The sequence below is a fragment of the Pseudoliparis swirei genome, chromosome 23, assembly GCF_029220125.1.
Source record: "Pseudoliparis swirei isolate HS2019 ecotype Mariana Trench chromosome 23, NWPU_hadal_v1, whole genome shotgun sequence".
Taxonomy (NCBI): Eukaryota; Metazoa; Chordata; class Actinopteri; order Perciformes; family Liparidae; genus Pseudoliparis; species Pseudoliparis swirei.
In genome coordinates, this window is record NC_079410.1 from 6,089,657 (window position 1) to 6,161,745 (window position 72,089).

General features: G+C 42.0%; 1 protein-coding gene and 1 long non-coding RNA gene across 2 annotated transcripts; one reads left to right on the forward strand and one right to left on the reverse strand.

The window, feature by feature from the left end:
* Positions 1–7,736: 7,736 nt before the first annotated feature.
* On the forward strand, positions 7,737–41,873 carry hs3st2 (heparan sulfate (glucosamine) 3-O-sulfotransferase 2). The gene is made up of 2 exons (XM_056408063.1): positions 7,737–8,248; positions 41,225–41,873. The coding sequence occupies exons 1-2, from the start codon at positions 7,737–7,739 to the stop codon at positions 41,841–41,843; spliced, it is 1,131 nt and encodes a 376-aa protein (XP_056264038.1). The 3' UTR covers positions 41,844–41,873.
* On the reverse strand, positions 28,467–30,836 carry LOC130189285 (uncharacterized). Its single transcript, XR_008830740.1, has 3 exons — positions 30,748–30,836; positions 30,010–30,170; positions 28,467–29,308 (listed from the first exon to the last, which is right to left on the reverse strand). It is a non-coding gene; the product is annotated as an uncharacterized LOC130189285 (long non-coding RNA).
* Positions 41,874–72,089: the final 30,216 nt, after the last annotated feature.

The window sequence follows — 72,089 nt, forward strand, 5'->3', positions numbered from 1 at the left end:
TAATTTCACGACTAACTGGAATGGATTTAGTTTTTTAGGTAGGAGGATTGTGTAGACACTCTGTCACGTTGCATCTGATTTGCCCCCGGACAGATGTGAATCTGCAAGAAACAGTGAGTGGGTGTTTGTCACAAAATAAAGATGACACATTTTACTGTTAAAAAAAAAAAATTTCTAAAAAATAACCATCGCTGTCAGACTTTTACCCGCCGGCATCTTTCACGTGTATCTCTCAAACTGCAGCCTGCGGTACGCCACGTAGTTTAGTCGTGTAATGTCAGGTTTTTCCCCCCAAAAAAGAGTGGGTGGAATTAATTTATGCCGTCAAGTCCTGATATCATACTGATACAGAGGAGCCTATAATCTCTGAATAGGTAGACATTTTAATGAAAAGGCGAGATATGCCGTTATCCTCGTCGTTATCTGACGGCGGCGAGACCAAAGGGAAGGCGTTTCATTCCCACGGGGCGCTCCGCGGCACCACTGGGCACGAGGCTTGGCGAGGTTGCTTATTCTCAGTGGTCTGTATTATAAGGACGTTCTGAAACTGGGCACTTCGCAAATGATGGAAAACAGGCTTCCGGACACACGTGAATTAAGTTATCAACATTTAATGGCAGGAAGTGTAAAACAAACATTCAAGGCCTCACGATCGTGGTCTTCATCGGTCCCGGCCCCTCAGGTCCAGCCTGCAGCCCGGGTTCCATCGGAAGAGAGCGCTATCTCTAATCCACAAAGTCTTCGACTCAAAATCAGCCAATCCTCACTCTCAAAGGTGAGTCCAGCCTTTAACACCTCGTGATTGGCTCAAAGTCCCATGAGAACAATGGAGGGGTCGAGTGTCACTGAACCCCGGGTCAGAACGTCACTTCCGGTCAAGTCACTAAACAAGTATTTTCACAATAAAAGTCCCGTCTGTTATTGTAAGTCACTTCACGGATTTTAACCGGCTTCGTCAATCTATAATACTAACATACAGTCACTCTCATGCAACATACATTAATTCTTGCCATTTACATTTGCATAGAGTAAACATTACCCCTATGCTTCATAATACATTAATAACAATATCAATATTCTCCCTAATATTTCCTATTATAATGCCTTTCTATATGTATTAATTTAAAGCATAAGACCCCTGCACATGTTATCAAAATAAACTATTACAACCTAACAGTATCAACTTCAAAAAAGGGGAACGATTAGTTGAAATAATAATATTAGAATATTCTCCGTTGTGAAAAATGAGCTTCTGCTCCGGCACAGCTGGCAGTTTAGCAACACGCATAGCAGCAAGAAGATACGACGAGAGGTTTATTAGCATCGAGCAGCAACGACAACAAGATTCTTTTAAGGTGTGGCTGCTTTATTGATATAATATTGGTTTGACAAACCATCACACATAGCAGAAGCTTGTAATGTAGGAGCCATTTTTTTGGGATACCTGCACACATCTAACACAAGTTTTATTGCATTCTGCTCCATTACTCGATAGAATTGCATCCATTTCCACCTAATTCATCTTGAATGAAGTTATCTTGGCTAAAAGTGGACGGCAAGCATGCGGTGGTCTTTATTCCAAAGGTTTAGTGGCACACCGTGAACAAGCAATATCAGTGTTTTCTATAATTAAAGCTGAACTGTATGTATCTATGTATATATACAGTACATACATACATATCTATGTATATATATATGTATATATTTCATGCAGGACACACAAGTTACACCAGCTGACCGCCAACTGATTGGTCAATGGTTCAATCACAGCTCATTCTCAAATAAGACTTTCTCCCCACGGATCCCTGCTACACACCGCTGCCGGCAAAGCGTTGCTCCCTCCACCCTGAGCCTCCACCTTTTTCTAGTTGAGAATTCATCATGCATAGCACAATAGTGAAATGGAATTAAATGTCTTGCTGTGGGCCCACTCATGTCCACCCGTCATGGGGGTCTCTGCATCGAGCGCCTCTGTTTTTGGTCTGCTGTGCTGCTCGGCGAGTCATGGGAGTAATTTAAGAGCGGCGCTACTAGCCTAGAGCATAACTGTATTTATGCACGTGTTGCAATACATGTAGAATATTACCGACTTGGCACCAATTGAGTGACGTAATGACGCGTCCTTCTTTTGGGTTACTTCCACTGCAACAGAAAATGAACTGTGGTTCAATTTGGAGCGTTTACGTCCGTTAGTCAAGCATGACTGGGCTGCTAACCGCTAACGCTAACTAGCTGCCGTCCTGACAGTTTCCACACAAACTTGTTGTCCACAATGTTGCACAATCAAGGAAGCAGTAAGGTCCATGAGAGTTCACTAGCTTGTACATGTGCAGTACCCAGCAGGCAGGATGTATGGAACGGGTAGCAAGTGACGCGTGTTGTTGTTATTTCCTGCGTAGCGACAATTAGCTCATGTGTTATGTTACTACGCGATGGTGTATGCGTTAATACCCAGACTTTAAGACTTTTTTCTGGTCGTGGTGTGTGTTTCTCTGTGTGTGTGGAGTGAAGCTTAAGTATTGCTACAGCTAATTATATGAGGTTATTGTAAAAAGCAACGAGTCACAATTAACATACCAATTTAAACTATTTTAACCATTATGTACGAATTAATTCTATTGATTTCGGAAGCAAATGAAAATTATTAAAATCTGAACTACTCGGACATGTTCGCTGAAAAAAATGCTAACGAACAAAAGTGATTAAACAATGTTTTTTAAAAAGATCTCTTTTTGTGTCCCTGACTTTAACTTTTGAGTCTCTATTCAGCGACCACGAGTGTCCTTACAGCCCGGGGCCAATCTCAAATTTACCGTCTTAGATTGGCACAAAAACAGTGCAGTGGGAAGGAGTTGGAGTCTTAAATGCACTTTCAAGTCTCTCACTGTCCCTTTTGATCTGTAAAATAGTTTGAGGCTGAACATATTGGTGTTATATTTCAGTTTCATGGTCAGGGTGAGCTACATGGCAAGAGCCCAGAACCAAAAACAAGGTGAAAGCTTCTACCAGGATCCTTCATTTTGTGTCAACGCTGGTGGTGTGAAAGTCCCGGCTCTGGTTCTCCTGGACCTCCTTTAACCCACAACCTCCTTCACCGCCTCGCAGTACGGTGGCGACCGGCGGAGCACGAAGGCGGAGCTCTGCAGAAATACACACCGAGTTCCTGGACATCACACTTTTCTAACATCGTTACACATGAGCTGCCGGTGAATTGATACGGTCGGGTCGACGGCTCAAGCTTCACGGGTGACTTCATAAAAACTAACACTTGTTTATTTTCTGCAGTGCTGTGCAGCATTGTGGAGGTAAAGCCAAGGCAGTAGAAACTGTTGTCCTATAGTCCTTCGCTTTGTTTTTTCCCCCTGTATATTTGGTATTAGTATTTAGTTTTTAGTATTTAGTTTTGTGTTTTATAATTATTTTTATTAATGCTCTGATGTGCACCGCTGCTGTGATTTTTGAAATGTCCCCACTGCGGGACGAATAAAGGTATATATCATATCATATCATAGCTGCATTAAATCTTTACTTATGTGACATTATATTCATTGTATTAAGCTGATGGCTTTTACCCAAAGCGACTTACAATCATGTTATATTCATACACTGTAGACACAGCTACAGGGAGTCATTCAGGGTTAAGCGTCTTGCTCAAGGACATATGGACTAGGGTGGGGATTGAACCACTAATCCCCTGATTGAAAGATGGACCTGCTAACCGACTCACAAAGCCCCTCCGGATGTTCTTCTAAAGGGAATCACTTAACCCCACTGTTAGTTAATCTACCGTAAAACTGCTTTACACAGTTCTTTAATAAGCAATAAACAAAATGTAGTAATGAGCAGGAAAGGGAACAACAGTACACGAACCGTGAATGTTTTTCCTGTTTATGAAAACAGTTTCATTGTAGGTTTTGTCCTGTTATTGCAACGATACTTCTGTTGCTTCATTCTCAAAATAAGCAGAGTGCTGTCGCGAAATAATAAAAAAGAAGCACGATCTAACCCCTCTATTTCTATTTGAGTGCTTTCATCTTCATCCCTTGCGTTTCCACGTTCAACTATATACAGTACGAGTACACTTTTCATCATCATCTTTCAGAAAACCAACTTCTTTCCCTTTTGTGCTTTAGTATCTGCCTTGAATAGGGAATGTATACTGCCACCCAATGTGCTCTGAACTCTCGCTTTCAACTGCTGCACATTGTTGTTGTTGCCATGGCGCTTCAAAGGACGTTCAACGCGCAACCATGGATCCCAAACTTCATGGAAGAAGAAAAAAAAGACCATTTGAGGTAAACAGTAATATTCTAGCAGGTATTACCTATAAAAAAACCTGTCACATTTTATTGGATAATTGGCTTGAGTAAATAGTTATCCCAGGCATTGCACTAGCCAGTAGGGAGCGTATTCCTGCAGGCCACGTGGAGGAAGATGGATGTTTCGCCAAAACAAGCATTTTTCTACACAATTGAAACTATTTTGAGGTACCGCAGAGATTAGATATTTCTTTGCACTTGAATAAACACAATAAACACTTGTCAAGCTAAGTCCATGACCAGTTTCATGGTGTTTCATGACTGTGGGTCTGTGGTTAGCGGGTCTGTCTTTCAATCAGGGGGTTTGAGGTTCAATCCCCGCCCTAGTCTGTGTGTCCTTGAGCAAGACACTTAACCCTGAATTGCTCCCAGCTATGTCTATGTAACATGATTATAAGTCGCTTTGGATAAAAGCGTCAGCTAAATGACATGTAATAATAGAATAAATACATGTTCGCCAAGAGAGGTTGGTGCATGGACTTGGAAGAACTGCACTCAGTTTCTGAGTAACCAGACATGGATGCAGGATATCTGAGCTGCTGACTCAACATAACTCTAAAATTGTCCCGGTCTTTGGTTTTTCTTTCATCGTTTCCCGTTTTATTTTGAAGTCCTTGTCTCTCGTGCCATCGGTTTCCCTGCACATCCTGTCCCTGTGACTGTCTGCCCTGTCCCTGATTGTCTCCTCCTCCAATCTCCTGGCCCTCTGTCTGTTCGTCTGTTGATATCTCCGCTTAAATCTTTGTTTCTGTCTTGATCCCGGTTGATATCCCGTGTTTTCTGGAAGCTTTCTGTAGGCCTTGTTTTTTGTGAGCTCCTCTTTTTTTGAGAGGAATAAAGTTACTTTGCACCGTTTGTCTACATTTGGGTCCTCTCTCTGGAACCGCCGTGACAATAAAACAGATCCAGACACAGACTTATATCCCCACACACCTTTGAGCAGTGTTTGCTGCAGTATTATGTGCAGTGGAAACACAAACGTGGAACGGATGCTTAACTTTACCTGCAGCCCACATGTTTAGCAGATAACCAGCCAGACATAAAAGTAGCAAAGCAGAAGTTACTGCAGGCACGGTTGAAAGACCCGACTATATCTATTTATGTATGGATATGGGGAAAAATAGCTCCAGTTAAGCAGCCGCTACATGTATTGAGAGGACTACAGGATGTCTTGGAACACAACCCAATCTTTACAGAAATTGGGCTTCCAGAGAAGTACTAGGACGTTGAGATTGGTCACATGGAGCTATCAGGTCTTTAACATCGCCAGACAATGGTTTTATTATTTATTTTACTGACTATTATTAACCATTTGCAGCAGAAAACATGTCCGACGATGTTGCCTTGAAATGTATCTTCCCCATTCAAATAATCAATAATCCGAGAACCAGCTGCAAACAATTCAGAGCCTTCTCTTTCTTGTGAAGAATGTGTCTGAGCACAGACGACCTGGACTATGGCGCTCATCTTGTGAAGAACAAATGCATATTGTGCTCTTTCCAAAGGGGCACAGCCGCCCAGTTTATGAGATAAAGCCAGAATTGGCACAAGGAGAGCATTGATTTCTGTCTTTATTTCAGTGAAGCAATTGCATCCAGCTTTTCTTTTGCTCTGAGCATTGCTATTGTGAATCTAAGGGACCACAGTCACTTGGTAAAAGAGCAAAGTAAATGTGCGTGTCGTCTGCGTAGCTGTGATAAGATTCGTCATTGTCGTATATGGCTTGAACTAAAGGGAGCATGTACAGGTTGAATAATAGTAGCCCAAGAATCGTACCCTGGGGGACTCCACGTGTCCGCTTAGATTAATGAGTGGATCTACAGGACGAGTGGGGAGTAATTAAATCTCATATGATCCAATAATGCAAAAGTAGACCCTGTTGAAATGTACTGAAGAACATTAACTTGTTTTCAAAATAAAACTAATGCCACTGAGGGAATAACATGTTGAATAAGTTATGTTTGATATTGCAGTTATGGGTAAGATATTATATCGTCCATGTTGGACTTTAAAGTAATGCAATGTTTAGAAGATATATTTTGTAGGGGAGGAGTGTGGACCGCTCTGCCCTCGCATTTTCTTTTAAACCTTTCCTTACATTTATTTGAACTCCGCCGAAGGTGTGTGAGCTGTCTTTTCAGATTCCTGCAAGCCACATCGTCTGAGCCTGTGGACTGTTGACACACTCTCAAAATGGTACGACTTTGTATATTTTGCGGTTAAATTATAAAAGTTTTTATACGCCACTAATGACATAAAATAAGGTCTGAATGTTGAGAATCCATACAGGGTCAAATACTGAAACAGACAATGTATCATGTTCATATTTTCGGACTTAAAAATGTAAAAGCATATATATTGCAGCTTTATCCAGGCGCCGCGTGAGCTATTCACTCCTCCATAATGGAACACGCTTTAACCATGACATTGAAAGACCTGAAAACTTTGCATTCCGGTCTGCATCCAGCTTGCATCGTGCAACACGGAGGATCAAGCGCATCGTCTCGACTTTCAGGGGCGGCTCATGCCCAGGTGTGTTTTGAAAGAAAATACTCATGTAGAGAATGCTCAGCCTTGATAAAGCATGCTGTTCCAAGCGAAGAGCAAAGAACTTAAGAACATCGATTACACAACTGAGCTTGCTTTCAAAAGGTTCTTTGAATGGATTACCCTGAAATTAAGCATCCTATCAATACATAAAAAATTATAAATCATGTAATAAGGCTCAGTTAACACACATGTGCAGCTCTGATAACTTAAGTGATGCCGTTAATATGGGAATGATTCTTTAACATAACATACTGGCATTATATGATGTTATATATATATATTCAGGATGTTCCTTTAAAAAACATTAAACTCATGTCGAATTATGATGATGTGCATGACGTCAGGGAGTTTATTAAATATGTATAGCGTGGTAGCCTAAGTGCATACATCTTCACAACTTCTTTATGAAAAGGAAAGGCGGGCTGAGCATCTAAATCCCGTCGGAGGGGAACAGAACGCGCGCGCATGGGACGCGGGACGTGTTGGACACACACAACCAGGAGAAGGAGGATAACGATGGGCGTCAAGTTCCTCTGGGATTCGTTTTAAGACAGTGGCACCAGTGATAGATCAACTTTACACGACTTAAGAAACATTTATTTAAAAGGGCTGAGAGACCTTTTTTCCCTCTCCCTCTCGCTCGAGAGCCTATAGCCTCCAGCTCCAAGTTGTTCTCACAGTTCAGCAACCTATGAGCGGGAATAGCGCGATTTACGCGCAGTTGGTGCCTCCGACAAGCCGCCCCTTTGCCCGCGTGCCAGTCGGTGTGCCTCTCGGACCCGTATCCTCACCAGACTGCCACCGCGGACCGACAGAGGAAGAGAGTCTCCGATGGAACATCATGCAGCGCTTTGAACCCATGGAGACATGGCACATAGGTTCCTCTTCTCTACGAACGGACCCAGCGCCAGATTCGCCTTCATATTCACGGTGTCACTGTCCTGCACCTATTTATGCTACAGTATTATTTTTTGCCGCAGCGCAATCATGACAACCCGGGGTTACGAGGGGAGGAGATGCTCGCCGGGCAAGAACGCCGGAGGGAAGAAACTTCTTGGGAAATTAGACAATTGCGCGTCGCTGGAAGTCCGGGCGGCTGTGGATGAGTCCGCTGCCCGCCGGGGGGCGAGTGATGTCCGCGAGCAGAGTAAAGCCGCTGCCTCGTCTGGGAGCCACTGGGCTGACGTGAAGTTGAGAAACATGAGCGTGGCGCAAAAATATGGGAATAAGAAGCTGCCCAACGCGCTGATAGTCGGTGTGAAGAAAGGAGGCACCAGGGCGGTGCTGGAGTTCATCCGGATACATCCAGATGTGCGCGCTCTTGGAACAGAGCCGCACTTTTTCGACAGGAACTATGACAGAGGGCTCGACTGGTACAGGTGAGACCACCATTTAAATAAACATTCATATGTAGGCCTATATATATATTATTTTTTTCTGAGAAATTGTTAATTGATATATTTCTGCATATATATGTGCTGTTTGCACTGCTCTGCCGGGCAAGGGACTCTGACATATGACGTCATGATGAACGCGTCCATGTCCAAATGTCCATTCAACTCGTTTTCTGACAAGTGTGAATGCAGGTGTATGAGATTACACGGCACTTCCCTGTCATGTAATTATATTGAGATGTCTCAAGTGGCCTGTAGTTCAATTTCGGGGGAACATATCTGCGTCGCCTCCTGTGTATCCCCCAGATGTTGGCTGTCAGCAGGTCTCCATGGTGCATGAGACAGATGTAGGATCAGTTCACACGCGGCCAACAGAGCAGAAAACACCGGCAGCCTGTAAGTTACCTGCAGACTTCAAACAGCCACACCGGGGCACGACATGTTTGCTTTACATGGCAGAGGGGCTCACAAGGTGCAGTGAGCCCAGAGCATCGACCCCCCCCCCCCCCCCACACACACACACACACACACACACACTGTCTTTCAAGAAGGCCCTGTTGTATCTCATTTGAAGTTAGGACTTATTGTGTTTTCCTTTTCAGTATTATATTGAAATCTGAAACAGAAAGTTCAAGTTTCTTCTCAATTTTTGTTTTGTTTTGTTATATATATATATATATATATATATATATATATATATATATATTATTGCCAAGCAGATTACACTGACTGAAAACGTCAAGTCAGCAGAGGTCCTCCAAAAGGCTCGATGGTGATGCGTTGCATTATGTCATGTTGTTGGAGCAGCCTGCACATCTCCGCTCACACACCCATCACCAGTGTGGTGGGAACTGACCTCAGAGCAGTGCTTCAAGAACATGGAGGAAAAAAAATCAAAATTAGTACAAACTTGAACTCGAGGCTAAACTGATTCGATTTTGGTGGCCAAAGGTTGAGGTAGACTGGGACTTTTGGGACTTTTCTCTCATTTGACACACACAACAAGGAGGAAGGGAATAACGATCGCCGTCAAATCCCCCCCTCCGGGATTTGTTTTAAAGCGGTAGCATCAGTAGACTAACATCCAGACTTTACGCTCAATAAAACGTGTTTAAAGAAGGACTGACCAGTTTCTTCCCTCGGTCACTTCTTTAATTAAACAATTGCTCTCCGCTGGCAGTCAGGCCTGGATGAGCCACTCGGCCAACTATAATAATAATATGGGAATAAGAAGTGCTCATAGTCGATGTAAAGAAAGGAGTTTATCCGGATACATCCATGAAAGGGAATGTCTTGACATGTATCCACCTTGATTTAAGAGGAACTGTTCGCAGTCAAAGGTCACTGTGACCTTGACCTCAACCCGTCCCATTCTTGTGAATGTGTACCGGTGACCTTTGAGTGAAGTTCTCCGTATTTGGCCCACATCGATTCGACTTTTAAACAGGTTTTTGGCTGCTAGCTCCAGAATTCCTATGCTAATTTCCCATAAATGTATAATAGGATAAAAAATGATGAAGCGATGACATTTTGGACACACATGGATGTAAATTGGACGGTGGCTGCAAGCGGAGGAACGGAGCCACGCGGCGGTAATTCTAGTTTTATATTCGACGAAAGGCCGTGAAGGAATGTTGTCACGGTGCGTTCTTTATTTAATAAATTAACCGTTTAACCCAACAGAGACGGACTTCAGTGGGCTGTCACTAAACTCATTACTGCAGTTTTATTCCAGGGCCTCTTTTCATTAGAGTAAATCAAAGTGTTACAGAAAGCACCGCAGCGCTATCAAACTATGAAGTTTGATTTAACTTCAGCTTCATGGGCTGTAGAGTGAAAATACATTCACAAAATGAACAAACAGTGCATGTGATGTCAGTGTGAATACAGTTTACTCCTGCAGATGTGAGATCCTCCATCACATGTGTACAGTAGAGATATCTGGAAAGCTTCTCCATGGTCCTTTAACCCTCCTGTTACCTTTAGGGTCAATTTGACCCCATTCAATGCTTAATGTCGGTGTTCCTTGGGGTCAATTTGACCCCATGCTGTTTTTTACTGTGTCAAACATATAAGAAATATCAACATTTTTATATATTTAAAGGGCTATTTAGGTAGTCAACAAACAAACATAAAGTACCTCACACTTAAACTTGGGAAACAATATTAATTCTAATAATTTTCTGGAGGTTTTAATTGCTGGGGTCAAATTGACCCCGAGGGTAAAATATGTTAGTAAATGTAAAGGTAACAGGAGGGTTAAATCATCAAAATAATGAACCAGAGGCTCTACGATCACAAAGATGCCAAAAAAAACTCCAGACTCCCCTGATTTGAAGATCCAAAAAGCATTTAATAATCTAAAATCCCCTCTGTATTATACTTGGTTAACACTGGGAGGCCATGTTTTTGTATAACACAGGAAAGAGAAGGTACAACTTCCTGAGGCGTTTCTTGAGCGACGGTTGATCGTTGTTACATTACATTACATGACATGTCATTTAGCAGACGCTTTTATCCAAAGCGACTTGCAATAAGTGCATTTCAACCTAGAGTACAAACTAAGAACAACAAGAATACAGGAAGTAACATTTCCTCAACATAGTCGAACTACAAAAGTACCATAAGTAAGCACTATTTAAGTGCCACTGAAGTGCAAATCTGTGTTTTAATCCAGATATAGTCGTTGTTGTGCGTATTTCTCAAGTGAAATAGATCGAGAGACGCTCACAAACGAAAGGCGTCGCTCTGGCTCACACTTAACGGAACGAGCTGCAAAGGAATCGACGGACACCGTGACACATGGCGGCTTGACGTGGCCCAGAGGATGTTTTTTCCTTTCAGGGGTGGAAGTGTTGATTGATTCTCACGTGCGTGCACAAAGAAGGCCGCATGTAAACGCGGCGTAACGGGGGTCAGTGGTACATAATTGAAGGCGTTCTGTTTGGCGAACGAGCTTCTGCAGCAACAGCGAGTTAAGAAAGACATTATAGAAATGTATCCACTGCAGCGACCTTCCTTTGCATTAATCTGCCATCTAAATGCAGCTTAATGATGCACCGGGAACTGCTTATGCCCAGAGGTTTGGGCTTTACTGAAGTTTGATTTTGGTGATGTCACTCTCAATCCAAGCAAAGATAAACCGAGGTCCCACGCTGATGTGATGCCACAATCACAGAGCTGGAATATTGCACACTTGTCAGAAGCTGACAGTTCATATACTCGGGATACGTCAACAATGCCGTGGACACAGAGGCTGGTTTAATTCCGCTGTTCTTCAAGTGACTGAGTGGTGCTCATTGTGTTCGACTGGCTCTCAGTGATTATCCGTCACAGTGTTCGGCTCGTTGGCAGCACGTCGCCTAAAGTATCTTTCCATTTTGATTAACTGTCACATTCTTCTCTCAAGCAAGTAACGATGCGTTTGCTCATTCCACATGTGTTGCTCTGCTTGGCGCACAAGTTATTAGTTGGCCTCTCTCTCCGTCTGCCAAATTACTTTTATAATGAATTTATTTTTCATTTAATCCGTTTTCGGTTTTTTAAAATCAGATCTTTTGGGATGCATTAAACTGACACTATTAGGAGACATCTGGAGACTCAAGCAACCAAGCAAGCAATGTAATCGCAAACACCTAACACAATTACACCTTGTAGGAACATATACATAAATAAGACATGCAGTGTGGCTCCAAATGATCCATGAAGAGACATGTGTTCAAAGTAACAGAAAGAACAACGTGTTGAGTCTGACGAAAACATTCTAGGCAGGGAATATGAATAATAAGAAAAAAGTGAAGAAAAATCATTAGGAATATATATATATAGAGACGTTTTTCTAAACAATTATAAAAGTTTCTCTATGAATATTCAAAGACAACCGGTTTATTTCTAATCATTAATTCAAGTTGTGCTAATGTGCTTGTGCACCATTCCCAACGTTGTGATAGGTATTTTATCTTTACCATTATAAACGAGGCACTGCAGGAAGTTGGCCTCCAGTTTTTTTAATTTCCAATTTAAATATATAATCACAACATTTGTGTTGCTGGTTGGTTTTACAAGTTTGTGCACAGCTAAAAAAGGCAACAGGCTTTTCATCTCTAGATTATATATATAACATAAATGCAATTGTTATCACATTTTGGATGTATTGAGTTGGTCATATCGATGGCTGCATGGGCGCCGTCTCGTGCCGATATTGTTCTCCTTTGCATGTGATGTTTTTTTCCCTTTTTTTCCCTTTTATTAACTTTTATTTCAATTTTTGTTGAACACTTTTTTACCAAATTAAATAAAAACTAAATGGATAGCTGCTTTTATTGAAATAAACAAAACAATTTAGTGGCAGATTTATCTTTTTTGGTGTGTAATGAACATTATAGCCTTCCAGGCCGATTATATGAGGAATGAAATGTCCCGCTTCCTTTTCAAAATTGCAAGTGTCCTCCCAAGATAACGAGGATAAACTAATAAATGAATCATGTTCAGGACTAATCTGTCTAGAAAATAAACCCTCAACATACTCTTTTCTTGCCATTCAAACTACTTTGTTTGTATTAAAAGTTATTTCTTATGAGCTCATATCTGTTGAACAGAGAAAAACATACAACATATGACACCTACTTATTAACTCCGGTCAATCCCAGTCCGTCCCGTTACATTAAGCGCGTGACGGATCATTTAGTGTCTAAAGAAAAATGGTGCAGTGTTCATTACTGTGGCTCCTCAAGAGAACACGGCCATCCAGGAGAAAAACATACCTTTCAACGCCACCAGTTTCCGAGCACTTCTCTCTGCACTTTTTGTCCATCCTCCGCAGAATCAGAAAGATCAAACAAAAAAACATGTCGCTATACAACATCGAGACATAAAGGGCATCTCGGCTCTATTGATTTCACAGGAGTCAGAAGCACTTCCAGTAGATTCTCTGAAACGGGTTGAAATTGTATGAGAGGCGATAGCTGCAGCAACAAATATTCTGCAGGTCCACATTAATTGGCTCGGAGAGGCAGGGAGCTCTGGAACAGTTTCACCAGAAAGGTTGACGAGGACAGAAAGTTAGATGGTTCTCCTTTAACACAAAACTGCCATACACACAGCTGGGGATTGTGAGGCATTCCTCTGCATTATTAACGGGCCGTCTTCATTGCAGTGCAGCTCAGAGTCATGTAGTAGTTAACATTAATTAAAAAACAACTCTTTGAGATGTTTCCCCTGTGAGAGCCGGCTGAACTGCAGAGACATTGTGCTCGTGTTCCTTTAATAGAATAGTGATCGTGAATACATGTTGGACACCAACAGTGCCGACCTGGCTGTGCCGTGTGGTATTTTGATCGACACGTTCACTCCTTGCTCATCAGCCACCAATCTGTCGGTCTGTCAGTCCACCATTTTGTTCCAGATGACTGTTTCATAATTGCCATGCAATTGACATTCATGGTGTTCAGAGGATGAATTATATTCAATAACTTACGTCATTACTTCTCCTGAAACACCAATGAGGTTCACCTTTGTGTTTTGGAACAAAGGGTCTTGACAACTATTGGATGTTACATAACAAACAAACAAAATGTAGGCCCTATGTAACAGCGACGATGTAACAGCTACAGGCAGCTACATGCAGGTAGGCTACAAGCAGCTACTGGCGCTACATGCAGGTACAGGCAGCTACAGGTAGCTACATGAAGCTACAGGTAGCTACATGAAGCTACAGGTAGCTACATGAAGCTACAGGCAGCTACATGCATCTAGAGGCAGCTACTGGCAGCTACATGCAGGTAGCCTACTGGTAATACAGGAAGCTACAATCAGCTACAGGCAGCTACATGAAGCTACATGCAGGTAGGCTACAAGCAGCTACTGGCGCTACATGCAGGTACAGGCAGCTACAAGCAGCTACAGGTAGCTACATGAAGCTACAGGTAGCTACATGTAGCTACATGAAGCTACAGGTAGCTACATGAAGCTACAGGCAGCTACATGCATCTAGAGGCAGCTACTGGCAGCTACATGCAGGTACTGGCAGCTACTGGCGATACATGCAGCTACAGGCAGCTATTGTCAGCTACTGGGAGTTACTGTCAGCTACTGGGAGCTACTGGCAGCTACACGAATGGTTTAGGTTAGCTACAGAGAGCGACTGTTGGTTCAAAACAACAATGGCGGCTCCAGAGAGGTTAGTGTAGACGCTGCAGTAGCATCAGTGACGCATCAGAACTTTAAAGGCTTTTCCCAAATGGGAAAATATGTTTCCACTATTGCCCCGACTGGAACTGGCAAGGGTGTGATTGACAGATGGTTCATCTAATCACCTGCTGGCTCCAATAACAACTTCTCAGATGGTTCTGTGTGACAGACCATCTGGCGGGTCACGTTGGTATCAACGCCCTGTGCCTTTTGCACCTTTCATCCGCCAAAACTCGACAAATACATCTTCCTGTGACTCACAAAAAAACGTAACACCTTCTGAACTGGAACAATCTTGTCAATATACTCAATGGATGCAGTATATTGTACCCTTTTTTCACGTTTGTTCACGTTCTAGGAAATACGGTAGCCTACTGTATTTTTTGTCATTACTGTGTTTGAATATACACTTTTATTAATCCCCAAGGGGAAATTAGTTCTCTGCATTTAACCCATCCTTAGTTATTAAGGAGCAGTGGGCTGCGGTGAAGCGCCTGGTTCAAAACAACAAATGCTTGGGTCAAACAACAAATGGCAGCTGTCTGATTTGTGTCTTGAAAGTGAAAATATATTTCAATTTGTGCTCGAGTAGTCCCTGAAACAAATGATACTCTCAACTAACTGTCATCTTGGAGACATTGCAATCTGGAGATATACAGCAGTCAGCAATTCTCAGCTCATTTTAGCTCCTCCTTAGAGTGTCAGCTTGTTAACTCTCCCCCTCGGCGAACCCGGTGCGTCACTCCCTCCTGACCATCAAATACCATCTGAGCTCCGCCTCCTACGTCTCCTTCTCTACTTTCCCACCATCTAACTGAAGAGTAAAGCCTCTAAAGGTGTGTGTGTGTATAGCAGTGGTCCCCAAACTATGGCCCGCCTCCACATTTGGCCCGGCCCCCTGAACAATACCAGAGACGCATTATGATTTATTTAGCCTCTGTCAAATAGAACAGAATAATGTCGAAAAGGTTAGGTAAGATCCCGGTAAGGGTTATTAATATTTGGTTATGTGTGGCTTTCTGGAAAACAATAAATGTTTACATTTAGGCACCCTGCGATCGTCACACTTTTTCTGTTCCAAACTGACCCCGGCCCCCATCAGAGAAGGAAAAGTTATGTGGCCCTCACAGGAAAAAGTTTGGGGACCCCTGGTGTATAGTGTCCTCCCTTCATTTATACATATCCTTGACTCACATTGTATGACGCTATGGCGCGAACTCCGAAAGAACTTCGAAAAGCTCCGACGTCGATGCAAATTACTCATGTATGCTGCTCTTGCTCTTTTTGCATATCATGTATTTAATATTTTTACAAATGTCATGTTATTATATATTGTACGTCAGGGACTACGGATGGAAATTAGCTCAAAGCTATAATCTGGCATATTTACACTGAAAACATAACCTGTCTAAAGTGTTCATTAATGTGCATTGTCCCTCTTCAAATAAAACGATTAACATTAACTTTTTCATGATATTCTAATATTTAGAGAGAGGATATTTGAGTTTTCTTAAGCTGTAAGCCATAATCAGCAATAAATCAGAATAAAAGGCTTGCAATATTTCAGTTGATTTGTAATGAATCCAGAATGCATGACATTTTTGTTTTTTTAATTGCATTACAGAAAATAAAGAACTTCATCACAATATTCTAATTTTCTGAGACAGTCCTGTATATAGAGACGTTTTTCTAAACAATTATTATAGTTTGTCTATGAATATTCAAAGACAACCGGTTTATTTCTAATCATTAATTCAAGTTGTGCTAATGTGCTTGTGCACCATTCCCAACGTTGTGATAGGTATTTTATCTTTACCATTATAAACGAGGCACTGCAGGAAGTTGGCCTCCAAGTTTTTTTTTTGTGTTGCTGGTTGGTTTTACAAGTTTGTGCACAGCTAAAGAAGGCAACAGGCTTTTCATCTCTAGATTATATATATAACATAAATGCAATTGTTATCACATTTTGGATATATTGAGTTGGTCATATCGATGGCTGCATGGGCGCCGTCCAGTGCCGATATTGTTCTCCTTTGCATGAGATATGTTTTTTTCCCTTTTATTAACTTTTATTTCAATTTTTGTTGAACACTTTTTGACCAAATTAAATTAAAAACTAAATCGATAGCTGCTTTTATTGAAATAAACAAAACAATTTAGTCGTAGATTTATCTTTTTTGGTGTGTAATGAACATTATAGCCTTCCAGGCCGATTATATGAGGAATGAAATGTCCCACTTCCTTTTCAAAATTGCAAGTGTCCTCCCAAGATAATGAGGATAAACTAATTAATGACTCATGTTCAGGACTAATCTGTCTAGAAAATAAACCCTCAACATACTCTTTTCTTGCCATTCAAACTACTTTGTTTGTATTAAAAGTTATTTCTTATGAGCTCATATCTGTTGAACAGAGAAAAACATACAACATATGACACCTACTTATTAACTCCGGTCAATCCCAGTCCGTCCCGTTACATTAAGCGTGTGATGGATCATTTAGTCTCTAAAGAAAAATGGTGCAGTGTTCATTACTGTGGCTCCTCAAGAGAACACGGCCATCCAGGAGAAAAACATACCTTTCAACGCCACCAGTTTCCGAGCACTTCTCTCTGCACTTTTTTTTCCATCCTCCGCAGAATCAGAAAGATCAAACAAAAAAACATGTCGCTATACAACATCGAGACATAAAGGGCATCTCGGCTCTATTGATTTCACAGGAGTCAGAAGCACTTCCAGTAGATTCTCTGAGACGGGTTGAAATTGTATGAGAGGCGATAGCTGCAGCAACAAATATTCTGCAGGTCCACATTAATTGGCTCGGAGAGGCAGGGAGCTCTGGAACAGTTTCATCAGAAAGGTTGACGAGGACAGACAGTTAGATGGTTCTCCTTTAACACAAAACTGCCATACACACAGCTGGGGATTGTGAGGCATTCCTCTGCATTATTAACGCTGCAATTGACATCAGCTCAGAGCATGAATTAACATTCAGTAACAACTGGCATTAGCATTCTGTGAGACACCAATGCAGAGACTTTGTCGTGTTCCTTGACAGAAGGTCTGAAACTGTTGGAGCACATACAACAAGCAAACATGCAGGTGCCTACTGGTAATCGACAGGCAGCTCATGCAGCTCACACTGTCGGTTGCAGTACATGTCAGTGACTGGTTCATAATTACACATGCACATGCACATCATGGGTTCAGGCATGCTTATATTCAGGTAGCTTACTCATTACGTAGCTCAAGCAGCAATGAGGTTACATTTTGAAGACTACAACTATGGATGTACATGAACTAACAGGAAGCACATGTGCCCTATGTAACAGCTACATGAAGCTACAGGCAGCTACATGCAGTGCTACAGGCAGCTCTGGTGCTACATGAGTACGGTATACAGGCAGCTACAGCACTACATGCAGCTACATGAGCAAGCAGTACATGAGTAGCTACGGCAGTCCACATGCAAGCTACAAGCAGCTACATGCAGCTACATGAAGCTACAGGCAGGTACTGGTAATACAGGAAGCTACAGGCAGCTACAAGCAGCTACATGAAGCTACAGGCAGCTACATGCAGGTAGGCTACATGAGCACTATGGCAGCTACATGCAAGCGACAGGCAGCCTAACATGCAGCTACATGAAGCTAAATGCAGCTACATGAAGCTACAGGCAGCTACATGCATCTAGAGGCAGCTACATGCAGCTACATGAAGCGACAGGCAGCTACATGCATCTAGAGGCAGCTACATGCAGCTACATGAAGCGACAGGCAGCTACATGCAGCTACATGAAGCGACAGGCAGCTACATGAAGCGACAGGCAGCTACATGCATCTAGAGGCAGCTACATGCAGCTACATGAAGCGACAGGCAGCTACATGCAGCTACATGAAGCGACAGGCAGCTACATGAAGCTGCAGCAGCACATGCATGAGGCAGCTACATGCAGCACATGGCAGCCTACATGAGCAGCAGCTACGAAGCTACAGGCAGCTACATGCATCAGAGGCAGCTACATGCAGCACATGAAGCACAGGCACCCTACATGAAGCGACAGGCACCCTACATGCAGCTACATGAGGCAGCTACATGCAGCTACATGAAGCTACAGCAGCTACATGAAGCACAGAGCCACATGCAGCTACAGAGCGACAGCAGCTACATGCCACGAAGCCACATGAAGCACAGGCAGCCACATGCAGCTACATGAAGCACAGGCAGCTACATGCAGCTCCACAGGCACCCTACATGCAGCCACATGAGCTACAGGCAGCCACATGAAGCGACAGGCACCCTACATGCATCCAGAGGCAGCTACATGCAGCTACATGAAGCACAGGCAGCTACATGCACTCTGAAGCACAGGCAGCTACACAGCAGCCACATGAGCAGCATAGCTAAATGCAGCTACATGAAGCTACAGGCAGCTACATGCATCAGAGGCAGCCACATAGCATGAGCGACAGGCAGCCACATGCACCCTAGAGGCAGCTACATGCAGCTACATGAAGCGACAGGCAGCTACATGCAGCTACATGAAGCGACAGGCAGCTACATGAAGCGACAGGCAGCTACATGCATCTAGAGGCAGCTACATGCAGCTACATGAAGCTACAGGCAGCCACACGCACATGAGCAGTACAGGCAGCACATAGCGACAGGCAGCTACATGAGCTAGGCAGCTACATGCAGCACAGCGACAGGCAGCTACATGCAGCTACATGAAGCTACATGCAGCTACATGCGACAGGCAGCTACAGGGCAGCTACAGGCAGCTACATGAAGCGACAGGCAGCTACATGCAGCTACATGAAGCTACATGCAGCTTCATGAAGCGACATGCAGCTACATGAAGCTACATGAAGCTACATGCAGCTACATGAAGCGACATGCAGCTACAGGTAGCTACATGAAGCTACATGAAGCTACAGGCAGCTACATGCAGCTACATGAAGCGACAGGCAGCTACATGAAGCGACAGGCAGCTACATGCATCTAGAGGCAGCTACATGCAGCTACATGAAGCTACAGGCAGCTACATGAAGCGACAGGCAGCTACATGCATCTAGAGGCAGCTACATGCAGCTACATGAAGCTACAGGCAGCTACATGAAGCGACAGGCAGCTACATGCAGCTACATGAAGCTACATGCAGCTTCATGAAGCGACATGCAGCTACATGAAGCTACATGCAGCTACATGAAGCTACATGCAGCTACATGAAGCGACATGCAGCTACATGAAGCTACAGGTAGCTACATGAAGCTACATGAAGCTACAGGCAGCTACATGCAGCTACATGAAGCTACTGGCAGCTACATGAAGCTACATGCAGCTACATGAGCACCCCTACATGAAGCTACAGGTAGCTACATGAAGCTACATGAAGCTACAGGCAGCTACATGCAGCTACATGAAGCTACAGGTAGCTACATAAAGCTACATGAAGCTACAGGCAGCTACATGCATCTAGAGGCAACTACTGGCAGCTACATGCAGCTACAGGCAGCTATTGTCAGCTACTGGGAGTTACTGTTAGCTACTAGGAGCTACTGGCAGCTACACGAATGGTTTAGGTTAGCTACAGAGAGCGACTGTTGGTTCAAAACAACAATGGCGGCTCCAGAGAGGTTAGTGTAGACGCTGCAGTAGCATCAGTTACGCATCAGAACTTTAAAGGCTTTTCCCAAATGGGAAAATATGTTTCCACTATTCCCCCGACTGGAACTGGCAAGGGTGTGATTGACAGATGGTTCATCTAATCACCTGCTGGCTCCAATAACAACTTCTCAGATGGTTCTGTGTGACAGACCATCTGGCGGGTCACGTTGGTATCAACGCCCTGTGCCTTTTGCACCTTTCATCCGCCAAAACTCGACAAATACATCTTCCTGTGACTCACAAAAAAACGTAACACCTTCTGAACTGGAACAATCTTGTCAATATACTCAATGGATGCAGTATATTGTACCCTTTTTTCACATTTCCTCACGTTCTAGGAAATACGGTAGCCTACTGTATTTTTTGTCATGACTGTGTTTGGTTCAAAACGACAAATGCTTGGGTCAAACAACAAATGGCAGCTGTCTGATTTGTGTCTTGAAAGTGAAAATATATTTCAATTTGTGCTTGAGTAGTCCCTGAAACAAATGATACTATCAACTAACTGTCATCTTGGAGACATTGCAATCTGGAGATATACAGCAGTCAGCAATTCTCAGCTCATTTGAGCTCCTCCTTAGAGTGTCAGCTTGTTAACTCTCCCCCCTCGGCGAACCCGGTGCGTCACTCCCTCCTGACCATCAAATACCATCTGAGCTCCGCCTCCTACGTCTCCTTCTCTACTTTCCCACCATCTAACTGAAGAGTAAAGCCTCTAAAGGTGTGTGTGTGTATAGCAGTGGTCCCCAAACTATGGCCCGCCTCCACATTTGGCCCGGCCCCCTGAACAATACCAGAGACGCATTATGATTTATTTAGCCTCTGTCAAATAGAACAGAATAATGTCGAAAAGGTTAGGTAAGATCCCGGTAAGGGTTATTAATATTTGGTTATGTGTGGCTTTCTGGAAAACAATAAATGTTTACATTTAGGCACCCTGCGATCGTCACAATTTTTCTGTTCCAAACTGACCCCGGCCCCCATCAGAGAAGGGAAAAGTTATGTGGCCCTCACAGGAAAAAGTTTGGGGACCCCTGGTGTATAGTGTCCTCCCTTCATTTATACATATCCTTGACTCACATTGTGTTTTATGTCTGGTACATCAATATATTCGTGAACTTTACTTTTCCAATATCGCTGAAAAATCAAAAATATAGGCGGTATCATTATAAAAGTGGAAATGTTAAAAGTGTTTTGGATCGAGCACAGCAGTGTGTGAACTGGTATGAGAAATTGGGTTTTCATAAATGATATTCTCGTTTTGAACGAGGCGTTTCATTTGGCGATAGACCGAAGGTGGTCTGCTCCTCAATGTGTGGTTGTGTGACTCGTGTGTAGTGTGTTGACAACAGGAGTCCTGCTTTCAATCTAAAAACCAATACATTAAAAGTCAATGTCACAGAAAGACGACGTGGACAGACGTCAACGACGAGAGCTTCAAACGCAACGGCGAAGCATCCAAAACAAATTAGCCTCCCACCCAAGACCTCCCTCCCTCTCTCTTGGCCGGCAGCGGGTCTCATTTACAGTATTGAGCTGATCTTCCACCTGAGTTCATCTTCCCAGAGTGATTAAAATGTCACGGCCGAGCCCGTAATGCATCCTGACTTCAAGTGTCACCAGGGACTGGGAAGAAGACTGGAAATTAATGAAAAGGTGGTAATCAATCAGAGAACTTCAGTCAAATGTCAGTTAATTAAGGTCTGTGCGTGTGTGTGTGTCCCACAGAGCATTTATGTCCTTATTAAAGTACGTTTTTAATGTTTTGGTTCCCTCCGATACTTTCATACTGATAAAGATGCTAAAGTGGGCGTTTCCCTCCAAGCGATTCCATTGTTATGACAATCATGTAGATTTTCCAAAGTGCAAATAATCATCACCGAGCAACGGCGGAACAGCTTTCACGTGAAATCACCCACCGCCATAAAGATCTTCAATTTTATCTTTTACTTTGCAGATTTCTTGGGGGCACGGGGAAGAAAAAATAAATAATTAAAGCTGCTAGCAGCATTGAGCGGGCCCTCGACAATTCACGCACGTCGAGCGTACTCGCCGGTCGTCCGTTCGCCGGACCGAGAAGGCTTGCGACCTTCAGACCGAGCGTCAAAGAGTTAGACGTTTCCTTCTCCGAACGCAATGACATATCGACGAGATCTTCGGTAGTTATGATGACATCGAACCAATAATGGATCCCAGACATTTTCGGATGAATCGGAGAAAGCGTTTTGGAAAAAAGCGCAAAAAATATTTTTAAACAAAATTCAAAATGGCGGAAAATCTAAGTGGGTGGAGCTTATGGTCATAATGTAATTGTTGTTAGAGCATGTCTAAGCGGACACGTATGATGAATTACGAGGTAATCGGTCATTGGGGGCAAATACCGTGGCCCAAAGAAAGAACTATTTGTGTTCCCGTTACCAGTAGGTGGCGCTACGACTAAAATAACAAATTAGACTGCAGAGGTCTTCAGGCCTGGAGTCTCATCACACATGTGGAGTTTGGATTGGATCCGATGATGTGGAGTCGAGTGACATTGGTTTATTCGCTCACGGCGAAGGACCATACTTTGACGCTATACCGAGGTCCCAATGTTCGACGTATCGTTACGAGCTTCGCAGGGGAGCATTACCAAGGTATTAGGTCTATCTTGGGAAATTTTGAGTGGGATCTGACTAATCTGTGATGAGCAGGGTATAAAAGAATAAAACATGTAACTTCATGGTGCCACTAGGTGGCGCTTTGACCATAAGAAAAAATTTGCATATTAATCTCTTCAGGGTCAGTATGTCATGATATCTGAGAAATATGGAGCAGATTACATCATGTATGGGCAAGTTACATCAACTTGGATTTTTATGGCGAATTGTGTTTTTTTATGTTTTTTTAAAGTTCGACCGACCTCTCAAAGTTTAATATTTTTTAAATCTTTCAAAGACTTAAGAGGAAAAAGGTCTCAAGATCATATAGGGCGAGTTTGGAATGAATCGGGAGTACGCTCTAGGAGGAGTTAACTGTTTTACAACGTCAAAAAAACATCAAAAATGGCAAAAAATGCAGATATTGATAGCGCCCCCTAATGTTCAAATATTATGAAAAAAATAGGGTAGGTTAAGGGATGCCATATGGACATATGATAGAAATTTGGTGAGGCTAGGCCAAAGGATTTGGAAGTTATGTAACTTCAAATATTAGGCCACACCCTTTAAATGTTCATTGGTCCATATCGTCTGAACGTAATAAGATATCAACAAGATTTTCACAGATTATGATGACATTGACCCAATAATGGACCACAGAAATTTTCGATGTGCGTTTTGGTTGTAAAATTATCTAATAGAACAGAATAATGTCGAAAGGTTAGGTAAGATCCCGTAAGGGTTATTAATATTTGGTTATGTGGCTTTCTGGAAAACAATAAATGTTTACATTTAGGCACCCTGCGATCGTCACAATTTTTCTGTTCCAAACTGACCCCGGCCCCCATCAGAGAAGGGAAAAGTTATGTGGCCCTCACAGGAAAAAGTTTGGGGACCCCTGGTGTATAGTGTCCTCCCTTCATTTATACATATCCTTGACTCACATTGTATGACGCTATGGCGCGAACTCCGAAAGAACTTCGAAAAGCTCCGACGTCGATGCAAATTCAAGAAATCCCAATTCATTTCTGATGATGAATGCACACATAGGTGATCGTGGAGAGGAAGTCTCCAGGGGCAGGCAGACATTTACAATGTCACAATGTTATTATGATGAAGGGCAATTCACATCAATTATGAGACGAGAAGAAAAAAAAAGGTTCCGCTGCCAAACAGATGATATTACAGCGTTGCACAAAGCCTTTTCAGACTGCATTTCATCAACGCAGCACAACAGCTGTAAATGCTACACAAAATACACAAAGTAAGCAGTAATCCTCATCTGAGAACATGCCGTTTAGGGTTTCAGAGCTTTCCTGTCTTCTTTCCGTCGATACTTCCCTGAATGTTATTCACCTCTGTTCCTCACCGAGCTGGATTGGCCGCGGGATTGCCGAATATCTGTCCGGACTGCTCTTTGTTAACTCTTAATAGACTTCAGAGGGACCGGGCCTCCGTCGCTGGTGATTAATGATCACATGTCATCACAGCTGTAATCTAAGTGAGTGATACTTTAATAATGGAGCAGCTCTCTTTAGCCGAGACTGGATCCATGCCAGATCAAGAGGAAGAGGAAGATGCCCTTTTTAGGAAGTGCAGTGGCACACACATGATGAGAGTCACCCAGCATATAAAAGCAGAACCATTTCTTTATTAAATCATGTGAGCGGAAAAAAAGAAGAAAAAAAAGCTCCAATTGAAGACAGATATAAATGTGTCCAAAAAAGGAATTACCCTGAAGCTGCAAAGACTGTCTCTCAGGCCAGAGCACAACTCACACACTTAATGTTTTACCAACTAGACCAAAATACTATACAGTCCAACTCGGCATGGCACTTGCATCATGTTCGTTTGTGTCTTCAGCATTCATCTGATCTTCCCTTTTTGTTACCATTGATATACTGCAGTTGCGTGTTTTTGTGTTGCTCTAATTCAGTCTGAAGATAATCAAACAATGTGTTGCATATTATTTGACTTTGACTGCAGACCTCTGATAAAAGTTGTTGTTCTATTTCTCCAATACATGTTCACCTCTCTGTGGCTGAAGACCGTGACCTTCATGACTCTTGATGCTGCTTCCTGTGATAACACACAGGCAACAAGAGCCAAGAGACCGCGCTTCCTTTAATTCAGCGTGTAACAGTTTGGTTGTTGAATAACTCGGGGGACCAGACACCGCGCGTGTAATGGATTCTTTGATTTGGACCCCTCTCCGGTCAGTCTGTGAGGCTGCAGGTTGTTCAAAGGCCGAGGCTCATAAATCGTCCTGGTTATGACACACGTTTGATGTCCGGTGGGAGCAACCGGCCTTTCTCAACATCTGTGCCCACAATCCCACCCGGGTTTGCATTCAGCTGTTATTAGTAATATTCTAATTAATTACAAGTAATAGAGAAGATCATGTACATTCAGCACTGGTTAGCTTTGGATATATATATATATAGTAAAAAAATAAATATATATATTATATTATATATATATATATATATTACAACAAAATAAATAATCTATTTATATATTTTGTATACATTTTTTTAAATACAAAAATACATTTATATTTTACCAAAGAAAATCTCTATATATATAAATAAAATCATAATATTGTGATTTTTCATATTGCACAGCCCTAACTTAGTTTTGATAGAGAATACAGAGGCGTGATGCCTGACGTAATTGTACATGCACAGTGTTGGAGTTATCACTTTGTTTGCTCTTCATAAGCAACTTGCATTCTACACGTGAAGTTGTTGTTTCATGACAATTTTGTAATGCTGCTGCAAACATGTCCTGATGACTCACCTTGAACGTGCACTAAGCAGCGCTCTGTGTTTAATGTTCAGACCGCAGGGAAACGACGGAAACACAGAGTTCATTGATCGTTCCCGAGGAGGTGATTGGAAGTTGACCTTTACTGGTCCGATGGTAGGAATCCCCGATGAGCCGGCGCTGCTCTTTGGACCTTTAAGTTGTTCACCAAGACTCACACTCCGCCGCTTTAATCCGGTCCCCGTGCATCGGCCCTTCAAGGTCCCATCTGTGTTCACTTTGAGAGTCTGTGGAGTTTTATGAGGCTTATTTGTTTTACTGTTAACCGGATTAAAGTTCAAGTAGTTCTTGCTATTTGCTCTGGTGCCCGTGGGGCGTGAGTGGGGTCCTCTGTCAATTATTATATGAAACAGAGGAAGATTTTAAATGCTACGTGCCCGAACATCTTTGTTTTGTATGGACATTAAAATGAAGACACAATGGCCGACAAAAGATTTCCATTGATTTTTCAGGTTTGTGATGAGACAGAGTTTCTGACGGTATCCTTTGTATACACTTTTAATCTCATTACTCTGAAACACTTACATATTTCCATATTTAGTAAAGCCATTGACAAATTAGAGGAGACAACAAACTTCACTCATTATTACTAAGCTCTTGCGTGGAGATGTTGATCTCATTGGATTCCTTTCTCATCTTCCTCTTCATCTATTAAAGCGATCATCACAAAAGGAAAACTGATAGAAATGAATAATTCTGCCCTATTGACATTAATTTGCAAAGACCCTGTCTATTATGTATGTTCATTGTTAGGATATTTAGAATAAAACACACTAATATGTCTACAACATGGAAGTGATTGGCCTGTCATCTAAAGGATGTTTACTATATTCTGTTCAGCATATGTTCTGATTATATACTGTATATTAACTGATTCTACAATGCAGAAAGAAATACATATTGTACAGTGTGCCATGCTAGTTGTGTTTTATGTCTGGTACATCAATATATTCGTGAACTTTACTTTTCCAATATCGCTGAAAAGTCAAAAATATAGGCGGTATCATTATAAAAGTGGAAATGTTAAAAGTGTTTTGGATCGAGCACAGCAGTGTGTGAACTGGTATGAAAAATTGGGTTTTCATAAATGATATTCTCGTTTTGAACGAGGCGTTTCATTTGGCGATAGACCGAAGGTGGTCTGCTCCTCAATGTGTGGTTGTGTGACTCGTGTGTAGTGTGTTGACAACAGGAGTCCTGCTTTCAATCTAAAAACCAATACATTAAAAGTCAATGTCACAGAAAGACAACGTGGACAGACGTCAACGACGAGAGCTTCAAACGCAACGGCGAAGCATCCAAAACAAATTAGCCTCCCACCCAAGACCTCCCTCCCTCTCTCTTGGCCGGCAGCGGGTCTCATTTACAGTATTGAGCTGATCTTCCACCTGAGTTCATCTTCCCAGAGTGATTAAAATGTCACGGCCGAGCCCGTAATGCATCCTGACTTCAAGTGTCACCAGGGACTGGGAAGAAGACTGGAAATTAATGAAAAGGTGGTAATCAATCAGAGCACTTCAGTCAAATGTCAGTTAATTAAGGTCTGTGCGTGTGTGTGTGTCCCACAGAGCATTTATGTCCTTATTAAAGTACGTTTTTAATGTTTTGGTTCCCTCCGATACTTTCATCCTGATAAAGATGCTAAAGTGGGCGTTTCCCTCCAAGTGATTCCATTGTTATGAAAATCATGTAGATTTTCCAAAGTGCAAATAATCATCACCGAGCAACGGCGGAACAGCTTTCACGTGAAATCACCCACCGCCATAAAGATCTTCAATTTTATCTTTTACTTTGCAGATTTCTTGGGGGCACGGGGAAGAAAAAATAAATAATAAAATCCTGCCGCCCGCCTGAGGAATCACACGCTCCCCTCTCGGGCCCGAATAACGAGCAGACGCATGAATGATGCCGCGTGCCGCCAGGTGTGTTTGAGGGAGCGGGAAAAAAGAAAAAAGTTGTATCAAAAATAATAACACAAATATATGTTTTTCAAAGCCTGCACGTCATTTAAATTTCTCACCACCGAAGGTTAATAACGCGGCTCCCAAATCAGTGTGCAGGCTGATTTGATGACATAATTGAATATGAGCCCCCCCCCCCCCCAAACTACAACATCCTAGTTCACATAAATGTTTGTAGTTAGTGCCGGTGGCGCCGCAGCGCTCCTCATTAACATCGCTCCATGACAGGCGGTTATTACCCAGGCTGCTCACGCCGACATGAAAAGCATCCCTCCTGAATGGCCCCGATTTCAGTAAGAAAATAAAGAGGGGCATTCTTTTTGATCATCGGATCGCACCTCCACCGCCGAGCTCGGAGGACGGCGACGCTGTACACTGTAAAACTTTTCACTGTAAAATTACAGTAATTTACAGGCGAAACTGCTGCCAGTAAATTACTGTAGTTTTACAGTATCTCTACTGTATCAAAAGAATACAGCAAGCTGCTGTATTCTTTTGATACTGTAATTTACTGTAATAATTCAAAATTACAGTAAATTACTGGCAGCAGTTTCGCCTGTAAGTTACTGTAAAATGTACAGTAATATGGAAATACAGTAACTTGTAATCAAAATGTAAAGTAATTTGCTAAATGAATTCGTAAAATAACAGGACTTTTAGTGTTAGCTCTTTACCCCAAAACATTTAGGAAACTGTAGCGGAAGCATCTGTCAAATTAACAAGCATGAAAAAGAACAATTTGCAATAAATAAGACAATAGGACATATTCATAATATTCTTGTTTATTAGAATAGCCTTGACAAAAAATAGCATCCAAATAACTGATTCAAATATTCTAGCCCTTAGAAATCAAAATGGTATGGATAAGTTGCATGTGTGAGTGTGTTTTTCCTAGTGAGTGCATGGTTATCGGACAAAATGTACTTGATGAACTGAGTAAATACTAATGTTTCAAAAGAAAAGAGCCTCCCCATTACGCTAGGGGGTTTTACTTAACAGAACAATACTGACTATTGAACAATACTGTGTGCTAGCCCAAAACACAAAATAGCTATTACACATATAAATACTGGTGTGAATGAATTTTTTTATGTGTGTATTTGTACGTTGTGCATTGTACTTTACAGACTGAGACAATAGTGTTATGTTTCAAAAGGAAAGAGCCTCCCCAGTACGCTAGAGTTTTTTACTTGACAGATCTATGCTGTTGAACAATATTGTGCGCTAACTTCAAAATTTAACAGAAATAATGTCTGGTTGGACATTGTTAAGATAATAGATACAAATAAAACAAAAATAGCCCTTACAAATACAAATAGCAATGTGAATGCGTGAGACACATCCATAGATATGAAGGATTAGTGAGTGTGTATATGTGTACTCATCTGAACTCCATGGACAATGTGAAGAAGTGAGACCCATACATAGAAGGATGTGGGTGTGGGTGTGTGCGTCTGTGTGTGTGTGTGTGTTTGTGTGTGTGTGTGTGTGTGTGTGTGTGTGTGTGTGTGTGTGTGTGTGTGTGTGTGTGTGTGTGTGTGTGTGCGTGCGTGTGTATGTGTACTCATCTGAACTCCATGGACAGAGTCAGGGTAGTGATAAACTCATACAAAGTCCCACTCGAAGTCCATGAGCTTCCTCAAGAGGGTGCACACATGCGGATTCAGGGATGTCACTTTCTTTTGGACCATTCGCCCGCTCTTCTTGCTGGTCACCTTTCCCTGACGTGCCTTTGTCCCTCTCTCTGGGTTAATCCCAACACAGCTTCTGGCGAGCATGACAAGGTAAAACAAAAAGAAATAGTCAAACCACTTCTAAACTATTGTTCATGGCCACCACATATTGTTAGCATAATCATTCTTTTTCCTACTTTATGTTTATAATACATATTAGAGTAGATATATGAACATTTTGCTATATTTAGTTTTATATGCATCACATCTTTGGAATGTGCAAATTCAGTTTTTTTTTCTTGTACATAAGTACACGTCTTTATTACAGTAAAATGCAAAATATTATTACAAAGCACCTCTGATTAAATATGAGATTGTGTTATGTTTATCACTATGAAACAGATCTGAAGCATTTACATTGAAAAGCATTAGAATGCAAATAATTCCAATGGCATCTATGAGTACAAATGCTAGTAAGCGTAAGCTTAACCGGTGTTACGATAATTAGGGGGTCTTTTGCTATTTTTTCTACCCTGCAAGGGGTATCTAGCTAATAAATCTGATAACCACTGAAGTTGAATGTGTATTTCTGTTTATTTTAGAACCAAAGATAAATCTCTTTTGGAATTAACTTTATGTGCTCTGTTCTCTGATTGAAGTCCATGTCCTTTAAACAATTGAACTATCAAGCTTGCATCCTGAAGATACTATATCTATCACATAAAGATAAATGCATGGAGGGCTGTAAGGCCCGAACACCTGAAACGAATGACTTGATATGGGATTCAAACTTACCTCTGTATGAATTCAAGTGTGCAGGCAGCCAGATCCTGATATTGGAGGTTGAAGTTGTAGTAGCATGCGAAGACAACAGCAAGCCCCAAAACAAACGTTGCTCCTTCGCACCACGTGGCCCTCGATGCTAACCATCCAACGCTGGTCAGGAATCATTGGACCTTAAACAAAATGCAAAGTGTTAGGCTGAATGTCAAATTTACCATTTGAAATATAATGAAGTGGCAACATACTGCTATATCTTTTTCTGTATTGTACCGACATTTCCAACTGATATTTGAAAAGATTTTTTAAACAATGTAAGCTTCCGATAGATATCAGGATTTTTAATTCAGTGCGGAATGCTACTTGGCCTGTTGATGTCTCTGCAATGCACATACAGTTGCATGCAACAGTGACTGTCCCTAAATAGAGACATCTATAGATAAATAATCACCAAACTATTTACAATTTTAAAAGCTATAAAGAGACCTTAATCAGTGGAGAAAAATGGAGAAACACAAGCAAACTACTGACATGGCAGAGACAATATTATTATATAGCCTACTGTGTCTGTATTATAGAGACTCAACTGTTTATTAACTATTTAAATTTGTGTAGTCATTTATCCAAGATATTTCTAAGCTATTTATGAATTAGTATATATTTACAGAAATGTAAAGGTGTGTGTATTATATAAAATATGAAAGAAAACTCACCACAACTGAACTCACTATAACTGAGGGGCTTAGTGCTTACCTAGAATGATCAACCGAGGGCTATCGGGGAGGGCAAGGGATGTCTTCACAGTTGCTGCTGTGTCTGACACCTTTATAGGAGACAACAATATCATTGCAGTTATAAGTTCATGTTAATACAATTCAGCATTGTTTTAACTATGGCTGCCATCAATTTCACTTTTAAGAAAATTATTTTAAAAGATATTTAAATACTTTTAAAGGCTTATCTGGAATAAATTTGACTACATCAGTTATACTCACATCTAGGGTTAGCTTCGTACTTCCTCATTTCATCAACTAACACTCTCACAAACTGCCGTCTGTCAGATGGCGAGGGTCTCTTACCACTCATCACAGTAGACAGCAAATCTGAGGGCATTTTGTTCCAGTCCACCTGAAAGGCTTCAGGCCAGGTTTTCTTTATATGTGGGCGTGGAGATGGTTGAGGAGAGGACATGGGGCTACTGGACCACGAAAGGCTTGGTGAGGTGCTTGAGGACAGCTGCCGAGGTGGGGTAACAGCACTACTTATTGGATCTGAAAAAAGAACAACACAAAGTCTTACTCTCACCAATTGTTTCTTTTTCATTGTTGAGCGAAATAATACATACATTACCGGCATCAACTGAATTATATAAGTTAATTACCTTGTAATTTCCAGCAATCAAGTAGTTTCCTACACTGGATGGGCCTGATGATGTCCACCATGTCCTCCTCTCGTACTTATTTTAGGTCTTGTCGGCTTTCTACTCCCTGCAGTAACAGCTTTTCGACCAATAACTTTATCTTTTCTTCATCGACACTTGACAGTACAGAAATCGAAGTGGCATGACAATAAAACGTCCAACGTTAATGTCCTTATGCCAGAACATCCTTCACTTAATCTTGACTCCCTCTGACCTGGGTGATCTCTATATACATGACATTTTAAAGACAACACTTTGCCAAATGAACGGTTACAACCATGAAAAGCACATTTAAATTTGATGTGGGTGTTTGTGAACTTCATATGCCTTACAAAGGCATATTTAGTAACATTTGTGGCCACAAAATTGACAACTGAACATAATGGAAAAATAAGCTAGACTGCAGCCTTTCTTCCCTTGTTAACATGTAAATACTGAATACTATTAGTAACATGTACTAGTATTCAGTATTTAAATATTAACTAGCTAAGAACAGCTAACTGCTTAGCTAGCTAATGTGCATGCCAACCACATGGAGAAACATGTGCTAACTTAACTAACGTTAGCTAATCACATGTTAACAAAGGTGTTCAAAACGTAGCCTAAGTTGAAAGTGAACTTACCGTGAGGTAGTTGGTTAGTAGTTGTCCTTTTTGTCTGGACTGAAGATTCAGTTGACTTTCCCAAACTGGCGGGGTAAGACTTAAAAAATACCATGTGAAGACGTCCGGTTCTCGAGACTTGCACCACTCATTACAAGCAAAAATGGCGGTGGTGAAAATAAATACAAATATAGCGATATCCTAATAAAGTTGGTGTCTCCTTCACTTGCAGGGAGAAGGAACGGGTTACTACTGCTGCGACGAGTGAGAACCGATGAACTCACTGTGTCTCCTCCACTTGCGGGAGAAGGAACGGGTTACTGCTGCGCCGAGCGGACCGATCATGATCGCGCACAACGGTGAAAAATAAATAAATACCGCAACTTTTCTTAAAGTGGTAAAACTAAAGTGACTTGGATGTTAACACACGGAAGACGTTATCATTAAAATAGAAACTCACAAGATTGACAGAGGAATTGCAAAACTCTGCTTTGGCTACTCATTTATGAGAACTTCAAAATAGTTACTCTCCCAAGATTCTCAGCGGTACGCAGTAAACTACTGTGAAAAGAAGCACTTGACCGTTAGGATCATGGAAGCAAGCGTTATAACTCCCAGAATGCATTGCTTTTACAGCATTATACAGTAATAGCACAATACAGTATGTTACTGTTAGAATTTCACTGTAAATTTACATCAAAGTGTTACAGTGTAGGTTTCAGTTTAATGAGTTTGAGTCGCAGCGTTGCTCGCGTTCATCGGACCGTTTGAGAACCGATACTGAAGATGCAGTGAATTCATCACGAGTCCAGAAGAAGATGCATTCTGAGAGGAAGTATTAACCCATCATGGATGATCTGCATATCAGGCTGTGGATCTCAGAGCAGGGCTGCACGGTGGTGAAGAGGGGGGGGAGGGGGGTCCCTATGGGTTCTCTGGGCTCCTCCCACAGTCCAGATACATTCAACATTTTAAAGCCACTTCCTTTTCTAATAATTGTGTTTGTTGTCTTGTTCAGATCCAAAATGTCACGTGAATTATATCCGAAAATGGGTCTCGAGGATGTTCATTCAAAAATCTCATTTTTGCATTCAAGTCAAAGCCTTTGGGGATCTTTCGGAGGGAATCATGATATATTATTAATAACCCTTTAAACTTCCATGATAAGTGATCCCGATGGTACCGCTGGCTCCCAACTTGCGATGCATCTGTCTTTTTTTTATATTTTGCGCACCGTATTTCCATATTGTCTCCATCGGTGCCCTCGGTGGTGTTCATCTTCTACATGTGTAACATGTCATTTAACCGGTAAACATCAATAACCCAAGGTAGGTTATCAAATGTTACAGATTCTCCTGACACACTTTGAGTTTTATATTCTGCATCCAACCCAAACTCCCCAGTGTGAGTGGGACATTGCGCAATCCTCCTGATGATGTAACATCATGCACCTTTTATGAAGACCTTATCCTCCGGCTGTGTGTACGCGCGTAAGACAGACTATAGGGTCGTAAGGCCAACAGCTGACATGTGTACACCAGCGTGAGAAATACACCAGGGCAAAGGGCAAAACTGCCCCTAAGAAATATCATTTTGCCCCTGATATCCACCAGGTGAGGGGCAACAAACACCCCCATAATTTCCTCTAATAATTATGATAATTTAATAGCATTTTGTTTTTGTTATTTGTGTCCTATCTGTATTGCCTTTATGATATAGGTACACTAGAATATATATATATATATATCATTTTTTAGAAAAAAACAAAACGAAGTTATAATTAATAGTTGTTAACAAAATGTAAGAATAAATAACCACAAAGAAATAAGAATAACATTGAATATGATCGTCTGATTTATGTTTTCTGTTAAAAATAAAAATAAACTTTAAATCTGTAGACTACTGCATGCCTAATAGTCTTATTATTGCCATTTTTATGACAATTGCTCATATAATGTAAGCCGAAATAAGTATATTTATTATTTTTGAACAAAGGTTAAATGTCATTTCACAAGTTTCCAAAATTGCCCCCAATTTATTTTTAAATGCCTCTGGATTTCAGTCAGTAGGGGCAAAAATTGCCCCCTAAAAAAATATTTAAATGTCCTACCCTGGTATAAAGGCAATATTAAGCGGAAAAATCTTCAACCTTTCACAATCAAAATCAGAATTAGCTTTTATGTGTGCAAATACATGTAATTTGACTGGTTACACGTGCGCTCACGTCGTACAGACACGTCATTTACAAATCGTAGGATAAATATAAAAAAAGACATTGAAGACAACAGATTAGCAACATGTTTGTACAATATTAAAAAAACAACACCAGTGGCAATGAATTAGGGATATTAGTGCAGAAAGAAAGTGGCGATAGAAGTGGTGCAGACGATGTGTCTGATGAATTGTTCCCCGCATGCTTCCCATTGTCAGCCCAGTCCTGCGGCTCCTCATCGTCACGATCTTCATCTCATGGAGGACATGTTCGGATAACGCAAGAATGTCTTCCTCGCACAGACGACGATGCTGCGGCTTCAGGGAAATGTCTGCACGTTATTTTTTTGGAGTGTTTGTGGCAAAGCTGTTCGCTTGAAAAAAGGTGCTGCTCTCTTAAAAGATTAATCGTTGCCTTGTGGCCCAGAGGCACCCCCGAGTCAACAACTCAGGATTCATAAATAAAACTAAATGGATCAATATTTCCAAGAGTTTAGAAGGAACCTATGGCCACCTCTGGCTTGAGAAAGAGAGAAAGGTTCGCTTTTTCATCGAAGCCCTCCCCCCGTCATCATAAAGAAAGTGTGTAATTGCAGAAATTGATCCGGTTTCCCTCCCAAAAAAAAATCAAAAAAATATTCACACGCTGTGAAAATTGGAGAGATTCAAGAACTATATCCTCGGTAATCATTAAAGTAAAAAATCAACCGCAGCACAGCTGACGCCACAGCGACGCCGTCCTCTCATTCCCTAACAGGAAGCAGGTGACAAAGTGTGGATGAGTTGCGGCCGAGGCCGACGCGAGGGACGCTCGTTTATCAAGTTTTATTCAACCAACGTGCCAAAAGCAGAATGACGGATGACGCCGGGAGGGAAAAGCCCACATGACAAATGTGACAAATAGAAACATTTGCCTGTAGTTTGCACAGCCATGATGGCGGCAGCAGGATGATGGTAATTGTGATGCATGTGTCGGTTGTACAAGCTGTCACCTCGGCTAACACCCGTGTATTCACATCGGGCTTATTTGGGTTTTGTGTCTTCAGTTATTTGGGATTGTGCGGGTGTGTGGTATAATACTGCATATATACAAGTTTGACATCCATTTCAAACATTAAACTCTATTTATTCTCTTGGTGCTTTTTTGCGGACATTAACCAAGACGATACAAATATGTAAAAACTGATTTTAAAGAAGGAATGAAACACTGCCGGCCACACAAAAAATCGACAAATGGTTGCATCATGCCTCGAATTGAGGTAAACAGTACATGGGACTTCAAAAGATCCTGAATTTACTTTTCTAGACAGACAGATATTTATTTTTGTGTTAACCGTCGGATTTTTTAACGCAAACAGGACCGAGCCATTCTAATCTTCCGCTTCTTTATTAATCTATTAATCTGACAATGTAGATGTGAGTCAATCAACGTCATGAGCACTTAATATTTAAGGTCAGTTTTGCCTTAACTGTCCGTCTGTCATTGCGGTCTAATCTCATGAACATAGGAAGAATGTGTGTCTTCAAATTTAGCTCCAACGTCCCTTTGCCCTCAAGATGAACTGATAATTCATATGTAAAGCAATTACTTTTATTTTAATGTAGTTGTTTTTTATTTAATTTTATATTTACTGCTTATATCATTTAATTGTGCTCAAGTTAACTATTCAGTCCCTCAGATATTGATGGTTGTGTGTGTAAGTGGGCATGTGTTGATGTAGTATAAAGCTAGATTTGTGTCTTTATTGCGCAAACAAAAAAGTTGAGAGCAAATTGTATTGTAATATGTGTATTTTTGCTGATGAAACTAGAATGTGTTGCGGCACATTAAAAACCTTCAGTCTCAAAGCAAAAACCTTCACTCAAAAAAAAAAGTTTTGTAATTTTACTAACGTTACAGATAACACGTTAGAAAGTGGGTCCTCCATTTAGTTGAGGGAAAGTTTTTTTCGGGATCAAATATTTTGGATTTGCAGCAACAAATTCTAATATCAGCAAAACTAAAAATTTATTTACTCACAAACCAGAAATTTGCTCTCAATTCAATTCAATTCAATTCAATTCAGTTTATTTGTATAGCCCAATTTCACAAATTACAAATTTGTCTCGGAGTGCTTTACAATCTGTACACATAGACATCCCTGCCCCAAAACCTCACATCGGACCAGGAAAAACTCCCAAATAACCCTTCAGGGGGAAAAAAAGGGAAGAAACCTGGAGGAGAGCAACAGAGGAGGATCCCTCTCCTAGGATGGACAGATGCAATAGATGTAATGTGTACAGAAGGACAGATTTAGAGTTAAAATACATTCAATGAATATGACAGAGTGTATGAATAGTTCATAGTAGGCATATTCCACGATGGAGACCTCCACGATCCATCAGGCAGATGGCGGTGGGGAGGAGGAGGGCGGAGTCTCAACAGGACAGTGGCGTAGTCATGAGCAGGAATTCCACGACCCAGACGATCCATCAGGCAGATGGGATCTATGCCGTCTCATAGGGTCCGATGACCCCATGAGGCGTAAAGTCAAAAGGACTTCTCGGGAGAAAGCAGAGTTAGTAACGTGTGATTGAGAGATGAAAATTCATCCTTAAGGAGAGAAAAAGAGGAGATAGGTACTCAGTGCATCCTAACGTCCCCGGCAGCTATAAGCCTATAGCAGCATATCAAGGCTGGACCAGGTGAACCTGATTCAGCCCTAACTATAAGCTCTGTCAAGAGGAAGGTCTTAAGTCTACTCTTAAACGAGGTGACTGTGTCTGCCTCCCGGACTGAAATTGGAAGCTGGTTCCATAAAGAGGAGCTTGATAACTAAAGGCTCTGGCTCCCATTCTACTTTTTAAGACTCTAGGAACTACAAGTAGTCCCGCATTTAGTGGCGTAGCTCTCTAGTGGGGCAATATGGTGCGACAAGCTCCTTAAGATATGATGGAGCATCACCAATCAGGCTTTGTAGGTTAAGAGAAGAATTTTAAAGTGATTCTTGATTTTACTGGGAGCCAGTGCAGAGCAGCTAGTGCAGGAGTGATGTGATCTCTTTTCTTAGTTTTAGTGAGAACACGAGCTGCAGCATTCTGGATCAACTGGAGGGACCTAAGAGATTTATTAGAGCAGCCTGCTAATAAGGAGTTGCAGTAATCCAGTCTCGAAGTATAACGCGTGAACCAATTTTTCTGCATCTTTTGAGACAAGATGTGCCTGATTTTTGAAATATTACGTAGATGAAAGAATGCAGTCCTTGAGATTTGCTTTACGTGGGAGTTAAAGGACAAGTCGATCAAAGATAACGCCAAGATTCTTTACAGTGGTGTTGGATGCCAGGGCAATGCCGTCTACAGAATCCACATCACCAGATAATTGATCTCTGAGGTGCTCAGGGCCGATTAAAATTACTTCGGTTTTGTCTGAGTTTAACATCAAGTTGCAGGTCATCCATGTTTTTATGTCTTTAAGACATGCTTGAATTTTACAGAGTTGGTTGCTCTCCTCTGGTTTTATCGATAAATATAGTTGAGTGTCATCTGCATAACAATGAAAGTTTATGGAGTGTTTCCTGATAATATTGCCCAAAGGAAGCATGTATAAGGTAATAAAATTGGTCCAAGCACAGAACCTTGTGGAACTCCGTGATTAACGTTGGTGGTTATCGAGGTGTCATCGTTTACAAATACAAACTGAGATCGATCTGATAAATAGGATTTAAACCAAATTAGTGCCGTGCCTGAAATGCCAATCGACTGCTCCAGTCTCTGTAACAGGATGTCATGGTCAATGGTGTCGAATGCAGCACTAAGGTCTAACAAGACCAGGACAGAGAGGTCCTTATCTGCTGCCATTAAGAGGTCATTTGTAATTTTCACCAGTGCCGTCTCGGTGCTGTGGTGTTTCTAAATCCTGATTGAAATTTCTCAAATAAACTATTATGATGTAGAAAGTCGCACAACTGATTTCGACCACTTTCTCAAGGATCTTGGAGAGGAAGGAGGTTAGAGATCGGTCTGTGGTTAGCCAATACCTCTGGATCCAGAGTGGGCTTCTTCAGGAGAGGTTTAATAACAGCCACCTTGAAGGGTGTGGTCGTGGCCTGTTAGCAGAGACACATTGATAATATCTAATAGAGAGCCGCCAATTAAAGGCAAAACGTCTTTAAGCAGCCTCGTCGGGATGGGGTCCAAGAGACAGGTAGGCGTGTTCAAGTAGAAACCGTTGAAAATAATTGGTCACGGTTGATAGGAGAAAATCCTCAAATATACACCAGGGCATACAGCGGTTTCCAAGGCCATTCCACTTGAGAACAGATTGGCACTGGTTGTAGGCAAGAGATTATTAATCTTGTCCCTAATAGTTAAAATCTTTTCATTAAAGAAGTTCATAAGTCATTACCACTAAGGTTTATAGGAATGCTCGGCTCCACAGAGCTGTGACTCTCTGTCAGCCTGGCTACAGTGCTGAAGAGAAACCTGGGGTTGTTTTATTTTTTCTATTATTGATGAGTAATAGGCTGCTCTGGCATTACGGAGGCCTTCTTATATGTTTTAAGACTATCTCGCCAAACTAAGCGGGATTCTTCGAGATTAGTTGAACGCCATATGTTCAAGCTTTCTGACGTTGCTTCAGTTTGCGGGTCTGAGGGTTATACCAGGAGCAAACCTCCTCTTCCTCACTGTCTTCTTCTTCAGAGGGCTATCGAGTCCAGTGTCATTCTCAGAGAGCCTATGGCACTGTCAACAAGATGATCAATCTGGGACGGACTAAAGTTAGACCAGGAGTCCTCTGTTATATTGAGGCGTGGTATCGAATCAAATACAGAAGGAATCTTCTTTAAATTTAGCTACAGCACTATCAGTTAGACATCTAGTGTAGAAACTTTTGACTAACGAGTACACTCCGGTAGTATAAATTCAAAAGTTATGAGGTTGTGGTCTGACAGAAGAGGATTCTGTGGGAAGGCGTTCAAATGCTCAATGTCAACGCCAAGTAAGAACAAGATCCAGCGTGTGGCCAAAGCTGTGAGTGGGTTTCTGTACTCTCTGACAGAAGCCAATCGAGTCCAACAAGGAGATGAATGCAGCACTAAGGCAATCATTATCAACATCCACATGGATATTAAAATCTCCAACAATAATAACTTTATCGGTTTTAAGAACCAAACTTGATATAAATTCTGAGAATTCAGATATAAACTCTGAATATGGACCTGGTGGCCGGTACAGAATCACAAATCGAATTGGCTGTAGTGTTTCCAGGTTGGATGTGAAAGACTAAGAACAAGGCTTTCAAATGAGGTGTAGTGTAATTTTGGTTGAGGATTAATTAATAGAGTCAAAGATGGCTGCTACTCCACCTCCTCGACCGGTGCCTCGAGGAATGTGAGTATTAATATGACTTGGAGGAGTCGATTCATTCAGGCAGACATATTCTTCATGGCTCAGCCAGGTTTCAGTTAGGCAACATAAATCAATGTGATTATCTGATATTAAATCATTCAGTAACACAGCTTTAGATGACAGAGATCGAATATTTTGGAGACCACATTTAATAGACCTATTTTGTTGCACTGCTGAAATAATTGTGTTAACTTGTATAAGGTTATTGTGTACGACTCCTCTTCTGCTTACTTTTGGTTATTTAATTGAAGTGGCGTGGGACAGACACAGTCTCTACTCTAAAGTCAAGGGTGGGTAACTGCTCGAATGGAAGAGCAGAGAAGGGTGTTAAACTACAACTCTGCTCCCGGTTCCTGATCTGAACCCTGGGTTGTCATAGATTAAGTCCGGTGATCAACTTGGTCATATTCATGAAATGAAGGGCGGCGCTCCGTCCAACGTGGGATGAATGCGTCTCTCCTCATCAGATCAGGTTTTCCCCAGAAAGTCTTCCAGTTGTCTACGTAGCCCACATTATTCGCTGGGCACCACCTCGACAGCCAGCGGTTGAAAGACGACATTCGGCTATACAATTCGTCTGTCTGCAAATTTGGGAGAGGGCCAGAGAAAATTACGGTGTCCGACAACGTCTTGGCATAAGCACACCGATTCCACATTAATTTTAGTGAGTTCGGCGGGCGGCTCGGCGTCATTACCACCGGCGTGTATTACAATCTGACTGTATCTCCGCTTGTCCTTAGCCAGCAGCTTCAAACAAGACTCCGTGCTTCGCTCTGGCCCCCGGAAGCACACGACTCTGGTCCGTGGCTTCGCTATTTTCACGTTCCTGACTATAGAGCTCCCGATAACCAGGGTGTGTTCCTCAGCGGGTGTCGCTGAGCAGGAAACTGGTTCGAAACGTGAAGTGGTTGGTGCACAGCGGGCTTCTGTGTAGACTTACGACTCCTGCGAAGACAGTTACCCAACCATCCGGCTGCACGGTTACCGCGGGCACAGCTAACAAGCTGACTGTAGCTCCGCGCCGACTACGGGAGAGGGCGGGCTAACTAACATAGCTGTCTGGCTTCGATGGCGCGGGCGATGCATCTAACCCGCAGACCTGCCTCCAACCTAGCAAATAAACTACACACTTGTTGCATGTATCGTTATCATTAAGGGAGGCAGGGGGATAACTATACATGAGACACACTGAGCAAGAGGGAGCGGGAGGGAGAGAAGAAGAAGTCATGCTCGCTGTTGAGCTGGCAACCAAAGCTTACCGGAAGAGTGAGATGATGCGTTCAGGAGCAGCTGGGAAAATCCAACAGATCCAAACCCTTTTTCGTTTGTTTGCGTAATAAAGACACAAATCTACCTTCATCATGTAGATGCTCATGTATGTGGAGGTCGGCATCTGTAACGGATACTGATACTACTGTTTGTCTTGTTGTGTTTATGAATTTAAATGTCAAGGATTGTTTTGTTGAAAATGAAGGGGAAAAAAAGGAATTACGTTTGACATTTTTATACACGTGACAGATTAGACGTGGTGAAACGCTCCTTTACAGACAAATACTAACTGCTGCTGACTCTTCCCTTTGTGTGTTTGGTTCTTCTCTCTCCCCAGGGGACTAATGCCTCGAACGCTCGACAGCCAGATCACATTGGAGAAGACGCCGAGCTACTTCGTCACCAGAGAGGCGCCCAGACGCATCTCCAGCATGTCCCGCGTGACCAAGCTGATCGTGGTGGTGCGTAACCCGGTGACGCGAGCCATCTCCGACTACACGCAGACGCTCTCCAAGAAGCCCGACATCCCGACCTTCGAAGAGCTGGCCTTCAAGAACGGCAGCCTGGGCGCCGTGGACTCGTCCTGGAACGCCATCCGCATCGGGATGTACATCCTGCACCTGGAGAACTGGCTGCAGTACTTCCGGCTGTCGCAGATGCACTTTGTGAGCGGCGAGCGGCTGATCACGGACCCGGCCGGGGAGATGGGACGCGTCCAGGACTTTTTGGGACTGAAGCGAATCATCACGGACAAGCACTTCTACTTCAATCGAACCAAAGGATTCCCGTGCCTGAAGAAGCCGGAGAGCAGCGGGCAGCCGCGATGCCTCGGAAAATCCAAGGGCAGGACTCACGTACAGATCGAACGGGAGGTCATCGAGCAGCTGCAGGAGTTTTATAGGCCGTTTAATATCAAGTTCTTTGAAACTGTGGGGCAGGACTTCAAGTGGGATTGAGAGCGCTTGTACAGGAACACAATCGGCCGGAGAAACATACATGAGGGTACCTTCGACTATATATGTTTAAATTTCAAGTTTATGGAGCCATACACAACCAATATAGAAGAATATACTACTCATTAGATCAGTGGTTCTCAACCTTTTTCCAGTAATGTACCCCCTTGTGAAATATGTTTACAGCAAAGTACCCCCTAACCAGCACAACGCATTTTGGGTTGAACAAAAGATGTAATGCACAGCGGCTGGGCCATCAGTGTCTGATTTAGAATAGAATATATCAAATTAAGTTCAGGAACTTACATTTATATTTAGTTGAATATGTATTAAATCAATATTTTTAAAGTATTTTTTAACAGATACTAATTTGGAATATATTTCACAAAATCTCACGTACCCCCTGGAGTACCTTCATGCACCCCCAGGGCTACACGTACCCCCTGGATTACCATCACGTACCCCCTGGAGTACCTTCACGTACCCCCAGGGGTACACATACCCCCTGGTGTACTTCAACGTATCTCCAGGGCTACACGTACCCCCTGGATTACCATCACGTACCCCCTGGAGTACCTTCACGTACCCCCAGGGGCACACGTACCTCCTGGAGTACCTTCACGTATCACCAGAGGTACACGTACCCCCTGGACTACCTTTACGTACCCCCAGGGATACACGTACACCCTGGAGTACCTTCACTTACCCCCAGGGGTACACGTACCTCCTGAAGTACCTTTACGTACCCCCAGGGGTACACGTACCTCCTGAAGTACCTTTACGTACCCCCTGGACTACCTTTACATACCCGCTGGAGTACCTTTACGTACCCCCAGGGATACACGTACCCCCTGGAGTACCTTCACTTACCCCCAGGGGTACACGTACCTCCTGAAGTACCTTTATGTACCCCCAGGGGTACACGTACCCTCATTTGAGAACCACTGCATTAGACTATACTCAAATGAATGGTTTCACTTCATGATGGGATGCTAGTTGGCTCATTCTGACAACAAGTGCCATTTCTTAATAAAAATAGATGAATAAATATATAAACATGAAAGCCAATTTTCTTCAGCACATACATGACATATGAATTCATCAACAGACCACCAGCATTACTTCATTAACCAAGTCATTAAGGCCACACCAGACCAACATTAATGACTTTTGCTAAAATATTCATTCCTGCTCTCAAATGATCGCCACGGCTTCGCCCGGCAGAACGAGCTCTCGACGTGAAGTTGCACCGGGAAATGTCAAATGAATAATGAAAATCGGCCAATTATTCTGAAGAGAGAACTGTTTCTCCGTATTGTCGACGATGGCAGGTCTATACTGAATATGTACGTGTACTGTAATTATAAAGAATGACAGCTATATTAAAACAGATGCTATAACTCTTACGGAGTATTGCCGTCTGTTGAACTTCAGCGCTTTTACTGTGTCGGTATTTTTGTTGTGATCATCCAAATAAAAAAAGGTAACATTCTTGAATTCAAGTATTTATTTGGGGATATTTTCGGTTTTTCTTGTCTACACGCGAGTAAAAGTGGTGTTTTCTTCTCATGGTGTCTATTTATATATATAATTATGTTCTCATGCATCTAAGCTGCACTTTCATATATGTTTATTACAGCTAGAAACTGTTTTAAACACGTTAACGGTGTCAATTGAAACAAAACTTCCGGTTGGGTTTAGTAAAAAACATCATGGTTTAAACAAAACACAATCTCAAATATGTATAACATGCTATTACTTTAGAGAGTTTTTATAGAGCCTCTTGAAAGACGTCCCTGCCGTGCACGTCACTGATCTCATTAACTTTAGTAGATTTGATTTAGTTCTTTCTGAAGGACAAGATAACCTGCTGAATTTGCATCTGGAAGCCAATCGGAAGAATAATTACCACTCATGTCCAAAGGTTCAAAAGCAAAGAATCTGTGATAATAATAATACAAATGAGAAAGACAAGTCCATGTATGTTGGACGTGTCTGCAGCACATGCTCAGTGTCTATTGTCCAGACCAAAGATGTCCGACTGGCACAGGATTAAGAACACAGACCACCTCTGCAACTGAAATGACGTCTCCAGGTGATACTCACGTCCCGTATGAATACAGTTTTTAATTTAACTGATGACAACGTGACCTTCTAACACTGTGGAAACTGCGAGCAGCGGCATGTTGTTTCCAGGTTTAACGCTCCAGTCTGAGAGATGAGACCTTGAGATTCTCCTCGTAGAGTTTGGGTGGTTGTTTCCAGGAGGAACACGTCACGTCTGTTCTCTTAATCCGAGTATTGACGAACAACAATGAACACACCGTGAATAAAAAATCTGTAACGGTCATAAAAAGTATTGCAAACACAAGGTACGTCCTGATTCAAGAGACTTTGCTCTACGAGGTTATTTAATGGACATATTGCCGCGATAATAACCAGCAGAGCCCCCGCGGCTTACGCCGCTGTGGTAATGATGAGGCGGTATTTAAGGATATCAAACATATCTGGGATTTCCTCCGCAGGTGTTTCACTGTTATTGTTTAATCCCGCGCTGCAACGAGCAACCCCATAAAGCCACATTTAGACTATTGCAACCTTCCACATAAAGGAAAATTAGATATTCACATGGATTTCAACGGCGCTCCTGCGGTAGAACAGCAGCAGAATTTAACCTGTCATTTATGAGACTCTACATCCATTTTTGATTCACCTGCCAATGTCGTCTGCAGCTGCTTCTTGGTGAGCAGTCAGCTGACACGCCAGTGGAGCAGCTTTATCTCAGCCGAGTTCATTATAAATGTTTCAGCCAGAATGCTTCGGGGTTCATGACATGGCACCGATGAAGAAGAAGAAGAGGGTTACTTTCTGTGTGACTTCGATATTAGGTCAACTTTTTGGGGAATATTAATGTTATTTATTTAAAGTATGGTAAAAAGTTATTTTAAATAGGGTAAAAACTCATAGATTACCATGAAACTTCCCCAATTGCTTACTTACATGACAGCAATATTTTTGTATTAAGATGTTTCAGAAAATATGTTTTATATGCTAATAAGGCTTTCTCTTAAATGTGCACAATTTTCAGAAAACAAATGTGTCACGGGTTCGTCACGGGGTGAGGCTCAGGTGCAGAGGAACAGGACAGGACTCTAGGTGAATAACAATAACGCTCTTTACTGAGGCAAAAGGTTCCAAAAAGGGGGAAGCAGAGAATCAGATGTCAGGCATAGTAACGCTAGAGAGCTTGGCACAAAAAACCAACCCTGTATCACAAAAATTACGTTCCCCCAGACCTAAAATGCAATTTGCAGTTACGTTTGACTCAAACGTATTTCTCTCCAAATTACGTTAGAATGAAACGTGTTATCTCTCCAGATTACGTTTGTATTTGACGTATTATAATTACAAATACGTCTCTGATGAACGTATCTTTGCCGTTTGTTATCTCTCTTTTCTACAATGCTGTTATGAATTGTAAAAGCGTCCTCGTCTTATTTATTATTTTGTTATATGTTGTTTCGCCTGCGTATTCTGACAGCAATAAGCGTTGTAACGGATCATATGAATTGGCGTGAAGACTTACTGCTGGTGACTCTCTTTATTTTCTTCTTTAGGTGACAATACATGAATTAAAACTCCACTATCACCACTCATCACCACCGTAACAGAGTTAGTCCCATACAGGTCAAATCAACTATTAAACTTGTTATAAAATGCGCATCTGTCCGTAATCTATACCATAAAGTTCGCATTTTAACCTAAAAAAAGTGCTTCCTTTTAACCTTTCAAAATAAAAGTCCGATTTATCTGTTAAGCGGAAGTAGTATAAAACGTCTATATTTATTCAAACAATACAATATAAAAGTCATACATACATCAAAATCAATAAGGAAAATGCTAAACAGTCAAACAACTCAAAACAATAAACCCTTCATGGCGTTATTTACAGGTGTGTTTACTTCTCATCAAACAAAAAGAGCAGGTACCCGGAAAAATTGGGGAAATAATTAGAGAATTGTTAATAAAACATGATTTACCCTACAACTTCCACTGATATGCATGCAAGCTAATACATCGCTTCACACACACACACTGACAGAAACACATAGACACTCACATATGTACACACACACACAGGCAGAGACACACACATACTCACACACAGACACACTCTCACACGCACACACACAAAGACACACACTCACACACGCACACAGAATGACAGACACACACACACACAGAGACACACACAGGCAGAGACACACACACATTTACATGCACACACGCATACTCTGCAGACTGACCCTTGACCTCCCAATTGTCTCTCAGATATAACCCTACTGCTTTATATTTAATATATTATATTTACCTAAATATAAGACTTTGAGGTCATGAGGGGAATCCCCTCCAAAACTTTCAAAAGAGAAAATTGTCACCGTGCCAATAACCCTTGTACGATGTACATGGACCCGCTGCAGTTTGCTTATCGCCCAAACAGATCCACGGATGATGCTGTCTCCCAGGTACTGCACACCACACTCTCTCATCTGGACAGCCAGAGGGGGGGCTATGTGAGACTGCTGTTCATTGATTATAGTTCAGCTTTCAACACCATAGTCCCCTCCAGACTGGCCGGCAAGCTGACTGAGCTGGGACTGAACACCCCCCTGTGTGCTTGGATCCTGGACTTCCTGACCGCCAGGCCACAGGTGGTCAGGGTGGCAGACACCTCAAATCCCTCACCCTGAACACAGGATCCCCAGGGTTGCGTCCTCAGCCCCTACTGTACCCTGTACACACATGACTGTGGCCGGGTTCAGCTCACACCATCATCATCAAGTTTGCGGATGACACAGTGGTGGTGGGCCTGATCTCCGACAACGGCGAGAAGGCCTACCTGGAGGAAGTTGCTGATCTGTCACTCTGGTGCCAGGACAACAGCCTCATCATGAATGTCACCAAACTAAGGAGCTGATTGTGGACTTTAGGAGGGCACAACAACAGAGGACGTACTCACCACTGGGGATTAACGGGACTACTGTGGAGAGGGTGAGCGAGTATAAATACCTGGGAGTCCACATCACCGAGGATCTGACATGGTCAACAAACACAGTCACTCTGGTGAGAAAGGCAAGGCAGCGCCTCTACCACCTCAGGCAGCTGAGGAATTTTAAAGTTTCCCAGAGGATCCTTCAGTCCTTCTACTCTGGAGCTGTAGAGAGCGTCCTGACAGGAAGCATCAGAGCCTTGTTTTGCAACTGCTCCGCTCATGACAGGAAGGCTCTGCAGAGAGTAGTGCGTTCGGCTGAGCACTATTGAACACACTCCCACCCTGCAGGACTTGTACACCAGGAGGTGCAGAACCAGAGCAGCAGGATCATGAAAGGATCCTCACCACCCCAACAACAGACTGTTTCAGCTGCTGCGGTCAGGCAGGCGCCTCCGTGAGTCACGCTGCAAGAACAGAGAGACTGAGACGGGTTTCTTTCCTCAGGCCATCAGGTTGTGAACTCGACCTCCCAGGACCCCACATAGACCCACACAACTGCCTCTTAGGCACACACACACACACACACACACACACACTTACTGTAAATATTGTGTTTGTTTTTATTTGTAAATAGTGTGTACTTGCACATTCCTGCTGAGCATTGCCACTTTCATTTCACTGCACACCCTGTGTGTGTATGTGACAAATAAAACATCTTGAATCTTGAATCTTGAATCTTGAATCAAAACCAGACTTTTAGTAAATGTTCATTCTTTCAATCAACAGATTCTGGATTCTTTTCAGATCCATAGAGCCTCTGAATATGAATACCCTACAGTTTGGACCGATAGCTCTGAGTTAAGGCCCCAAAACAGGTCCAAAGGGTCAAATTAGTAAACATGTCAGAGCTTAGCTTTCTTTTCCAGGGTGTAGCCACTCCCAAATGGGGTAGAATACAATTGAAATTGTTCATATAGTACAAACATGTGAGGAGTTGTGAACCATTGAAGGAAGGAATTTTGTTTTTCGGGTTTTAAACCCTCCCAAGCAGGGATGCTGAGTGCTATATGTTGCTAGCCACCATGGTTGGGCCCATTTGGGAGGCCAACCTGCAAAAGCTAAGCTCTGACATGTTTCGAAGAAAACAAGCTAAATCAGCCCAAGCTCACAACAGGGTCTCAGATTTGTTAAAACCACCCTCCTTCAAGTCCTGGATTTCAGACAGCCAATTAACTCTTGTGGGTGTTTTAGGATTCACCCCATCACCTCATTGTAGGCCCTGTCTGAGTGTCTGTGTTCAATTTGGGATTTCCAGGACGAGATATTTAGGAGATTATGGCCATTTTGCACTTGTCAAAAATATGCAAATTTAAGAGAATAAGGCCCAATTTGACCCTTTGGACCTGTTTTTTGGCTTAACTCAGAGCTATCGGTCCAACGTAGGGTATTCATATTCAGAGGCCCTTCTTTGAATCTGAAAAGAATCCAGATCTTTGAAGATGATTGATCTGAAAATTAACTAAAGACTGGTTTAAGGATCATCTAAAAGTTATTGGCACGGTGACATTTTCTCTTGTGAATGTTTTGGAGGATTCCCCGACCTCAAAGTATTACATTTAGGTCAATATAATATATTAAATATAAAGCAGAAGGGTTATATCTGAGAGACAAATTGGGAGGTCAAGGGTCAGTCTGCAGAGTATGTGTGTGTGCATCTGTATTTGTGTGTGTGTGTGTGTGTGTGTGATTCTGCCTGCCTGTTTGTATGTATGTGAGTGTCTGTATGTGTGTCTGAGTGTGTGTGTGTGTGTGTGTGTGTCTGTCATTTGTGTGTGTGTGTCTGTGTGTGTGGGTGTGTGTCTGTCTGTGTGTGTGTGTGCGTGTAAGAGTGTGCGTATGAGGTGTGTGTGTGAATATGTGTGTGTCTCTGCCTGTGTGTACGTATGTGAGTGTCTATGTGTTTCTGTCAGTGTGTGTGTGTGTGTGTGTGTGGAAAGCGATGTATTAGTTTGCATGCATATCAGTGGAAGTTGAAGGGTAAATCATGTTTATTAACAATTCCCAAATTATTATTTCCCAGATTTTCCGGTACCTGCTCTTTTGTTTGATGAGAAGTAAACACACCTGTAAATAACGCCATGAAGGGTTTATTGTTTTGAGTTGTTTGACTGTTTAGCATTTTCCATATTGATTTTGATGTATGTGTAACTTTTATATTGTATTGTTTGAATAAATATAGACGTTTTATACTACTTCCGCTTAACAGATAAATCGGACTTTATTTTGAAAGGTTAAAGAAGCGCACTTTCTTTTAGGTTAAAATGTGAACTTTATGGTATAGATTACGGACAGATGCGCATTTATAACAAGTTTAATAGTTGATTTGACCCGTATGGGACTAACTCTGTAACAGTGGTGATGAGGTGGTGATAGTGGCCGAGTTTTACCAATAATGTTGTCACCTAAAAAAGAAAATAAAGGAGAGTCACCAGCAGTAAGTCTTCACGCCAATTCATATGATCCGTTACAACGCTTATTGTTGTCAGAATACGCAGGCGAAACAACATATATAAAATAATAAATAAGACTAGAGGACGCTTTACAATTCGTAACAACGTAACAGCATTGTAGAAAGAGATAACAAACGGCAAAGATACGTTCATCAGAGACGTATTTGTAATTATAATACGTCAAATACAAATGTAATCTGGAAAATACGTTTCATTCTAACGTAATTTGAGAAATACGTTTGAGTCAAAATCTAATCGCAAATTGCATTTTAGGTGGCACAAGAAGCCACCCTGTATCCACTGAAATTACGTTCCCCAGGCCTCAAAATGCAATTTGCAGTTACGTTTGACTCAAACGTATTTCTCTCCTCAAATTACGTTAGAATGAAAACGTATTTTCTCTCCTCAGATTACGTTTGTATTTGACGTGATATATTACAAATACGTCTCTGATGAGCCGTATCTTTGCCGTTGTTATCTCTCTTTCTACAATGCTGTTATGAATTGTAAAAGCGTCCTCAAAATCTTATTTATTATTTTTGTTATATATATTTGTTTACGCCTACCGTATTCTGACAACCGCAATAAGCGTTAGTAACGGATCATATGAATTGGCGTGAAGACTTACTGCTGGTGACTCTCCTTTATTTTTAACCTTCTCTTTTAGGTGACAATACATGAATTAAAACTCGTACTATCACCTCATCACCACCGTAACAGAGTTAGTCCCATACGGGTCAAATCAACTAATAAACTTATAAAATGCGCATCTGTCCCGTAATCTATACATATAGTTGCATTTTAAGATACTTCCTTTAAAATAAAGTCCGATTTATCTGTTAAGCGGAAGCAATCTATCATTTATTCAAACAATACAATATAAAGTCATACATACATCAAAATCAATAAGGAAAATGCTAAACAGTCAAACAACTCAAAACAATAAACCCTTCATGTTATTTAGGTGTGTTTACTTCTCATCAAACAAAAGAGCAGGTACCCGAAAAATTGGGAAATAATTAGAAAATTGTTAAATAAACATGATTTACTCTACAACTTCCACTGATATGCATACAAGCTAATACATCGCTTCACACACACACCTTTTTTTTTTTTTTTTTTTTTGCTGGCAGAAACACATAGACACTCACATATGTACACACACACAGGCAGAGACACACACATACTCACACACAGACACACTCTCAGCACACACACACAGACAGACACACACTCACACGCACACAGAATGACAGACACACACACACAGAGACACAAACAGGACACACACACACACATACACACACAAACACGCATACTCTGCAGACTGACCCTTGACCTCCCAATTGTCTCAGATATAACCCTACTGCTTTATATTATTTAATATATTATATTTACCTAAATATAAGACTTTGAGGTCATGAGGGGAATCCCCTCCAAAACTTTCAAAAGAGAAAATTGTCACCGTGCCAATAACCCTTGTACGATGTACATGGACCCGCTGCAGTTTGCTTATCGCCCAAACAGATCCACGGATGATGCTGTCTCCCAGGTACTGCACACCACACTCTCATCTGGACAGCCAGAGGGGCTATGTGAGACTGCTGTTCATTGATTATAGTTCAGCTTTCAACACCATAGTCCTCAGACTGGCGGCAAGCTGACTGAGCTGGGACTGAACACCCCCTGTGTGCTTGGATCCTGGACTTCCTGACCGCCCAGGCCACAGGTGGTCAGGGTGAGCAGACACACCTCAAATCCCTCACCCTGAACACAGGATCCCCAGGGTTGCGTCCTCAGCCCCTGACTGTACTCCTGTACATGACTGTGTGGCCAGGTTCAGCTCAACACCATCATCAAGTTTGCGGATGACAGTGGTGGTGGGCCTGATCTCCGACAACGGCGAGAAGGCCTACCTGGAGGAAGTTGCTGATCTGTCACTCTGGTGCCAGGACAACAGCCTCATCATGAATGTCACCAAAACTAAGGGCTGATTGTGGACTTTAGGAGGGCACAACAACAGAAGGGCGTACTCACCACTGGGATTACTTGGGACTACTGTGGAGAGGGTGATGTATAAATACCTGGGAGTCCACATCACCGAGGATCTGACATGGTCAACAAACACAGTCACTCTGGTGAGAAAGGCACAGCGCCTCTACCACCTCAGGCAGCTGAGGAAATTTAAAGTTTCCTGAGGATCCTTCAGTCCTTCTACTCTGAGCTGTAGAGGCGTCCTGACAGGAAGCATCACAGCCTGGTTTGGCAACTGCTCCGCTCAGGACAGGAAGGCTCTGCAGAGGTAGTGCGTTCGGCTGAGCACTATTGGAACTTCACTCCCACACTGCAGGCCGTGTCCACCAGGAGGTGCAGAACCAGAGCAGGCAGAATCATGAAGGATCCACTCCACCCCAACAACAGACTGTTTCATCTGCTGCGGTCAGGCAGGCGCCTCCGTGAGTCACGCTGCAAGAACAGAGAGACTGAGACGGGAGTTTCTTTCCTCAGGCCATCAGGGTTGTGAACTCCGACCTCACCAGGACCCCACATAGACCCACACAACTGCCCTCTTAGGCACACACACACACACACACACACACACTGTAAATATTGTGTTGTTTTTTATTTGTAAATAGTGTGTACTTGTTGTATGCACATTCCTGCTGAGCATTGCCACTTTCATTTCACTGCACACCCTGTGTGTGTATGTGACAAATAAAACATCTTGAATCTTGAATCTTGAATCTTGAATCCTTAAAACCAGACTTTTAGTAAATGTTCATACTTTCAATCAACTTAAAGATCTGGATTCTTTTCAGATCCATAGAGGGGCCTCTGAATATGAATACCCTACAGTTTTGGACCGATAGCTCTGAGTTAAGGGCCCCAAAAACAGGTCCAAAGGGTCAAATTGGGTAAACATGTCAGAGCTTAGCTTTCTTTTCCAGGTTAGCCACTCCCAAATGGGAGTAGAATACAATTGAAATTGTTCATAGTACAAACATGTAAGGAGTTGTTAACCTTTGAAGGAAGGAATTTTGTTTTTCCGGTTTTTAAACCCCTCCCAAGCAGGGATGCTAAGTGCTATATGTGGCCAGCCTACATGGTTGGGGCCCATTTGGGAGTGGCTACAACCTGCAAAAGAATGCTAAGCTCCTGACATGTTTGAAGAAAAACAAGCTAAAATCAGCCCAAGCTCACAACAGGGTCTCAGATTTGTGAAACCACACACCCTCTACAAGTGCTGGATTTCAGACAGCCAATTAACTCATGTGGGTGTTTGCGAGGAAATTTCACCCCATCACCTCATTGTAGGCCCTGTCCTGAGTGTCTGTGTTCAATTTGGGATTTCCAGACAGATATTTAGGAGATTATAGCCATTTTGCACTTGTCAAAAAATATGCAAATTTAGAATAAGGCCCAATTTGACCCTTTGGACCTGTTTTTGGGGCCCTTAACTCAGAGCTATCGGTCCAACTGTAGGGTATTCATATTCAGAGGCCCTTCTTTGAATCTGAAAAGAATCCAGATCTTTAAGTTGATTGAAAGTCTGAAAATTAACTAAAGACTGGTTTTTAAGGATCGTATAAGGGTTATTGGCACGGTGACAATTTTCTCTTGTGAATGTTTTGGAGGGGATTCCCCCCACGACCTCAAAGTATTACATTTAGGTCAATATAATATATTAAATATAAAGCAGAAGGGTTATATCTGAGAGACAATTGGGAGGTCAAGGGTCAGTCTGCAGAGTATGCATGTGTGCATCTGTATTTGTGTGTGTGTGTGCGTGTGTGTGTGATTCTGCCTGTGTTTGTATGTATGTGAGTGTCTGTATGTGTGTGTCTGAGTGTGTGTGTGTGTGTGTGTGTGTGTGTCTGTCATTTGTGTGTGTGTGTGTCTGTCTGTGAGTGTGTGTCTGTCTGTGTGTGTGTGTGTGTAAGAGTGTGCGTGCGAGAGTGTGTGTGTGAATATGTGTGTCTCTGCCTGTGTGTCGTATGTGAGTGTCTATGTGTTTCTGTCAGTGTGTGTGTGTGTGTGTGTGTGTGTGTGAAAGCGATGTATTGGTTTGCATGCATATCAGTGAAGTTGAAGGGTAAATCATGTTTTATTAACAATTCCCAAATTATTTCCCAGATTTTCCGGTACCTGCTCTTTTGTTTGATGAAAGTAAACACCTGTAAATAACGCCATGAAGGGTTTATTGTTTTGAGTTGTTTGACTGTTTAGCATTTTCCTTATTGATTTTGATGTATGACTTTTATATTGTATTGTTTGAATAAATATAGACGTTTTACTACTTCGCTTAACAGATAAATCGGACTTTATTTTGAAAGGTTAAAGGAAGCGCACTTTCTTTTAGGTTAAAATGTGAACTTTATGGTATAGATTACGGACAGATGCGCATTTTATAACAAGTTTAATAGTTGATTTGACCCAATGGACTAACTCTGTAACGGTGGTGATGAGGTGGTGATAGTGGCCGAGTTTTAATTAATGTATTGTCACCTAAAAAGAAAATAAAGGAGAGTCACCAGCAGTAAGTCTTCCGCCAATTCATATGATCCGTTACAACGCTTATTGCTGTCAGAATACGCAGGCGAAACAACATATATAACAAAATAATAAATAAGACTAGAGGACGCTTTTTACAATTCATAACAGCATTGTAGAAAAGAGAGATAACAAACGGCAAAGATACGTTCATCAGAGACGTATTTGTAATTATAATACGTCAAATACAAATGTAATCTGGAGAGAAATACGTTTCATTCTAACGTAATTTGGAGAGAAATACGTTTGAGTCAAACGTAACTGCAAATTGCATTTTAGGTCTGGGGGAACGTAATTTTTGTGATACAGGGTTGCAAAAAACACGAGGCACAAGGAGAACACGGCAGACAGAACTACAGACGACAACCCAGCAGGAGACAAGGGAAAGACAGACACAATATATAGGGGGCGAAACAGGTGTACGACATGAGACACTAACGAGACAAGAGTGGCTGAGGGCAGGTGAAGGGAATTAACCAATCAAGGAGACAGAGGAGTGGCTGAGGGCAGGTGAAGAGAATTAACCAATCAAGGAGACGGAATTAAAGACAACAATCTAGCAGGAGACAAAGGAAAGACTGGCACAATATATAGGGGGGAAACAGGTTTACGGTATGAGACACTAACGAGACAAGAGTGGCTGAGGGCAGGTGCAGGGAATGAAACAATCAAGGAGGCAGGAGTGGCTGAGGGCAGGTGAAGTGAATGAAACAATCAAGGAGGCAGGAGTGGCTGAGGGCAGGTGAAGGGAATGAAAAATTAAGGAGACACAGAGAAGAATTGGAAAATGTTTGAATTATTCTTTAATTGTGTTTACATTAGAATCAAAAGGTTTTTACAGAGGTTGAATATTGTAAAAAAAAAAAATTGCCATGAAAAATAAATCTCAGATTTGTGGATGTATATGGCACCGAAGTGGACATTTCTGGCTCATAGTCTTGACAAAATAAAATAAAAAAATATGTGAAGAAACACTTAGGTTAAAATAAAATAACTAATATAAATAAATATATATATATATCACCATGGAACTTCCTCAGTTAATTACTTCTATTTAAATATATATACTTTTTTGTATTTTTTTTGTATTGCAATTTCCTGTTTAAATATACAATAAGTCATTATCTACTGCTAGTATAAACACAGTAGTCAAATAAACAGATACATGTCTATTTGTGGATGTTTTCTTCCTACTAGAAAGAATACATGTTATAGCATCAAAATAACAGCAACCGTAAAATGTCACAGTCTATAATGTAATGCTCATACTTTCATGCACCGTCGAGGGCGTCTATCTGACACCTGAAGTTGTGGCAATGAAAACACACGCAGTGCATTGATGTAAATAAAGTATTAACTCCTCATTATGAAAAAAACACAACTTTTCTCGGGTTAACTAACAGCTGTCGGACCATAACCTTCAAAGTAAATACCAAAGAAGCTGTTGTAAATGCCATGAACTTTGAGAGACTCTGGGGTAAAATACACCTCCGCCACTCATCAGGAATGTCTAACAGTACACAATAAAATCAATTACCTCGGAGACCTTTTTATTTTCCTTCCTACTAAATGAAAATAAATAATGAGGCAGCAATCAAATATATTTTTTGCAGTTGCCTCTTAGAGGTCTTTTATAACTCCAGCCTTGAAAACCTCCAAGGCTGGAGCATCTCACACATTACGTCTGTAATATCATGTTGTTGTGTATTTATATTCAGTCAATCTTTGCAATACAAAACAATATTTTTCTATATAATATACAAAACAGAAAGACTGAAAAGGTATGTCGAAGCAAAAATGCTTATATATATTCCTATCCTTAATTATTATGATAAAATAAATCAGATAATTAATATGAAATAAAGAAAAAGAATAAACATAGATACGTTTCAATCACACTTATAACCCTAAAAAAATCTTTTTTTTGTAGGGAACCCAAAATGAGTTGACCATATTTAGTGGGGATGACTTCGAAAGAAAAAAGAAAGAAAAAAAATGGGCTCGATAATATGCATGAAAAACATGCGCAAATCCAAAAATTGAAAAAGAGAAGAGAATATATAATTATATTTATTGACTTCTTATACAATCCCATTTTGCTGCTTTTTAACTGATGCTACTTGAAATTTGAAGATGTAACGCAAGCAGTTTGTATCTTACTGGACGGCGCACGGTCTCCAAGAAGACGTCTTCCACGGTGTTAAAGTATTTATATGTAGACATCTCCCTCATAGCCCCCGAGATGAGCCCGAGCCAATGGTGGATAATAAGGATGTTTCTTTTTTTCCCTCCAACGGACAATGAGAGGAGCATGATTTGAAACCCCTCCAGAGGAAAGCTCATTACGCTAACCTCCACCTGCATCGCTGCACCTTTTGAATATGTCATAATTCCCCGAGGTTTTTATTTTTTTTCTTTATTTTTTTCTCTCCGGGAAACGTGTTGTGCATCGTATTTCATGCTTCTCCTCAGAAATTAAAAAAGATATGCCCAAAACATGGATTTATTTCCCTTGCAGATGCTTTCTCAAGGATTCTGCTTCGTGGAATACAGCCAGTGTCGCACTAATGAAAGGATCCCCATTAAAGAAGCCAGGCAGGTATTTTGAGACTAATAACCAATGTGAAAACCTTTCCCCTCGACTCATTTCCTCCGGTCGGTTGAACATGTGCCGCTGGCCTTGCCTTCAGAAAGGTCAAGTGCAGAACGCGTCTCCGGGCACACGGCAACTCATTAGGCAAAAAGGAGGGAAGATGCATTCCAGCTCTCGAGGGGCAACGGACATATTGTTGCACATGCAGAGCGAGCGAGAGATCGCATGTTGAACGTTAAACATTGAATGTTACGTTTGTTCTCGTGCAAAATATAAAAGTCCTCTGTATAATATTTTTTTTTTTTTAAAGTGCTAATGTCTGAGTCGTTCTATTTCATACAGGCCTGCTTCTTTTTTGGAAGCAGTTTTATTCATTAAATAAATATGACAGCATTTCTGCATGTTGATACTGTTACCGTGGAGACGCTCGAAGCGAGAGAGCGTAAATGCCAAATGTTGAGTGTGCAGAAATATCTGTAAAGTTTGTCCGCTAGGGCGTCTTATCGTCGGACACAGTTCCGTCGTAAGAACTGTGGTACCACTTAGACATAGGGGGACATAGAAGTTGAAAGTGAGGCTAGGTTTCTATTTCCGAAATAAGTCTTGCTTTTCTTTTAATGCTAAAAAGAGACTTGTTGCTGCTACTTTTATGCCTGTGATTGATTATGGTGATGTCTTATATATGCATGCATCTTCTCAATGTCTCCACTCCTGAGATACTGTCTACCATGGAGCATTGAGGTTCATCACTAACCTTAAGGCTCTGACTCACCATTGCTCCCTGTATGCGAGGGTTGGTTGGACTCCTCTGTCCATCCGGAGACAAAATCATTGGCATGTCCTTATTTATAAGGCTATTCTTCACGTACTTCCATCGTATCTTTGTTCTCTAATTCAGCTGAAAAACCCTGGAAGCTACCATCTTCGCTCTGTGACCTCTGCTCAAGGCCTCCTCTTGCTCTCCGTCCCTCACGTCCGTTTGGAATTGGGAAAAAGAGGTTTTAAGTTTGCTGCTCCTGCGGCTTGGAATTTGCTGCAGACAGACCTGGGTCTCCGGGAGCCGGTCTCCTGAGGTGTTTTTAAAAATAGATTGAAAATATTGGAGGGAAATTCATCTAGCTGTAGATGTTTTATATGACGGAGGTATGTGCTCCTGTGTAAGCTGGGTTGTGTTGACTTGAGTCTTAGTTTTGGTTTTATTCATGCTGTGATTTTGTTTTTCTTTTTTTAAATATTGCCTGTCACTGTTTTATGTTGTATTGTATGGAACTTTGTGTGACGTGCTGCTGCTGCTGCATTGGCGAGGACAATCTTGTAAAGGAGATTTTTAATCTCAATGAGGCATTTCCTGGTTAAATAAATTTAGAAAGACGATAATCCCGACTCCTAAACATAAATGGGCATATTGTTGTTTTTACGGATTAAACAAACGTGAGACAAAGTGTTAATTGGTACATTTTCGGGGTGCTGGTGAGCAGATTTAGTTCCCGGGAGTTCAAATGGGAGCTGAACATCAGCTGCATCACCAGGACGGCTCAGAGGATGTTCTTCAACCTGCCAAAGACCGTGATGGTGCACTTCTACACCTCCATCGCCAAGTCCATCTTCTGCTCCTCCATCAGCGTCTCATCCGCTCTGCTGAGAGACTGATTGGCTGCAATCTGCCGTCCCTCCAGGACGTGTTCTGGCAAGAAAGATGGAAGCCGACCGCTTTCACCCTGGACACAAACTGTTCCAGCCCGAGACCTGAGGACCTCCTGGCTGAGCGATGGCTGTGTGTTGCTTCCCGATGCTGTTTTCAGACTTTAAAAGAAACAGAATACACTAAACAGCAATACGTAGTTGGACACACAAAACAAAAGACTGTATTCTGTTACAGTTATAGAGAAAACAATGTCTGGGGTCAGCTTAACATAACACAGGACACACCGGGTTAATTTAACCAATTATAATTGGGAACTAAACCGGCAACAACAATGTACCAAATTATTTGAGTCCTTATTATAGGACTGATTATAGCAGCATTTTTACGGCCGGATAGCAGAACTTGAACTTCACCGCTGCGTTGTTCCCTTTTTCTGCTAATAATATTCTGTCTTTATCTTTGGAATAATGATACCGTCTCCACGGTCACAGGATGCACAAATGCTGTGTCATATTTATTTAATGAATAAAACTGCTTCATGTGATTTGCCATTGCAAAAAGAAGTCACCAAAAAGTCACAAAGAGTAATAAAGTCACATTCTGTCAATATTGTGATACTTGGATGAGTTCAGTGACTAACAGTTGTAATGATATCAGAATCCAATATTTTAAAAGTTAGCCTATCAACCAATGAGCTGCAATACCCGAAACCTCCACAACATCTGCTAATGAAATGCTTTTTTGTTGGAAAATTCCAACGAGAAGACAAACACCTCAGAGCCGCTCAGCGACCACCGCCTGCCATTTAAATGTGGGGTCACAGAGGATTCAGTGCAGCGCCCAGGGGACCCCCGCAGGACCACAAATGCTCCGCAGTGATAACGGACCTCCTCTGTAGGAAGCCTGATAAAGTCAGTGGCACCGAGTCTGTAACTGTAGATAATGAAGCACTCATGCGACTGGGGGAATGTGCCCGACGGCGTGTTCCGGAGAGCAGGGCGCGAGACGGAGTCTGACCGGCCCAAACCCAAACCCTCACCACTGGGTTCAGATCCCAGAGCCCCGCCGGTCTCGGCTAAATGCAGCTCGAGCACGCAGATCCTGAAACTTCTAGAATCGCAGCAGGTGGATGAGAATGAGCAGGACGCAGAGAGTTCACCTGAATACTAATGGTGAAAAGTAAAAAAATTATCAGGTACCGCTAGTCGCAGTTTTGTGGATGAAAGGCCAGATGTTGTGTTCATTATGTGTAAATGGACCGGTACTTGTAAAGCACTTTTCTAATCTTTGGACCACTCAAAGCGCTTTCACACTACTTGTCATAATTCATCCATTCACATTCATCCATACACCGATGGGAGGGGCTAAGGTTCAGGAGTAGCTAACATTCAGCCGGGGATCGAACTGCCGATCCTCTGATTGAAGGACGACCCAAAGGTCACCGCTGTGCGTGTTCTTCAGGTCCGTGAGCCACTGCAGGTACGACGAACAGTTTTGCAGAGACGTAGAGTATTCAAACCCTCGTGGTGTGTGTGTGTGTGTGTGTGTGTGTGTGTGTGTGTGTGTGTGTGTGTGTGTGTGTGTGTGTGTGTGTGTGTGTGTGTGACGAATGCTTCCGTTTGGCTTTTTTGATCGATGCCGATGTGATTATTAACGCCAGTTTGGGATTCCGAGATCTGTTGCTATCCCTCAATGTGGAGGCATTCTGGGGGAAAAACATGGTAAACTAGAATGGGCACTGCTTAGCATATCACAAGATTGGGCATTGAATTATGAACATTTTGGCATTAGTTGCATGCCAATTGGACAAAATGTTATGGTAAAAAATATGTTGACCTTTCCATGACCTTGACCTTGACCTTGACCCGATTGATCCCAAAAACTAATCAAATGGTCCCCGGATAATAACCAATCATCCACAAATTCCATGTGATTCAAGAAGATTTGACGTGTTCATGACCTTTGACCTTGACCTTGACCCGATCGATCCCACAATCTAATCAACTGGTCCCGGATAATAATCATCCCATCAAATTTCATGCGATTCGGTTCAATACTTTTTGAGTTCTGCGAAATATTTTGACCTGTTCATGACCTTTGACCTTGACCTTTGACCCGATCGATCCCAAAATCTAATCAACTGGTCCCCGGATAATAAACAATCATCCCACCAAATTGCATGCGATTCGGTTCAATACTTTTTGAGTTTTGCGAATAACACGCATACAAATAAATAAATAAATACACGGCGATCAAAACATAACCTTCCGTCATTTTCAATGCGAAGGTAATCATGTTTTAATATAACTCTCTGTAATTGTGGAACTAATGGCCTTACTTTGTAAAACAGGAGACGATAATCAGAGCAAAAAGCAAAAAGCCTCAGATTGCTTCTGCCTGCCAGATCCTCAGAGGGAAATCATTGTAGATTGTAGCGTAGCTTATTTTCAATCCCGCTGGCTCTGGTTTAGTGTAATGCGACTCATCAAAGTGTTTCCATTGTGTCATTACTTTCACGCTTTTCAGAGGAAATGGGCTCATTCAGTCAGCATCAGTCGAACTGCGTCTCTCTTGTGTAACCATCTCTCCTCACAGCGATCCTCAACCCACCAACACACATATTCAATATCTTTTTTAAATACATGCCACTCACTCCAGCTAGCTCCTCCTCCTCCTCTGGGATATTTTTTTACGATAAGAGTCTGCGTGTTCTTCGTTTAAGAAGAATGATCTGCACGTGTGAATGAATGAAATCAGATCCACGCAAAAAAAAGACTAAATTAACGATTTTAGGAATAACCATTTTGAGACATTTCTTTCTGGCGGAAGGAACTGGAACCAGTGTTATATCTTGTGTTCTACAAGGAGAACGTGAGCTTAGTTTAGCACAGAAAACACTGGTAACAGCTCTCTGTCCGAAGGTAACACATATATTCTTTAATCTGGACAAATAGTTTAAAAACGGACAATTTTCAGTTTTACAGATAGTTATCATTCATTTCAGAGACTTGAGAAATCGTATGTCGGACCCGTGTGGCGTTTTTTTTCTACCCTTCCTAAGTTTAGAGAAGTTAAAAAGTCACACTGAATGAACAATAAACATGGCGCAGCTGAAGGGTTCTAGAATAACTAGAATGGGCACTGGAGCGCATAATTTATTATTGCTAAGATTGGGCATTGAATTATGAACATTTTGGCATTGCCATGCCAATTGGACAAATGTATCAAGGCGGTAAAAAAGAGTTTGACCTTTCCATGATCTTTTGACCTTTGACCCGGTTGATCCCAAAATCTAATCAAATGGTCCTTGATAATAACTCAATCATCCTACCAAATGTCATGCTATTCAAGAACATTTTGACTTGTTCATGACCTTTGGACCTTGACTTTGACCCATCAATCCTAAAATCTAGTCAACTGGTCCCCGGATAATAAACAATCATCCCACCAAATTTCATGCGATTCGGGTTCAATACTTTTTGAGTTCTTACAAAGATTTTGACCTATTCATGACTCTTTGACCTGACCGATCAGATCCCAAAATCTAATCAACTGGTCCTCGATAATAAAACAATCATCCCACCAAATTCTATACCCAACCAATACTTTTTGAGTTCATGAAAGATTTTGACCTGTTCATGACCTTTGACCTTGGACCTGATCGATCCTGTAAAATCTAATCAACTGGTCCTCGGATAATAAATAACCATCCCACCAAATTTCATGCGCATTCGGTTCAATACTTTTGAGATTTCATGGTCAACACTATACAAATAAATAAATAAATACACGGTTATCAAAACATAACCGGTAATAACGCTTAACCAGCGTTTATTGTCAACACTTTTGAATTAAGTCTCCATCGGGCTGGAATTTTTCCACCGTGTGACATTTCTGGTCCCAACCGAATCATCGCTTTCATGGCGGACGTTTTACTTTCGGCAATATCAAACGTCTTTGTCGTTTTCGGAAATTATAACCGCGACAAAGAAGAGAACAAAAAACTACGGGCTCAAACGAGCAATATAGCTCGAAAGCTATTTAGTTTGACATTTGTATTTAGTGTTATTATTAAGTAATATTGATTATTCATTGCCTATTTAGGTTATATTTTGATATGTTAGAAGAGCTTTTTTCTTACGATAGTTTTAGTTTAGTTCATTGTGATTGTTGTTTAAAAATATTCAAAAACCTATGGTTTTTACCAGCACACGGAAGGCAGTGTCAGCATTTGTTTGTTCTTTTTGTTTGTTTAGTAAATAAATTGTAGGAATAATGACATACGGAAATGGTCATTACTTTCTTTTGGCTGCGTCAACTCAAAAACTTCAGTAGCAATTTGATTTATAGTTGATTCATAGTTTTATTTGATTTATTTGGACAAATGGCCACTAAACATATGTTAATAACCTTCTGAACCATCACGCTCCCAGCCTTGACTTCTTGGTGAAAAATGTATCCCGGGTTTTACCGGTTCTCCTTTCGTGGAAGTACAGTCATTTACATCTGAATGTCTTCACGCGCACCCTTGAAATCTGAGGGAGAAGAAGTAGGCGAGAGACGTGTAACGGGGCTCGTCTGTTCCGCCGGGCCATAAAAGAGGCTCGGCTTAATGGCTCGAGGTCGGCAGAGACGCTCTTAAGCTATTCGAAGGCGACAAAAGAATCCATCGGAAATGCACGACAAGTTGGCGGTACACGGGTGTAGGAGGATTATTCACGTGTACTGACATAACTGGGACTCGCACTGGATTTGTCAGCCTTTGTTTCTCTCATCGATGTTGTTTGTCTTCTGAATTATTAAAACCGGTCCGTCAACAATATTCAGTCTCCTTTTAACGACCTTAATTCATACACAGGAAGCGAAAAGGAACTTACACATAGAGAAGAAGAGCTGCGTATGAGATCGGGACCCTCGGGAGGGGATGAGGCGACCGAATTGACCGTTCATTTAGGGCCGTGTGTTTCAGTGGATCACCGGGCGATTGCAGACCGAACTGAACTCGTAAAAAAAAATGTGGCCGAGAAAGAGAAGGAAGGCTTCAGATTGAGAGGGATATTTTTATAATGTAACCACAGCATTTGTTTGAATAGATTCCTGCTCTCCGTGTTATCCGTAAGTGTCGGGTGATGACTGTCAAGAACAACTTTGTGAAATCCCGTTAGCCGCTGTTTTTTTCCTCTTCATCTCCTCCCTGTTTCTCGAAGTCGTGCCACAGACCGAGATCAGCGCTCCACTTTGAAAGGGAACGGGGTTTTTTGTTCCTTTTTTGTTCTTTCAGACGCGCCGACGCCTCCGCACTTCTTCAAGGAGACGAGAGCCGAAGACGGTTTCAAAATGTATTTTTTTTCTTGTTTCACTCAAAATAAATGACGAGCGCGACGTGAGAATCGGAGGGAAAAAAAGAAGAAGACGGCGCTTCGAGATTCAAGGACGACGCGGGAGGTTTTCCTTTGACCTGTTTTAAAGTGTGGATCACGTTGTTAGTGTTATTGCTGCCAATATTCCAAAGATGTTACTGTCAGTAAGGGTTTGTTTGCCCTGCTTTTCAGATGGCAAGTGGTCTCAGTTCACACACGTGTTGTGTGGAAATAAACTTAAAGAGAATAATTTGAAGTTCATGTTTTAGAGATCAGACTAGCTACATTACATGAAACCGGTACAGCCAGCAATCTTGAGCAATGCTCCTCGCTCGTTTATGCCAGAAAAGTGACGTCCATTAACAGATGCCGCGGTGATAACTGAGAAAATGTTTTCACGGAAAATGGCCTCTATTTATTCAAAATGTATACATATTGTTGCTGTTATTTTGGGTATTGGACTTTTCTTTTGGACAAAATTATTTGCATTTCGCTGCCTCTCTTTTTTTCTTTGTGCTAACGTTAGCTTAGCACAAAGCATGAACTGTACGCCACCTAATAGTTTATAATATTTAATTTTAGTATTTCAACTTCGGTACCTCACTACTTTGGTCATAAAGCTTTCGGTATTCCTGCTCCGCTTCATTCTCATTAAAAAGATTTTGTTTTTAAAGCTGTTACAACTCACTCTGTCTGAGGACCTTAGAAGGGGGAAACATTTTATACACTCCGACTTCTGTCGAGATTAAAGAGGCAAGTTATAAAATATTAATAAGGGAGCATTAGCGGCTCTGCTTGGTAGCGTTGGAGAGCTTTATCCCCGTTGACAGTCTTTGGTATTGATATGTTTTCATCAGACATTAGATAACTCTATTAAATAAAGCAAATAAATCAAACTATTACTTCGACCATACTATCGTTGACGTTTGCAAACATTTTAGAAAAAATATATTTGAAACACATTGCATGTGAATGATCGTTTTCCTCAAACCCAATTTAAGGTTCTGCTTACTGTGTGTGTCTTATTCTTGCTACACATGGTGCCCATGAAAGGAAAAATTAGAATCCATCTTTTGACATCACAAACATTAAAAAAACATAAGCGAAGGTGAGGTTCATAGTGCCCTCACACAACTGAGAGCGATCTAGAAATGATAGAAAGACGAGTTGACGGAAGAATTTGGAGCCAAGCAATGAGATCAAATATGTGATCTCCTTTTTTTTCTCCAAGAAGACATTAGTGCAACTAAAGGGGGATGGCGTGGGCGTACAGACGTGATTCATGGTGCCGAGTGAATACAACGTGTCCCAGCTGCTTGGTAAATGTTCTGGAAATGGAAAGTGGCCTTTAAAAAAAAAAAAAACCTCCCAGGACGTCGAGGAGACTCGAGCCTCTCGGAGACTCCCGAGACGAAACGGGCACGTCGGAAACCGTAGCCGCGGACGCTTCATCGCCGAAAAGGTCACGCACATTGCAGCGAGGAGTTCCTGATGAGCATCCGAAGAGAGAGGACCCCGCGAAGAAGACGGGAGCCGCAATTTAACATCCTCCCTCGGTTTGGGAGGGATTATTACGAAACGCCACTCCGCTCCTAAAAAGTATTTCACACTGTAATGACGTCTGGTATTCTACTTTTTAAAAGAATCCTCCATATTTTTTCCCATTTGAGAAGCTTCCTTTGAGGCAAGGTGTCATCTGTCAGCCAAAGTATAAAAAAATTAGGGCTGTCAATCGATTAAAAAAAATTAACTAATTAATCGCACATTTTGAAATTGCGATTAATCGCGATTAATCACGCTTAAAAGTGTTTTCCTTCTTTTTAAAGACAAAACTTCACACAGAGCTGTGTTTTCAAAGAGGCTCCTACATATACAGTGCCAGCGAGGTATTTAATATCGTGGATGATAAATTGTTTCTTGTGAAACATCAGATTAGTAAAAAAAAAAAGTATATTGAGACCCCATTGGTCCTGTCATCTTTAACATTGAACAGCAGCAGAACCAGTGGCCTTGGTGACTGACTGACATTCAAATATGTCACGTTAACCCTCTGGAGGCTGGGCTCAATTTATACATTTTACAAAATAAATTAAATTCACCGTTTAAAGTATTTTGCATGTGACACACCCCCACGTGTTATACATCAAACATTCCAGAACAATCTCAGCTCTGAAATGAGGCTCATTGTCCTCGCGCCGTGTCCTCTGGTTCTCTGACTGACAGGCTGCTAAATGAGCCTAACCTGTGAGGTGGGAGGTCCTTTGTGATTTACTGAGTGTTCATTGGTTGTTTTTTTAATGTTGACAGACAAACGGATTGACAAATCACGGTGAAGGTTTCGTGTGACGAGTTCTTTCCGCGCCGCGTCACCCGACACGTCGCCCCTTCGTTCCTCTGTGTATCAGAGGGGGAGACGGGAGGAAGGAGGAGCAGGAGGAAACCTGACTGATTCATCCACGAGTTAAACTGATTTCTGCTCCTTATTTTCGCGGAGAAATAATTGTTTTAAAAACGGAAACAGTGTCAAACCGTACTGCCACGGTAAAAAAAAAAAAAAAAAAAAAAAAAAAAACGCGTTAATTGCGTTAAAATATTTTAGCGCGTTAACGCGGACGAATTAATCGCATAGATTAACGCGTTAACGCTGACAGCCCTAAAAAAAATACATATATTTAGCTCAGTTTCTATCATCCTGGTGATTTGGGATGTGATTTGCAGAGGTTGGTTTGTGCAACAACAACAAAAGTTCTATTCCTTCTATTTTTTTCACATGTTCAAGTTATTTCTGACAATCAAAAGACTGGAATAGAAGTTTCTCATCGACAGCACCGACTCTACTTCATCGTTGGAGGGATGCCAGCGTGTGCGTTAACGATGACACTGAACACTGACATGTTCTACATATTTCACCAACAGCAGTAAATAAAATAGAAATATTTACAGAATCAGTTGGCAAATTGGTACAGTTCTAGACATGTGAATTATACACACTTTAATGTTCTAGCCATTGAACTGACGTGAGAGCGTAAACCAGGCCGTGTGCAAAGGGCTCGTACACACAATGCCTTCTCATACATAATGTAAAAAGGGATATATATTGTTGCATATCCACCAATGCATCACACCGTCACTTGTTACCACAGGAGTTTAACTGAGCCTTGTCCGTAGGGACGGAGTAAATAAAATGTGTATTATTTGTCATCGCTGGCATCCAACATAACTCTTCCACAGACGAGTGAGCGGTGCTCGTGAGATGCGATCCTTGTGATTCTTTGCATTATTCAAAATAGATTAGAGGGTGATTATCCCTTGCAGGGGTTATGAAATGTCACCGAATCAGCAATGTTTGAAATCAGGAGCCTTCAGCAGAACGGCCTTCAGCTTCAAAGGGGAGCGGCGCGGCGCTGTGGGTTTTGATCATTGGACACAATTGGATCTCTTGTCTTCAAAGAATATTTATGCTTCAGGCTTCCCCTCAGAAATATTTCCAACGGCCTGCCATTAAGTGTGTGATTGTAAATATCAACGCCAAGAAAAGATGCAAATAAGGCATTTTACTCCCCGATCGTACCGTACAGTATCTGCAGGGATGTTTCTGCTTTCCGACAATAACTCGGCCACTTCCTGCACAGCTGGGTGGCAGGTAAGAATATACACTTTTATTAATCCCTAAGGGGAAATTAGTTCTCTGCATTTAACCCATCCTTAGTTATTAAGGAGCAGTGGGCTGCGGTGAAGCGCCCGGGAAGCAACTGGGGTTCAGTGCCTTTGCAACTAATGGGGAGGCGGGATCTGCAGGGTACAGGTCGTACTATAAAGACAGTAAAGCTTTATTGGTACAATATGTGCAAGGTAACAGGCATGCATTTAGAAGTTGGATGGGTGGGTAAACAGATGGATGGATGGGTGGGTGGAAGGATGGGTGGGTAGACGGATGGGTAGGTGGATGGATGGACGGATGGATGGGTGGGTGGAAGGATAGATGGGTGGGTGAAAGGATGGATAGGTGGATGGGTGGACGGATGGGTGTCTGGATGGATTTTCCTCTGAGGTTATAAACTCCGTCTCTGCCTGAGAACATTTTCTTGAATGTTGCCAAGAAGTAAATTGCAGCAACATCTGGCGGAGCTGTAAACGTAAATTTATTTACTGTAAAAGTTATTTTCAACAACAGGAAGAGGGAGAGGTAATTCTGTGAATCACTGTCACACCAAACCGTGTGAACGTGAATGCAGGTTGGCGTGTGAGTTATGTCAGTGTACCGTGTGAGAGAAACGTTTTTTCCCAGTGTTTCACGTCTTCCTGAACAAGTTTGAGAATGTAAATGTCGTGTCTCTCTCACCGACTACTTTCCCCCGTTTGAACCACTTAGGTGATGTTTTGCTTATTTGAAGCCCGCCGTGACCCCTGTGCACTCGCCGCTGGTCGATGATGAGGTGTCATCAGCAGTGACCTTGACTGGCGTGAGAAAGAGCTTCAATCACTCGGTCCAGAGACGAACTCTAGCTCCTCCACAGACGTCACTGAGGTCGGGTCAGTCTGACCCCCCTCCACCCGTACAAACCGCCAGCAGTAGCTGTCCTTCGGGCTGGATTCTGTGGCTCCGTGGTACCAACACCCCGAGTCTCCTCATGTCCAGAAACAAAGAGCTCCCGGCAAACTCGCTGGTGGGTTGCATCATCACTCTTCTGGGTGTTGAAGTACAAAGAGTTGTAAATCCACTCCAGCCTGTGCACCGACGCCTCGCTCCAGTTGGTGCGGATGAGAATGTTTTCGAGCCGAAAGAGAGTCCGAGCCAAAGCACTCAGGAACCAAACACACACACACAGTGTTATCAATGCAACCCAATTACACAATTGAATGATGCATTAAGAGACGATGTTGGATAATGGGACACCTGAATACACACACTAGCCCTTTACACTTTATGGACACAAAGAGAAATGAAGAGCCGACGGATCCTCCGGGTTTTTATAATAAATATCTGGTCGATGCAGATCCGCTGAAAGCGATGCTAATCTGAGGGTAATGGAATATTTATGTGTCACACCAATGTGGCCTGGAGGAACAATCAGAAGGCTGTGCTGCGGGAATCAGATAGCAGCTCTCTCAGCTGCACACACGCCCCACACAAGCTGCTCATTTGCTCTCGCTTCACACTTCTGATTGCACAAGTGGTGTGACTTGCAGCATGCATGATGAATTTATGTGTTCGGTTCTTTTTGCGTGTGTGTGTGTGTGTGTGTGTGGTGGTGGGGTGGGGCAAAATCCTCTTGGCATCCTTCCTGCTGAAAGGAGGGAGGGCTGACGACTCCAGGGAGAGATCCAGAGGCTGTGATGGGGATGTGAAGGAAGTATCGAAGTACAGTGGGAGGGGGGTGGTGGTGGTGGGGGGGGGGGGTGGGAGTCGCCTTGTTATGCACCATGTGGCCCCCGCATGGGTCAAAAGAGCAAAGAAAGTGTCCGCGATAGTGACTGACAATTCCTGATAGGCCTACTTACCCTCCGGCCCAGAATACCGAGAGTGGCAGCAAGACATTTTAACAAGCTTGCGAGCTGAGACTCGGAGAGGAGAAATATTCTATTCTCCTGATTTAGCACATTGCCGATTGGAAATAGACATAAGAGGAGAAAGCCATCGCATGTCTATCACTCGAGAAAGTAAAAACACGAGATTATAGAGATTTCATATACAATAGAGTTCAATTTTAGCGTGTTTTTTTTCCCCAGCGTTGAAAAAGAAATCTCCCGGTGCTTGAAATAATGATAAACGTTCCCCCATTACGATTATTATGCGGCCTGTCAAACTGCGTTCGTCCATTTCCAGAGGCTAATGGTCGCCATCGAGTCTAATCGAGCAGCAATACAAGCGACGGCGAAACACTCGTAGCTTCACAGCGGCATCTTTTTTAAGTGCGATTTTAAATGCGACCAATTAAACTCTTTGAGTCTTTTGCAAATTACTATTCGGCAAATGGACCTTGAAACGTTTTTATCTCCATTAGGAGCCGAGCGATATTTTCCACTAGATTCTAAGCTTTTGAAGAAGCCCTATGTGCACTATTTGAGTTGTTAAAGATGTATCAAAGCATCTGTACTTGACCAAAACCTAGAATAATGGTCAGACTGTGTTTTTAATTCCCCTGTTTTATAGCATATTATGTCAAAAAATTATTTATGATACGCTATAATGTAGCTGTAAGCATTTATTATTGCATTTGTCGACGGCCATAATTCTTCTAGTGGGCGCCCATGAGCGGAGGCTGGTGTAGAAGCGTATAATAAATGAATGAATGAAAAAGCACAATAGTGAACATATGTCTTCATAAAAGAAGCAACAATTGTAGGACAATTCAGTACAAAAAATACAAGTTAAGATCTCCTCAAATCTGCTCCAACTAGTATTATAGTGTATTATAAACCATTAGTGCAGTGTTCATTATCCTGCTTATGAATAATATACTCAAGGAGGAGTTACGTGTGATATTAACCTGATAAGTGATCAAACACAACGAACAGCAGCAGCTCAGTAAGACACCGGGAGGCATCCCTCATTGGAACCAATGGAAGTGAAACTCTTTGACTGCTTCCCTTTCCACCCCCCCCCCACCCCACCACCACCACCACACACACTATGGTACAGTCAGAGGCAGGAAAATCATGGTGTGTGCATCACAATTATCATTATTGCCATTCTGATTTTGAATGGAATGCTTTGCTTTGGTATCCAGTAATTATTACAGAGTGTGGCTACAGGCACTGTGAGTGGTTTGAGAAAAGAAAAGAAAAAAGACTCATTATCTCAAATTAAAACGCCGCATCAGAACTGAGAGCCTATTGATATCTATTCTGTATGATTATTACTATTCAGGAAAGCTCGCTCTCAAGCTCGACAGTCATTATGCATCTTTTTTATGGAAGTGCAGTGGATGAGAAAAGTCTTCTTTCTTTTTTGTTCTTCGGTGCAGCGTTAAAGAACAACAGTAGTCGAAATAACATCGGACACTAGAGCCCCTGTGGAACACCCCCCTTCAGCGCTATCATGGGTAAAGGTCATGAAGAGGTCATGTCTTGTATAATTTATTAGAGGTTTAGACCCTGTTACAGTGTAACAGCTCTGTGTGAGGGTATTGGAGGTTATTGGAAGGTATTGGAAGTTATTAGAGATTATTACAGGGTATTGGAGGTTATTGGAGGGTATTGGAGGTTATTGAAGGGTATTGGAGGTTATTGGAGGGTATTGGAGGTTATTAGAGGGTATTGGAGGTTATTGTAGGATATTGGAAGGTATTGGAGGGTATTGGATGCTGTCAGTGGGACGTTACGAGTGTACGATTCTCCCGATGCTTTCGATGGCGTCGTCTGAAATGCGTGTCGCTCTGAAGCCGTCGTGATCCCGTTGACATTCTGTGGAACTTGAGTCCGCCGTTGGAATTTGTTTCTACTTGGACAACCAAAATATACGCGACAAGCAGACATTGTGTTGCCAGTAAGAGTTTTAAATCTAATGCCTGAAGTCAACTAGTTCGGGGCGTACATTCATTGTGTATCCCTCCGCAAATTGCGCAACTGTAACGCTGGGAGCCTCTTGGGGAGGGGAGGGGGAGATGCGCTTATGTGATTGGTTGAAAATGAGGGCGACATCTGATTGGTTACAGATAGGTCTATGTTGAAAAAAAACATCCGCGAATCGACCTATGGCAGGGGAGTCTCAAAAACCCACAAACAAAGTTTAGCGATCTACAAACAAATGCAGTGTGATCCACAAACAAATCAGAATTTATTTCCGAGTGCATTGGAATGTATTTGTGAATCCTTCTTTGTGCATTTGAGAGTCTAATTCATTTGTAAATCCTTCTGTGTGCATTTGTAAATCGAATATATTTGTGAATTGTTGTGTGCACATTTGTGAGTCTCTGTGTGCATTTGCAATAATTGAGATGATTGAGATGATCTGACCCCATTTGTGAAACACCGAGAGAATGACTAGTTAGGTAACTGATGAATCCATAACAATACGTTTGAGGATTGTCAACTGACCAATGTGAGATTTTCAATGTGACATCTTGTATATATTTAAATTAAGTTAATATATTTTAAAAATACCAAAAAAAGTACAAGAAGCTCAAACGCGACACTTTCGAAACAATGGGCGAGACATTGAGCATAAATGGGCTGTCCATCTTTCCCGATGACACAGCAAACTTCCTCCAGCGCCGCAGATAAAAAAGATTTACGGCATCACACCCTCGTCGTCCAGACCGGCTGCGCTCCTTCGTCATTGTTAAGTGCGACGATGTGCAACACTTAAACAAAGCCAAAGCTTTTACTGCACACACACTAATCAGAAAACAATCAAGTGGCTTCTGCTGAACCAAAACAGTCCGAATATATAGAAAGCTGCTCCACTGTGAAATGATTAAAAAATATATATGTATTCTGCGGGGAGAGGAGATCAATAACAATCAAGACTGTGATTAGACGAACGGGGCCCCATCTTGTTTGAATTGCCTGGCGTCGGATCGTTCAGGGTTGTGCGTTAGCAATGTCTGGACAAATAAAACGTGACACGCAAGTGGGAACTGAAATAAAAAATC

Bases quoted from the DNA above. Each gene is read 5' to 3' on its own strand.
- hs3st2 (XM_056408063.1), top strand. From the start codon at position 7,737: ATGGCACATAGGTTCCTCTTCTCTACGAACGGACCCAGCGCCAGATTC. The intron at 8,249-41,224 runs GTGAGACCACCA...CTCTCTCCCCAG, and splicing joins AGAGGGCTCGACTGGTACAG to GGGACTAATGCCTCGAACGC.